General features: G+C 29.7%; 1 protein-coding gene across 1 annotated transcript; it reads right to left on the reverse strand.

Annotated features, from left to right (window-relative positions):
• Window positions 1-16087: 16087 nt before the first annotated feature.
• LOC121130568 (uncharacterized) lies at window positions 16088-33885 on the reverse strand. Its single transcript, XM_040726315.2, has 4 exons — window positions 33791-33885; window positions 19467-19898; window positions 17829-18216; window positions 16088-17057 (listed from the first exon to the last, which is right to left on the reverse strand). Exons 2-4 carry the CDS (start codon window positions 19874-19876, stop codon window positions 16218-16220), a joined length of 1638 nt encoding a protein of 545 aa, XP_040582249.1. The 5' UTR covers window positions 19877-19898; window positions 33791-33885; the 3' UTR covers window positions 16088-16217.
• Between the last annotated feature and the right edge of the window lie 38204 nt (window positions 33886-72089).

The following is a 72089-nucleotide window of genomic DNA, read 5'->3' on the forward strand; positions in this document are numbered from 1 at the left end:
AGTTTATTAATATGAATAAATTATTTTAGACTCACGTCAAGTACAAAACACGAGTGTATTCTATATTCATTTCAGTCTTCCCTGGTTAAGCACTCATGAACTATAAACTGCAGTGTTTCTCAAACTATGGTACACGAACTATCTCTAAGGCGTACGTTAAAAATATAGTGTGTAAGGTAAAATTGTGTACTTAACTTTAAATCAATCTGGATTAGTTTAGGGTCAACATTGAAAATACAATGTTGCAATATTAAAAGTAGGACTATAAACAATAATACAAAACTTTGAAAAATCAAAAGTTGTCTTCATGGAGGTGAAACGGCAAAAGGTGTCTGATTTTCTCCACGCCCAAGTGAGTGTAAATGAGATTCTGAAAGTCGCAGGGTGCTCTCAGAGTCGTATTTATAAGATTAATAAAGTATTAGGGCTTTACATGAGAGCCTTAAGAGGCCCCCTGGCTGCAGTAGACTCTGGAAAATCGGGATCATGGAGGACGTGGACACTGCGATCACCAGAAGTCCGACCATGTCGATAAAACAGCATACCATGCTTCTCAGTTTCATTAATTTGACTTTGAGGAGGTAGTCCGCTTATGTACCAGGACATCGGCTACTATTTTTCAACAGCAACCAAGACCAACTGTGACGAAAGAGGCCAGAAATGGTTGAGTTGGTTAGAGAAAAATGATCCGTTTGGCCAACATTCCCTTTCGACTGTTTCCACCTCCATTTCGTGGTGTAGTTGAGAAGAGAGCTTGTACTACCCCTTAACGAAATATGGATGACTTCAAGGCTTTTGTCGAGTAGCAGTGGAAGGGCATGTCCAAGGACTTAATCAAGTAGTATTGCAGCGTATTAAGCACAGGTTGGAGGCCACAGTACGAGACAAAGGAAATCATTTTGAAAGGTGAAAGATATAGCAATAAAGAAGTTTTTTATGAAGCCTCAATGTTGCACTCCTTTTTATTGTTGCAAAAGTGAATCCCTCTTTGTTCGTTATCAAAAAGTCCACGATTTTACCTAGTATACCATAGGCTTTTCAATTCAAAGACATTGAAATAAAAATTATCATTGAGGCACAAGGGTTACTCGATATTTAGGAATACATTGTATGAAAGTCATATGTATGAGTAAATGAGTTCAAACATCCTACACAGATATGTGTATACCTATGTTATTTAAGTACACTTATTATTATAGTTGTAAGAAATATGATCATAGACGAGGGGGAGACTTATTCTTGTTGTAACCTTAAGAGTGTTATTCATTTCCGAAATCTTTATATTATTCATTTAATCTTAAATTGTTCATTAATTATGAGTTTTTGGAAGACGAATAGTAGGACTGAGGATTTGTAGCGGAGTTATAATTTTAACACAGACACAGAATATGATTTGTAATTATTTACTTCTTCTTGTAGCTTTTTACTAATAAATCTACTAATTACTTCTAATCTAATAAAACGTAATAAGAGATAAATTACTCTTCTACAAACCATTCTTGAAACAGCTATGTTGTTTTTTTGTTGTATAAGTTGTCCTTTAGTTATAAATATTTCCTTGAAAATCGATCCTTTGCTTTAATGCATATATTATGAGGGTAATAGGTAGATACATTATATGTCTGCTTACAAAAACATCAAAGAAAAATGTCTAAATGTTCGTTAGACGTCTTGTCATGTTTTATCAGAGATATGTCGTTTCATATTTCAATATTATTTTTATTCTTTCAAAAATAGAAAAGACACTATGGATCAAGGGAATAAGAAAGTCATTAATTTGCAAGTCCAAGTTCAGCCTTTGGATTTATTTCAAGCCAATTTCAAGTTTCGAGATGTTAAAGCTTAATCCTCAGGTCAATAAAGACCGTGTCAGATCACGTTACAAAGCAGATATATCATAGCAGCCCTTCATTTAATTAAATGATGTCCTCATTCGTTTAAATAGTATAGAAAAATGACAGTTTGGAGTAACATGAGCTTGGATGCATGCTCTAATAACAGTGATGAACGTACAATGTAGACCAGGAACAAATACTTTATGTTAAAAAAAGATATACTTAAAAGATTGAGGGAATTTTTTGCTTAACATTCAAGTTAAATAAATATTTGGCAGAAAGTTGTACGATAAGTTGCATTTGTTGATTTAAAAAAAAAAAGAAGATGAGTGGTCTATAAATAATGATGCTTAGAGCATTAAAATAAATTCACGAAACGGAGATACAAGGGTGCAGCGTTTTAATATTTTTTTGCAAGAAGTCACTTTTCCTATGACATCACTTGGTTATTTTCTTACTGACGTAGCACGGCGTTACCTCACTAACACAAAAATAACCTTTGTATTTTTGTGTCAACAGTGAATTCCCTCATCTCTATTGCTACGTATTGGATATTTCATAAATTATACTTTTTGATAAATGAATAAAGTAATAAGTCGACACCCTGATGCTCCGTTTTTCAAAGGAAAGGAATACAATTTGTAGTTGATTCCTTGTAGTATATATACATATATTGACCAACTTAGTATTTTTATGAATAAATTTTGGCTATCGTATAGAAATAAAAATGTCTGAATGAAAACCGAATATTACCGAATGAAAAGTTTCTTTGGGGCATGTCATTTTTCAGCTATTGATCATTTGGATCCTCGTTTCGCTATTTTATTTAAAGCTTTAGTGATGTTCATAGGGAAAATTTCTTGTACATTTATAAATCTGTTACAAATCATCAAGGTTAGTTTCCGTGTTTATAAAAATAAAAAAAACCAAGTGAGCTAAAGAATTCACCCAACGTTCCTCACTAGTTAAACTACTTGTAGAAGGGAGTTCACAAACTTTTGAATAAAACAATCAAAATTATTTAGGCGGAAAAACTTGACGTCGAGAGAAAAATAGCCAAAAACCATGAGTTCGACATTGGGAGATCCAATAAATCCAACTATAAAATTTTATAATTGCTAACACCTGATTAATCTCTTTGCAGTGGACACGCAAACTTTTTCCAATGATTCAAACTTTTGAATTAAACTTCAATCTGTGAATGCAATTTCATAAAAGATGCAAGTTTCTGGGATGGTTCACTTCTGTGCTTTGAGTTTCATTTTTTATTTCTTTTTTGTGACGTCATTGTAAAAAATAATTACAGAAATGAGGTTGCGATAAAACCGAATTCCGAGACCATTTATTTAAATAAGCTCCTAAAAATAATTTTTTACTGAAAAAAAAAAAAACAATCATATAAAGCCTTGGCAAACTTCAAACTATGAATCCGTCATAATAGCTTGACAAATGAAAAATATTAACTGAATCTGTTTTAGGTATATGAGCAAGGATTTTTATTCACCCAAATTTTCTGTGTTTTGCTATCCAAGATGGCTGACATCAATACTAATGACCTCCCGAAGAATGTTTTATTGCACAAAACATAATTTGTTAATTATTTATTTGTAAAAAATATTTGCTTTTCAGTTCTATATAAAGATATTTGATTTTATTTTATATGAATCAAAATCTAGGTCATAAGATATGCACGTTACTATCAAAATATAATTTTTATACTTGCTAAGAAGATTACAATAAACTTTATGTTTATTTGTATTAGACAAGTCAAGAATTTATTTCTTTTTATAAAATGACTCAAGCCCTGTTTTTGACAACATTGAATGCAACAATTGTAATGATTATTTTTTGCCATTATTTTTATATCATTTCTATATTTCAATGGATATGTAATATTCAAATGATTTCAAGCCGTTTTCGAAAGGTAAATGGGCACACAAATACTGTTTCTATGAGTAGAGTATCTATGAATTCTATTAAAAAAATCGTCAAATGAATGTCTTAAGAAATAAAAGAAGCTTTATTTATTAATTTGACACTTTGTGTTAATAGATATAATGCAAAAATCCTTGAATTTATTAAAACATTCGGTAAACGATTGCATTAATTCAATGATTTCCTTTCATTTCAAAACTATTTAACAAATAGAAAATTTATTAAATAATAATTGGTCAAAAATTAAGAAACAAAAGAGTTTGTGCTTTGTATATAGCGAATTTCGTGTCTTAAATATGGATTTAATCCCTACTCAAAATAAACAAATATCAAAAGAGTAAAAAAAAATATTAAAGTTGAAAAGTCATACTTTTTAAAGGTGCCCTCTTTTTTGTTATTCTTAATGTTTCTTTAATAGGGCAGATGGAGTTGTACTGATTAAGCTTTAGTTAAAATCATAGTATTACATTTACTCCATCAGAAATAGAAATTGTTTTAGGTGTCAATATACACCAAGTAAATGTCATTCTCTAGAAACAACTGGGATGCAAACCTATGCACATTGAGCTCAAGAGAGTAGTTTCTCCATTAAGCAACATCTTTTTCTAAGTATAACCCCTTTTATTCAATAAGTTTGCTTTTAAAGATGGAATATCTTTTTCTTTTTTTTATCATTACAAGACCTTAATTTGTATTAATAGTAACACTATTTATATGTTGAATAACTAAAATATTAATTCAAAACCTTGATATAAAACCTGCTTTTTGAACAGACCGGATTCAAATTGTCCAGTAAATTTGCATAATTAATTACCTAAGGGAATTGTTTCAGGGAAGAAATTGAATGGATGAACGGAAAACATTTATTTGCTATCCGATATTTGTTCTCGAAATATAGCTTTAAACCCAGAAATAAGGGTCAATCCATGTTATAAAATCACGATCATGTGTTAGATTTCTGTACAATTTTAGATGGATAAACAAAAGGAAAAAGTAGTAACTAATGCTTGACATATGAAGAGAGAAAACTTTTATTCGTTGCCATCTAATTAGGACAAAAATTGATTCTGTGATATTTATTTTGTTTAAAAAAAGGACCAATTGAAAAAATGAATAGAAAGTAATTATAAATGATGAGTTTCTCAACAGATCTTTTACGTAAAAGAACGAATGAAAAAATGACCGGATTTTCAAGTAAGAGGAACAAAGGAACGGGTGGACAAATGAACCGATGAACATATAAACGGATGCACAAATGAACGGATGAACAAAGGAATGGATGAACAAACGAACGGATGAACAAATTAACGGATGTACAAATGAACGGATGAACAAATGAACGGATGAACAAATGAACGGATGAACAAATGAACGGATGAACAAATGAACGGATGAACAAATGAACGTATGAACAAATGAACGTATGAACAAATGAACGTATGAACAAATGAACAGATGAACAAATGAACGTATGAACAAATGAACGTATGAACAAATGAACGTATGAACAAATGAACGTATGAACAAATGAACGTATGAACAAATGAACGGATGGACAAATTAACAGATGAACAAATGAACGGATGAATAAATGAACGGATGAATAAATGAATGCATGAACGAATGACCAGATGGAAAAATGACCGGATGAACAAATGAACGGATGAATAAATGAACGGATGGATAAATGAACGGATGGAAAAATGACCGGATGAACAAATGAACGGATGAAAACATGAACGGAGGGACAAATGAACGGATGAATGTATGAACAAATGAACAGAGGGACAAAATAACGGAGGGACAAATGAACGGATAAACTGAAGAAAATATACGCAGAAAAAGTGTGAGTGGGCTCTACACATATTTTGAATCAACGCATCAAAAGCTGGACAAATTATCATTTGAATCATATTTATTTGTTCCTACAACAATCTATAGAAAAGCAATTTGTTCTATAATATGGGTTGTATCTTCCTATTCCTTAATTTCGGCCCTTTCAAAAAAATATTTACCTTTTCCCCTAATCCATTAATATTTCTTGTAATTGATTTATTTTGACATCGGCAAACAGCCTTGATAAAATACATTATCATTAAAATAGGATTTATTTTTTGAACAATAGACGCTTCGGAGACAAGGAAATATTCTTAATATCTCTAAACCTTTCTTTTAAGAAAATAAAAGTTCCGAAATCCGTTAGTTCATAGCTAATTATACCATTATTTTCAACAGTATTATTATTTTGTATTGATTAAAATATAGATATCACAATTGTATATCAAAAGATCAACAACTCCAACTTTTTTTTTTTCTTTTCAGTTGACATTTTTTTATTACACCTGCTCCTTATTAAGATCCTAAAACTATTTACAAACTTCAAGGGTTGGTAAAAAAACCGCAACTGTATAGTGTATAACGGCAATTAATAACATCATAAATTTTAGTATAAAATTTGGGGAAATTTATTTACTTTATTCAATTTTTACATGCTAATTGATTTTATTTCTTGATAAAATAAAGTGACAGAAACGTTATCTTACTTTCCTAAGAACTAGAATGGGCGCTCGGTAAAGCGCAAACATAATTTCAAATCATTTTTCCTACAAAATATATCCATTTTTGCTGTGTGTTAATAGTCAAAAGTTTTGCAATCTGCAACATTTTTTTGATCTTTTGTGTGACAATTCACATTTTAGATAGATCCAACGTAATAATAAGAATATTTATAATTTCCTTCAAACAACTAAACATATTCCTTATATGTATCATAAATAAAAACTGTACTCTAAATATCTCTTGGCTGTACGAAAATATAGACTTGGAAATTAATGATATACACGTGTTTCTTTCAAAAGAGACTTTGAAGTACATCCAGGGGGTAAAGAGTTAATAGTTGTTTAAATTTAGGTGTTTCACATGTCTCGCTCATGCCTCTCCTCGGGCTCTTGTAAAAAATCCATTTCTAATCATACTAGCAAGTGTACCCGACATAGCTCGGACTTAATTGTAAAACAAAAGCTATTTAGTTCCTTTTGTTATGAATTAAACCATTTTCACATTTTTTATATCTATGAATATATATGCCCAAGTAAAAATATAATTAATATAAAATGACTAAAGACTATTCAAAATCGCAAACACAGATACTAACGTAATTTCTCTGACCAATATTTTTAGTACTTCTGTGAAGCATTAACATAAATCCATCCTTTTACTATCAACTAAACATCCAACATATAGCAAATCATGTTTTTTTGATTATATATATATATATATACATATTAATAGGACGAGCCGAACATCACAGTCTCGCAGTTCTAAATGTGGGTTATCACATCTATCGTGTGTGGGTGCATATACCCAAAGGTGAAAATCCAGTGTGGAATGGACATATTAATAAAAAAAACCAGATAATCAACATGGTAACCCTGACAATTTGAACAATGTTGTGGGGGAGAGAAAGAATTGGGGCATGACGTTTCATTAGATCAGCTACAATCAGCTGTGACAAGAAAAGAAGGAGAAAAGGATATAATACAAAAGGGCATTTGATAGAATTGCTCCGATGTCGATCACCAATTCTACTCTGAGTCCAACAAGGACTTAAAATTATAATTCCTTAACAAATCCTCAGGGGGACGCTCCGTCTTGTATGAGCACACACGAACGTTCAACAAAGTTTTGATTTTAGTATTTGAATATATTTAGGAAAGGATGATAATTACTCTGAAATTTAAAAAAAATGTCCACTGCTTAGGAAAATAAAAATCTTTCTGTATACTACTAAATACAAATTAATGTACCAGCTAAATAAAAAACACCGGATCTACATAATTCCGTATACCTGTAAAAATAGAAGGTGTATATTATTAGAGTTGACATGTTTGTAAAGAAAAAAAAATAACTTTAAAAATAAAAAAAAGTAAAAGTAGTTCTTCTTCTTTTTTCTGAATTATTAATTTTAAAAAGGTCGTCAATGGTGTTAGCATTTCCCTCTGAAATACTCATTCTCGTCTATTTTGGTGTTAACTGTTTTAAAAATGCACTATCAAGTAAATATATATGATCTATTACCGGGACTAATGCTATTTTAAATGTGAAAGGTTCCTTTTTATAGGAGTAGTACATTTTCTCCATTCAAAATCACATATAACAGGAAGCTGACATTAACAAGGGTCTTAATTTAGGGGTGTCAAATGTCCCTTTATTTATTACCTTAAAGATATATCATCTGTATATATAGTGATGTTAATCATGTGTATTTTTCAGCTGGCCCACTTTTTTGGAATTGTTAATCAGAAGATTGGATTTTCTTTCCATTAGCAGTGGTCAATATTTTTTAGTTCGTTAGTAGTGAACATCCTTTCCTAAATAGATTCAGTTATACTCAAAACCTGTTTTAACGTTCCTGTGTGGTTATAAAAGAGGGAGAGTAACCCTGAGGATTTGTTGCGACGTTATAATTGTACGACTCTATTGGACTTGGAATAGAATAGATGATCCATATTGGAGTAATTCTTGCTTATGTCCTGTAATCAGAATCAAAGGTGTACTTAAAACAATACTTTTCTCGCATAAGCAGCTTCTATATTGAAATAATCTGACAACGTTGTTTACACCTATGTTGCAAATTGTAATACTAAGGAGGAAGATTAGATCTTTAATCGCGGAATCTGTTGATGTCGGGCTAAATTTATATAAATAAACCAAAATTGCACTCCTGGGTATGACTAATAACATCGACTCTTGCTTCCTTTAATCAAAAGGATGTTTCATTAAAGGAAGAAGAGCATTTCATTATATGATCATAATATACAAATTGAGTAATCAGTGAGTTATTAAAATTTTATTCAATTGAGTGAAACATCTGTTTTTTTTTATTAAACTTAAGAGGCATCTAAGTTGTAGAAGTCATTTATGACTTCTATAAAAAAAGTTACTGGTTGCAGTTTATATTGTGCACCCTGATTTATACACAAGTACAGTATACAGAAAAGCGGAGCAGTGCATAAAATTAATCAAATCTCGTAGTTGTTTAGTTCAACTCATATTAAAAAAGGAGAAAAAAGCGGGAAGTACTTTATATATATATTTAATCTTCCTTTAATTAGTCAGATGGAGTTTCACAAATTAAGTATAAGTCACCTTTCAAGTATTACAATTACTCAATTTGATATAGGAATCTTTTTGAAGTCCATATACGTGTAGTATATATCTTTCTCTAGGGCGCTCACTAAAGGTACATTACGTTCAAGATAGTAATTTCTCTCGAAGCCCGTTGTCCATTGAGCCTCGTTGTTGCATAAAATATAAAAAAATGAATGTGACTAGATGATGTTTAGCAATGAACTAAAGTACTCCCTGGCTTATCAAGTCATATTTTTTCCCCGCCAATCTGTTATATATTTTTTAAAAGTCTTCAGAACAGCTAGTTAATAATAAGTTTGATCCCCATTACATAGATACGTGTACATCCATCTTCCTAAATTGAATTTCTTCTTAAATTTTAATTGGTTATAAGTATAACTCGCTGTCTCTCCCATTATTTCTACAAATTCAAGATTAAGATTTTCCTATTATGTGCCTTATAATGTAATTATGATTTTTAATCTCTATTAAATAGCTTTAAGGATTATCTCTCAAAATAAGAAAAAGAGTGAAAAAAGAAAAAGTTTTAGCAAACAAATCAAAATGAATCTGAAATATAAATACATTTTATTTTTATTCTAGACAACTTAAATATTATGTCATATTTACTGTGGTTCCATACATTCCACATGATTCTTAATCTTTATATTTTGAGCAATGATATTTATTTCATAGCTACATAGAGTCTTATTCTCGTATAACGTCTTAATTGTTGAATGTTACACACCCATAAGGTACACACACAAATCTTATATACGAGAGCCCATAATTGTGAAAGATAGTCTTGAATTTTAATATACGTGCCTCCTAGATACAGAACGTTCAAAATGAAGACTCATAAGATGTGACATGACGTCATATATGAATAGATATTAGATTCCATAAACTCAAGTTGAGGGCTTTGACATTACGGAGGAAACTGAAACTTTTTTGGAAAGAACATGAGAAAATCACATAGGCTTTAAACAAAATACGGGTTGTCTCTTTCTATAAAATACTCGTATTGATATTTTAGTGGCTCGTTTGTTATTTTTTATTTCAATATTGACTTGAATTTGTATACATTTTTTTGTATATTTCGTTGTTTTTTTTGTAGATAAAATAAAACAAAAAATGATTTATACATATTATATTGTTAATGTTTTTAAACTAGATTTATGAAAATTTATGCTTGTGCGCCACATTTTAGTGAAGGATTTTAAATTATAATCTTTAATTATATTTTTTTAATTGTAACTTTACTAAAAAATTTAATATATTTCTTCTATATTAAAATTGAAGGATGCCTGCAATGAAGGGGTGAATAGAAACAAAGAATGAAGGTTAAATAAAAGAAGCCAGAGAGGCGGAAAAAAGGAGATAATGGGGCAAGAGAAGAGGGATGAAGGAGAAAGATATAGAAAGTAGTGATGGGACAATTAAGGGAGAAATCCTGATGCCGATTCCAATTTTTTAATTTTTTAAATCATAGTTAAAAAATACTATTTCATTATCATGGGCGTCCACAGGATGATATTTTGGGGTGCCTAGATTTTGGCTTTTTTTTGGAAAAATCCTAAACTTAAATTTTTTTTTGGAAAAAATTGAAAAATTAAATTTTTTGGAAAAAAATTTCAAAAATACATTTTGTTAATTAATTTTTTTTTTCTTCAAAAACCGACATTTATTCACATAAAATTATAAAAATCCACACTTATTCACAAAAAATTAAATATATGTTTTCAGAAAAATTTCCAAAATCTACAGCTGTTAAAAAAATTAAATTTTTTGAAAATAAAAAAACAATCAAATATTAAATTTTTTGGAAGAAAAATTCAAAAAATCTCCTCCATTTCCAAAAAAAAAGTATAACATAAAATTAAAATTAAAAAAAACAAACAAACATAGTTATTCACAGAAAATTTTAATTTCTTGGAAGAAAAATAGGAATATTCAATTTTCTGTGAAAAAGAAAACAATTAAAATTATTATTATTATTTTTTTTTCATAACATAGAAAACGAATTATATTTTAAATACCATTTTTAATTATAATTGGAATTAAAATTGTTCATTATTTTTCCGATTCTGATTGCAGAAGCAACGCCCGCCTATCCGATTCCGATTAATCTTCTTATCACTGCTAGAAAGAGTTGTAAAGGAAATAATGCTTTTTCTTTCATTTTTGGACAAAAACCGGACAAAGTGACCTATATTTTATATGTTATAACTTGTAAAATATAGTCTATTCAAGATTTAACTTTATTTTTTGGTTTTGTAGTAATCTAAAACTAGAGTACATCGTTCACTTTGTCATCATCTTTTTTATTTATGGAGTTTAACAAAGCTAAATATCCTTTTACAAAAATATTATATAATAAACAATTAATCATTATATGTATAATATTTATATTGTGTACAATTTGCGACTTTGTATGAGCTATAACTTATTTAAGCAAATTAAACAAGTTGCAACCTACAAATAAGGTGAAACATTTTATATAAAGGATTGACAGTACATCATTATGTTCAACTGTCCACAGTTATATTCCTCATCAATACATAATAACCCTCTAATTTGAAAAGATCAAAAGAAAGTCATAGTATTAATTAATTATGAGTTATTTTAATGGCCAATGTCGTAATTAAACTATGTATATAGAGCACAGAAATTGCAATGGAACGATGTAGATCAATGGAAAACACGCTCGGGAGAATTTTTCTTGTGAACTAAATGTATAAAGGTTTGCGTTGCAGTTGTTACTAGAAAAAAGTAAATAATGCGATTCTTTGCAAAACTTCCCACTCTCGAATATTTTAAAAAATAGTAAAAGTTATCTTTTTGCTTAAAGTTTCTAAGAATTACAATTGCTAAAATAAATAAAGATATTTATAATCGACATGGTTAATAATTCAAGATCTTTGTGTTGGACGATCCACTGCCGAATAATTTCTTTGCACTGTTTGTTATTACAGGTGTTATTAAGAAATGTATATTTATATCACAGATAATTTTTAGATTTGTTATCATTGGAATGTGAGTAAATCTAGTCTTAATTCAGGATTTCCATGCAGATAGTGTAGATTCAAGCATAAAAAAGAGACTTTCAAAGAAATTACAAATTGGCTTAATTTTTAAAATTATTATTGGAGGCAAATTTTCCAAATGCGAGTTTTCTTATATTCTATGATACCACACTTATTCCCTAAAGTAAAAATTGCTGCACGGACCACATGTGTTTAGAACACGGTTCTTCACGCTGAGTTTGTGGTAAATTTCTTTCTTCTTCGTTTTCGAGCATTTTTTGTCAAAAATTATTTTATTACGATATTTTATAAAACTATAATTCTCAAATCATAAATTCCAATAAATCTTCTCACTAATTGTAATAATTCCATCTTTACTTTACTTAATCAGTTCAACTCCATCCGACAAATTCAAGGAACATAAAAAAAAATGCAACTTGGTCCATTTGCTTATACAAGTTGCAACTCTTATAGACATCCGCATCTTACAGCCTCAAGATATTCGTATAAGAAACTGAATCAAACGCTTTTTGATAATCTTTAAATGAAACAGCAAAATCGTCCTTATTATGTATTGCTTGATCTATTGCGTCTCGGATCACACGTGGGATATCCTCTGCTCTTTCATTCTTCATAAATCCTTTAGGAGAATCGTAGATAATTTACAATCAGTCTGTTATTGAGGACTCGAATTAGAATTTTCTATGAAGTATTTAGTAAAATTTCAGACTATAGTTCTCAATATCCAGTATATATATATATATCTTTTTCAATGTCCGTATTTCTTCACTTATGAATCGTAGAATAAAGCCAACTTTACAGTACAGATTTCACTTTATAGTGTTTTTAGTATAGCTGCTAGTTTTGAAACCGTTATCTTCTAAAATTCGAAAGATAGACCATATGTTCCGGGAAAGTTGTACCTGTTCTTATAGGGCTTGATATATACAATAATTTCTTTTTGAAGAAATAGGAAGCTTAAGCTTACTAAATTTCTCAATTGGCAATGATGAAAGGATGTCTTTAGTCAAAGATCTATTCCCACATATCCCCCATTTATAATAAAAAATTAATAGGTTACTTACCAAGCCTCACTTTCATAGATTTGAACAATATTCGACAATTATTTTACCAACTTCTGGTGACGGGTCTCTCGAAACTAAGCCATTATTCATCCTTAACGCCAATATTTTTCTTGATATATGATCGTTATTTTCAAATATTCAAGGTGCATAAAAAACTTGAAATTTCCTTCAATCAATTTGGATATGATCCTAATTGCTCTTTAAAAAAATTGATAGTTAAAATTTTAGTACATTCTGCGTTTATGTCAGATTTGTCTATTTCGTTCATTACTCTGGAGTTATTTAACAAATAATTTTGTTCGAACATTTCCTCTTTTCGGGATTAGGAAACAGTTTTTGAGATGCCACAAACTATGATGAATTATTTCTTCCATTACTTTGCAAGTGCCCTCGTCTACCAGAAGCGAAACGCGTTGAGTTTTAAGTAAGAGTCCCAACTGAAAGTAGAAACTTTATACCTTGTAACGATAGGTGATTGGTCCGATACATAAGAAGGGAGTATGATGACTTAAGTCATCTTTTTCGCTATATTAGCCAAGGGAAATATGTAATTTCTTAAAGATTTAATGTTTATAATTACTTTAAAGTAAGAAAATATTTATTATTATATTTAAATATTCTTTTTTTGCAAATGCCTTTGACAATTAATTAAATATAATAAATCTCATGATATAAATACATGAATTTGAAAATGTAGTTTCATTTATGTTTATTAACAATTTATAAATATTTTTAAATTATAAACTATCATTTCCAAGTAGTTATTGTTCCATTTGACATTAGATAGTAGCCAATAGCTAGATTTTCTTTTATTTTCTTCAATATAACACTAGGACCATGACTAAGTTTCTTATCCCCTCTCAACCTGGACAGTCATAAGGGAAATATTTTTTTTTTCAAAAAGCAAACATTTGTTAGCTTGTTACTCTCCCAGATTCTCTTGTTGCCAACAATTCAATATTATTTATTGAATAGTTTTCAATTACTAAATATATTGAATTGGTCATCTTAAAGGCTGAGTAAAAATAGACTGGGATTTTAAATAAAATCCCTTGATTGAAATAAATTAACATAAAAAACCCAACCCTATATAATACATTTTTAAAGTTCATAATATGTAGAATCATCTGCTTTATATCATACAAGAGTTAATTTATAAAAAAATAATGAAAACAGCTCAATGGAAAATACTTTAAATCTTTTTTGACTCAATAAAGCAAGCTGTGGCACTACTTTACTTGAAGTGTATGGATAGCTAGCACCATCTACAATAACAATTCAATTGTAGAGTTGTAAAAAAGTCAAAAATATGCTATCCTTTTTCAAGAAAGTTGCTGCCAAATAACTATTGGAAATTTGATGACAGCACTTTAGAAGAAAGGAACCAATATCTTAACTCTTTGAAAACTTTTCAAATGCCTACTAATAACTCAAAGCATTGCTGGGTACTCCTGATACATGAAATATTAATAAATTCCCCAGAGCAAATCTTACTGGCCAGAAACAGTTAAGTAGGGATTCTTTCTCACACATGCACTCTTCTCCATTGATGAACACGGATACCCAATTGGGAATTATACACTCACAGGATGGATTATATTTCACATTTTTTAAATTTCTTCCTTAAATTTTATTTTTCTCTCTCTTTTCTTCTATCTCTTCCAGCTGGGGCGTCCTAATATATATGGACTTTTCTTATGAAATCAATTCAAAAATGAGTTTTATCCTTGAAATATTGTGATGTCCATATCTCAAATTGACAACAATATAGAGCGTTTTTGGGGAGGTAACTTTTTTTAAAAAAAAATTAAAGTCCATACTTTCAGCTATCCAATAAGATACTTTTAAACTTTTTGAATCTATTCGTCTTGAAGCTATAAGCCTCTGAATAGAAAGGATCTATTTTCCACTTTAAACAAAGATAACTCGAGTTATAAGTAAGATGTAGACATTGTAAAAATGGTTTTAGAATTTTTTTAAATTCGGGTTTAAAATATATTAACATAATGTATCGCTATTCTCAACACCGAGGGCTTAAAACAGCTTAACATCTTAACAATGGCCAAAAGTAATAAAAAAATGTATGACCTTTTTTTGAAGGCCAAGAGGCTCTGAGAGAAAAAATAAAAGGCATATTTGGATTTAGGGGATTAAATTGTACTAAGATCAGGTTATATTGTTCTTGTGTATAAAAAAAGTCTGATTTTCTGGGATAGTGATTCCCTTCTAATATACTTCTTTGGTAATCGCTTAACATACCTAATAGCAATGATAAAAGCATAATCACTTTTCAAACTACCAATTAGATACAAAAAAAAAACAAAAACGCACACGCAGGAATTCACAGCTTTAGTTATGAAGAGTGATTGGTTTAACTCGAATTTACTGTTGCAATGTTCTGAACTTATCCTTATTCCCTGGAAAAGAATTATAAGAAGGCAAGCCTTATAGTTATTGGAAATGGTTCACAGCTGAAAGAGAACTAATTATATTTCCACCAATCAACGTTCAGAGTACTGATAAGGAGAAAAGCAGGAGAAACATCAATAGTTGACAAAAAAATGCAGAATATTTTTGCATGAACGAGGTAACACCACCATTTTCAATAAACAATATTTCAACATGTGAGGGGATTTACGTCGTGGTTAAAACCTACTTTTTTCTTTATCTCTTTGAAAAAAAGGTTAATTTATATGTATATGTTTAATAAATACCTACAAAATAATCATGAAGTAGTTTTCGCATTTCGTGACCAACTCCAAATTAGCTGGTGCCTAAAAAAATCGTGTGTCAATACAAATTTTTGATCAAAACCCAGTGCTTATCTCAAGGTATTACAGAATAAATAATTTTTTTTTTGAGTTTGGAATACAGACGTAATTTACTACTGACTAATTTTTTTCTTGCCGCCTTTTTCTTTGTGAGAGAATGGCTACTATATACAATAAGTGAAATATATTTGTATAGTAATTTTGAAAACTAGAAAACATTCACGAAAGACGCAGTTTATTAAGTACATTACACATTTAAATCTATATACAAAATGATCTATTAATATTATATTTTCTGAACACAAAGACGGTTGAGCTGCTTTGGACAATGAACTATGTCTGGTTCGCTGGCAATCATTTACTCATAAATATTCTAATACTACTTATAATACTACAACGATAATGAACACATGTATGAGTATATCAATAGAGCTTTTAAAATACTTCCATCATATCCAGGAAATCTCCAAAAGGAACGGAAGGTGGAGCTGGTGATGGGGGTTTTGTGGACTGCTTTTCCTTTTTATCAGCTCTCTTAACACGGGTAGTCTTTTTAGGAACAGTCTTTTTCTTCTCTTCATCTTTCTCATCCTCATCATAGTCCTTGAGAATCAATTTCTTTTCTCTGACAGGCTCAATGACAAGAGACTCTACAACTCTCCCTCCTTCCTCTGAAAACTCTGTTTTAATACTCTTGATGGAGCCATCCATGAGTAGCAAGTTCATTCCAGGTTGATCAATCACTCTGTCATAGATTGTGGACTTTCTACGACGCCTTCGGCTTGAAGCCTCGTCCAAACGTGTTACGTCTGAACTATCAAAAGAGGACGTAACGGAAGATGATGAAAATGAATTAAATGCAACTGATTTGATGGTTGAAGTGGATTGTATGCTTGATTTTCTTTCATCCTCTCTTTTAACTAAGGGGGGTGGATCTTCTCCATCAGCCACAGAGGAAGGATGGGCAGCAGGAGTAGAAGTTGGGGGGTGTAAGGGACCACTGAGTCTTTTTTGTTGGTTCTCCATTCTCTTGTAAAAACGACTTTTTCGTGCCTCAATGAGATCTTCTCTCTTTTTTCTTTCCCGTTCCCGTTTTTCCTTCTGCTTCTTTTGTTCCTCAAGGATCTGCCTTTCTCGCTCTTCTTGCCGGATCCGATCTAAACGTTCCTTTTCTTTTTGTTTTGTACAAGGACAATCATTTGGATGATTTTCTCCAGGATAATTAAGACCTGTTAGACTTCCCAAACAAACACGGTTTGATTGAAGTCTATGAACCTATAAGATACATTAATAAATATGTTTACTAGATTATTATGGACCCTGGTTAAAATTAGAAAGTTGTATAAGTTTATGTTGCCTCATAATTATCATGTTCAATTGATTAAAATTACATCAAATGAGTTTAAATACTTGTTTGGAATACAGGCTTGGGTAACAAAATGTAAATTGTTAATTAATGTTAATTTCATCATTAACATGTGAAGGGTTAGGTATTATTTTCCATATTCCGGTTCAACCATCCTTCGTGCATAAACAGACTATCATAAACATTTCATTTTCTCGTTATCATGAAGGGGCAAGAAGCCAAAAGGTAGCGACTCTCTTACTTCTTAGATATTGAAGTTAAGTTGGCGAGGATTATAGTCATCCTTGAAAACCATGCTCCAGGAGAATGGTTTTCAAGGTTGACCAGAATGATGGATAAAATCTCTTTAGGGAAGCAAGATGTGGAGGGTACAATTTAAAGAGGGATACAGAGTTCCTCTCTTCCTTGGAGTAGAATAAAAAGTTAAGCCCCCAAATCAATGAACTACCTCGCCAACGACATCTCCACATTTTTCTTCCCAATCTTGTAATCAAGCTGCAAGTTTTTTAAATTATATATCAAAATAAGAAAATGACTTTAAAAAAGATTTTTTTTGTTCCTAATCACTTCTTAATTGTTTCAAAAAGTTTTTTTTTTTTCAAGGTTTTAAAATAAACTTTCCCGAGTTTCAATAACATAATGAACAAATATAAATATACAAATTGACTAATTGTATTTACTTTTAAGAGCATGGATTGATAGGTGGACTCCAAGTCTTCCAGTTTGTTCCAAACACTTCGCATGTTGTTAGTAATGGAATCAGCCTTATAATAGATTTGTCTAACCATGAGATCAATTTTGGCATCTCTAAATTGCTCTGAACACTTTTGCTTCTTATAATGATAGTCCCCACAAGTTGGGCACTTACGATTGGATGCATATTTTTTTCGCTTGGTTGAGATCACCTTTCTACGTCTCCGTCGTCTGGCTTCCTCATTCAGTCTACGTCCTCTTCCTATCTTCCATGAATCTAAATCCTTTTTTGAGGTTTTCTTCCTTCCTCTACCTGTGTCCACTTTTGCTGTTATCAGCTGTATTTTATGACGCAAGGCGATGTCCTTAACCAGTCTGAAATAATAATCAATTATTTAGTTATCCCTTAGAAGATTGGAGATTCAAATAACTCATGGGCAGAAAATTCTCGGCTTCACGCATAGATAAACTTTTTTTTATTTCAACTCAATTTCAGTGAGTATCAACCTTCAAAAGACAGCAGTCAAAATTTAATGACAATTTACTCTTTAGTTTGTGAGTTATTCTGTTAAGTGTGACGCTGCTACGTTTGTCATTTCCAAAACAATGGATCAAAATAATCTTAATTTTACACTGCTTCTTGATAAAAAACAACAACAACACCTGTTTCAGCTAATTAATGGATTGAAAAGTGTTGTGGGGGACTCTACTTCAAAGAGTGAATATAAAATAGTAATACTATTAATTTAATATCTTATTTTAGAACGAAATTAAAGGGTTTTCTTTTTTAGGATAGAAATTTTTCAGTACATGTGGTACGTAGAGCCAAAAGTTTATTAAATTTTTTAATTAGGGTAGGAACTATTTTTTCCCTCCAGAAATATCTGGGTTTTACAACTAAGATAAATTCCCAAGAAAAACGTATTTTTAATACTTTTTCCCCAATTTTCCGACCAATGTCTCACTTTTTCCCCCTCCAACGTGTGTGTACCTTTAAAAAAAACTATTTGAACATTTTTATTAGAAAGTATTGTTTTTTATGACATTTTAAATCCCTTTGCCTAGTCTCTATCGATATTTAGTTGAGTGGAGACAGACTATTTTTCCCTGTGATTGCACGATATTAAATTATACTTTTATGAAAATTAAAATTTTATTATGGAAAATCTGTGGATATAAACTCCATAAAGATGATTTTTAACATCTCTTCATGACATGAGCAATACAATTTTTTTTTTTTACAAAAAAACCTCAGTATGTTTTATATGCGATGATATTATGGGGGAAAATTGAAACTAATAGATTAGTAAATATTGTAAAACTTTATGTTCGTCTTTTTTTGAGTATTTAGTAGTATTTTATAACAAATTATTTTTTGTTTTTTGTAACTTTGAAGGTCTTTTTGATCAGTTACCTGTCTACGGATGTAATTTTTTAATATAGTTGGAGTTGTATGTATAGCGTATCTATGACGTAATATTTTTATTTTAGTTGCTTTTTTTTTTTAGATAAAAATTTGGGAAGTGGGTTTTAGGTTTCTAAATCCCAGTAGTTCTACTCGCAAAAAAAGAAAAGAAAAAAGTACATAGCACACTAATGAATTAATACGCAGACCCCATCATCACCTCTTATGGATAACCCTGCAAAGACGTCGGGTTGAAGACCCTTTATTCCGATGAAAAAATTTCCCTTTTCTTGGATCTGTAGGAACCCTTGACTGATCATATTCTCTTGGTTCAGGTGTAACAGCAACTCTGGTAGAAAAAATTTCTGCAGCAATTCTTTCAATCCATCGCTTAGACTTTGGAGGTATATTTGGACTTGGAGTACGACGAAAAGAAATGGGATCATTGGAGAGATCCGGGCTTTTACCTCGAAGGATTTGACCAGTAGTTTGGGGTGAGAGTAAATTGGTTATATAGCGAGCTGTGTCACCTACAGCCTTGTCCTTTGGAATCTGAACCCTTGGTACTATCAGTCTGGTTTTACTTTTGGAAATCTTCTTTCCTCCGGGTCTTGGCTCTTTCATCACCATTTTGGATGTCCTAACAGTATTTCTATGGAAAAGATATATTTAGGTAATGTTTGAATACTAAGCAAATTGGATACAAAAAATGAAATTATTATTTACGGTCACATTTTACAACGACAGATTTTTGTAATATTTTTGAAATACTCTATTAAAAGGGTAATATTGAATATTTAATTAAAGTCTATACGGACCTTGATTGAAAAATAAATAAATAAGCATTTAACACTTTAAATATACTTTATACATTTTCAAGGGGACTAAAATATTTAAGTATTTTGACAAACAGTTTATAAAATTACATATATATTTTCTATATCGTATATCTAACTAAAAAATATTAATATCATAAAATCATCGTAGAAATTAAAATCTTTTAATGAACCTATTTCTTACATAATAGCCGTATGGCAGTTTTATTCATTTTTACAGCAATTTGATAATATTACTTTCAGTTTATAGGCAAAAATAGTCTATTTTATTTTACAAAAAAATTTATTCACTGTGTTCCAGATGTGTGGCGATAATATAAAAGAACGCCGGGAGAGTTTTTCTCAATATTGCGACAGTATGATAAACTGTTGATATGAGTACTATAATTTACAAGATTTATTTTTGCCCAAAATAATCGCTCAGAATAAAATATATAATAAATAAAAAAATTACAAGAACAACTTTTTTGTACATATAACAGAGAAATTGACTCATATGGGAAAATGATAAACGCCGTCTTTATTTTAGATATTTAGAGTTTCATATCAAATATAACTACTTTGAAAATCAAAGACCTTTCAAATAGCATATTTGATTACATCTCTTAAAATTAAAATAATCTGGGCAAACCTTTATATTTGCATCACGGATCTGTAATTAGTCGTTTTTTATTCACACATCAAATCAGATCTTGAGTTTGTAGGATTTTAATTTGTTGAGTATTTTTACTGTAAATTATAAATTTCAGCCGATTTTTGAGTAATACAAGAATTCACACAAAAATAATTCACTTATTTGTTTTAAAATTTAATGGAAATTACAAAAGTGTGTATATATTTAGTTAAAATATTAAATATATGTTTGTTGCAAGTGTACCAACATAAAAAAATATAAAAAATCCGCACACGAAATACAGTAATATGTATATTGCCTGCAAAATTTGAAAATCCACCTTACTTTTTGAACACACCTCGTATTTAATAGGAAACGATTTCATTCAAAGAAAATACATTGTAAAAGTAATAAAGACCTCGTTTTGAGGCATTGAAGTTTTGTTGTGTTTTCATCTGTTTAAAAACATTTTTTTTCGGGATTGGATGGTCTATTATAAAAAAAAAAAAAAATTAATGAAGTCTTTTTATTCTGTATGCCCAAAAGTTCGACTAAATATGTAAACTTAAATTATTATCTAACATATGTAAAAATATAATTTGTTCATGTTATTTTGCTAAAAAATTGCACTATACGACAGTTGCAACAGTCCCTTTTTGTGGAACATTAATAAAACTACATATGTACATAGTTATAAAAAGTTTATATATCTGTTTATTATATTATCAAGTCCTGTGAAAAATCAATAATTTTTCTCATCTTTCCTTCGAGATTTTGAGTAAAAACTGTTTTTGTGAGGTAAAACTAATGTAAGAGTAATCCGGGTCGTCCTCAAGAGGTTTGCTCGAAGGATGATAGTCAGCCTCCCCCAATTAAGAAATTTTTGCTTATTACTAGATAGTTTAAAAATGTGAAGTTTCAGTTAATTTAAAAAATGAAATCCTTTATTTCATTTCTCAAAAATTTATCAAAAAATATTAATTTCTTCAAAAATCGATAAAAAAATTTCATCTAAAAATGTAATGTTTCTAAATTTTTCTCTAAAAAATTTTATATTTCTAAAATTTTTTGTGAACAACTGTGGATTTTTGGAAATCTTTATCCAATAAATCAAATTTTTGTCAACAGTTGGGGATTTTAGATTTTTTTTTTCGAAAAAAATTAATTTCTTGAAAAACTATGGATTTTTTGAAAAATTTCCTTACAAAAATGTGTATATTTGAAATTTTTAACAAAAAAATTAAGTTTATGTGAATAGCTCTAGAATTTTGAAATTTTTTTCCAAAAAAAATATTTATTTTTGAATAGTTGTGAATTTTTAAAATTTTCGTGAATAAATATATATTTTTGAAATTTTTTCACAATTTTTTTTTGAGAAGAAGCGTCGTATTTTAAAATTTTCAAAAAAATAAAAATAAAATATTCAATATTCGTAAATATAAGATCATATGTATTTTCATGAACAGTGACGGCATAAGTAGTTTAAACAGACAGTGCTTGAAGGATCTTTAATCCGGTCGTCTCTGATATGTATACAGTATTTGTTCTAGAACATATCGTGTAGATTAGAAAATTGCCCCATAAAGTGAGATAAAAAAAATGGTCCATAAATTCACGGTCTTAGACCGCGGTCTGGACGGAAAAATTGGTGTAGAAAAAATCACTTATGCTGAACCGAACAAAAATTTCGAGTTTCAATACTAGGACCCAAACTGTAAACAATGTCAAATTATTGATAGTATATCAAATGTCACTCAATATAGGCCACAAAAACAAATTTTTTGGGACGTAAAAGTTTTTTATACGTATCGAGGTAAAAACAATCAATATCCTACCAGCTCAAGACAATGTTAAGAATTTGTTGTGTTGTTTTATTGTTTTTTGAGGGGGAACATAAAATGGATCCAGGAATAGATGTGAAAGATATATTATTCTGCATAGAAAACTTTTTTTTAATACCAATTTTCTCTATTTATAAATTATCAAAGTGCCAAAGATCAAAGGGACTGGTCCTAAAAATGAACGAAACTGGACCAAATAAAATGCCCGATGTATTACTAGTTATAGTTAGTCCCTTTCTGTCCACACTATTAATCAGCGGTAAAGGGGCACCCTTTTACCGCATGTCCAAGTCGAGTCTCAAGTCTTTCTTCACAAGTTCTTGAATATTTTCATCGTGTCCTCAAATGATTAATTTTGAGTTTATTTCAAGTCCATAATCATAACACTATGCAACAAAATGAACGTCTTGGAACGCCTACAGACTGAACCCCACATTCATTATTGTCATTTAAACCGTAGAACGCAAATATGAACTTTAAAACTTTCAATACATGAAGGGTTGCCCTTTAAAGCCTTTTCCAAAAAATCAAGTTTTTAGGGTATAACTAAGATTCAGTGCATATTTTGACGACGAAAAAATTTAATTACTTATGAATCTATATGATTAGATAATTTATATGTAAAGGAATCAGAACAAGTTAATAGATGCTTAATATAAAAATGCTACTTGTTTGAATCCCCTTACATATAAATTATGTAATTATATGGACTCTTATATAATTATTTTTTTTCGTCGGAATATTATTTTTACATATATTCACGCAACCTAACTAACTTATTATATTTATTTTTTTTATAAATTTTATCAACTTAATTGACCATAACTCATTCAAAATCGACCTTTTTTACAGGCATATTTTTTTTAATTAAAATATAAGGTATATTCTCTAAGTGCAGCTATGGTATAAAGTATAAGAAGAAAAAATAAAAAAGATATTAGCATCAAAGTAAGGTTCTTCATTTTACTCGATTTTTTGGTGGTTATACACATTTTTTATCAAATATAATCAAGATGACGCAATAAATGATTTATTTTTGTAATACTGGAATGCTTTTATCAATTTGTTATTCACTTTAATTTTCATATATATTAATAATTTTTTTATTTAATAAAAAAAAAAAAGAAGATAGTTTGATAAAAGTATTATCAAGTTATATAAAATAATTAAAAAAACATTTTTAGACGCAACATACAAAAAATAAAAAATCTTTCATGTCGAAATATGGCACTGAATCTAAGTTATACCCTCAAAACTAGAATTTGAAAAAGCCTTTTATATGCCAACCCTTCATCAATTGAAGGCTTTAATTGTCATATTCGTGTACTACGGCTTATATACAATAATAAATGTGGGTTTCATCCTGCGGGCAAAAATGCTGTTGCATTCCGTAATAAAATATGTAGGCCTTTTTTGAGTTGAATATATTCTATTAGCTTTCAAGTAGAGTAATGAGTCTTTGTTTCAAAATTTATTGATTGTAAGATCAAGTCTTCAAAATATTGATTCGAGTTCAATTCGATTGACAAGTCTTGATTCCATGTGCCCACCTCATATATATTTCAAGACTAACTCTTTACTCCTCTCCTAGAACCCCTGTGGTTCATTCCATAAAGTCCAAAAATGCACCCCTTGAGAGAACCCTCGTAATAAAAAGATTATAAAACTGGGATAATGTATGCACATTGCATGGTATACATAAGAAATAAAATAGCATAAAAATACATTATTCCTTATTACCATTTTTTTTATTTATATAATTAGTAAACAGTGTACACTGTATGCAAAAAAAATAAAATAAACATATATAGAATAAAATACTGTAAATATGTACGTACAACCTGCATATGGTAATCCTTAGTAATTACAGAGATGCCAATTACAAAATTACTGTGCCTCTGCAAATTAAAATTTGTTCCATTTGAAAGAGTTTATTTCTCTTTCTAGATATATATAGTAGGTTTAGCATGTCATACAAAATCTACCGCAAAGTACATTGCAAGTTCTGTTTGGTAGACTCTTTTTAAATATTGTAGACATTTTGGCAGTCGGCACTGGAGATGATGGAAAGTAAACGGATAGGAATGATTTATAAAGTAAATGTAGTCAATTTTACAGTATTTATTATATACTATTCATGCAATCTCTTGATGTACCAGGTGCTTTCCCTCTACAGATGAAAAATAACACATCATATCTGTATATATAAGAAAATGTTATTAGAAGATACCTATTGAGGAGAAAAAGATATCCTTAATTAGGGACCCGAACGTTAAAATATCGAGGATGGCAATAAACAATAAAGGAACAGGAATCGTTAAACTTCCCACATTTGATTTCCAACTACCTTCGTTATGGGTTGTCCAGCATGAATTCCAGTTTTGGGTCAAAGGAATTAGTCAATCTGCAATATCCTTGTCATTGGACGATTTAACAGCTCACGCATGGCCCTTATGATAGAAAATCCTTTCAAAGATAAATATTTTACCATTAAAGGTGGTATTCTTGTTATATTACTTCCTTCGGATAGCGAAAAGTTCAAGGCTTTTCTGTATACATGTGCCACTGTTGAACAAAATGATAAATCTAATAGATATACTCAAATTTTATTTGGAAGCCAGAGGTTTTTGTATGGAAGCACGGCCGTTTCTAATCCAACTCGAACAAGAGGAAGATGATTTCACAGATTCTTCCTTCCGAAGGAAGACCAAAAACTCCTTAATCCTTACCATGGTCGACGAGAAATTTTATAAGGAGCTTGTAAACGACAATTGTAAGTGTCACTAACTTAAAGTATTAAAAAAAGTCAAAATATGAATTTGAAAATGGGATTTTACGTTGTGTATGGAGTGTTTCTTCCCGTAAATACCTCAATTATTAAAATTCATTGGCTATTTACTGAGAAATCCGAAGATTCGTGGTAAAAAAAAAATCCATTTTCTCCTTGAATCGCACGTAATAATAATCATATTCTTAAGACTGGCGTATTAAATATGACGCACGGAGTTTATTTGTTATTATTATACTCAAATTATATATTTCTTCATTTAGTACTGTCGTAGTTTTAATCACGGAACTTACACTTTACTAGATCTGAAATGTATGTTTTTTGTCATACGAAGCTCAATACCAGAAAAGAATGAATATAACATAAACATGACAAATCTCTAATAATTTATTACCCTCTACAAACTTCTTCATCTCATAAGAACTGATTCCGTCTATCCATTTTCATATTTTTTTCACCCATAAATATAAAAAGGTTCCACGTCCCTTGGATTAAAAAAAATCTCTTTTAATTAAAAGGTTATATTTGGCTCCAAACGTTGAAGCCAATTTGAAGATAGCAAATCATTCCTATAATTTATTAGCGACTACAAATCTCTTCATTTCATCAAACTGATTCTGTGAATCAACTTTTTTATTTTTTAACTAAAATATTCGAGCTTTCTTAGGTATGTTGAATATTTTTTGTCAACTGAGGGGTGATTTTTTTCCCCTAACTACTACGCAAATCTGCAGTTCATTACATCTTCTATTTATTAGGGACTACAAACTGCTTCATCTCATTTAAACTGATTCTTGTCGATCAATTTATATATTTTTTTCAATAATGAATAGGAAAAACGTTCAAGCTTCTTTATCTTAAAAAAAAAAAAGTTCTATAATTCAAAAGGGTCGATTTTGGCCCAAAACGCCGAAACCAGTTCGGAGGTAATTTTAAGTTATTACATGAAGATTTGTATTACAATTTTTTCTTTAATTTTTGCAATGCCAATATAGTTTAACCCCTAAAACATTATTAGGATAATTATTTGTAACTTTTTTAAGACAAAGTAATCAAATTTATGTTAGAAACGATGAATATATTTACGGTGTTTTACGCGTCACGGAACTTCTTATCGATCAGTTGTTCGAGCAAATTAAGACATGTGGGAGAAAAAAGATATGAGCTCTCCCTCTTTTGCAACATACCTACGCTATTATTTCATAAGACTTAGTTTATCGCTGTGTATTTATATATAATTATTGAATAGTTATGTGCTACATGTAACTATGCGATGCATAGTTACATGCATGCGTGCATGCACGCTACATGCAACGCGCTCCTTATTACTCATTTTCATCTGGGGGTTCACGTTTGGAGCGACCTCTTTACGTTCTCCGATGCGACCTCTATACATATAAAGAATAACCAATAATATGTTTTTATATAAGATGAACCAAGTACTAAAAAAGTTATTAGGATATACTTTTCTAGCAGAAAAAGATATCCCTAAACCATCTCATTTACAAATTTCCTGGGATCTCCCTGAAGGACAATTTCCTTGCAGCCCTAATCTATATTTATACACTATATGTATATATTTCAACTCATAATATATAATATAAAAAAACAACACTAATTGAACAAAATAAACTAACTTTTCAAAACATGTTTATTAACTAACTTTCATTTAAAAAAATAAAATAAATACTTCTTACACCATGCACCAATTTTTTATTTTCAAAACTTATACTTTTTACTATTAATGAGTTGATGAAATGGTTCACTGCATTTTCAACTTGCATGATTGTGACCTACCATACCTGAGCTAATAATAATTGGATTATTTTTATGATCACTTTTTTTTGGTCAACTTTATTCATTTTATTGAAGAAAACATTGCCCGTCAGCAAAAAAACTACCTAGAATGATTATTTTATATATTGAGTGCGGATGACAATTGTATTCTCCTGCTAAATATCGTCAATTTCTTACAACAAACTGTTATTATTAACCATTTGGCTGTGTCGTAAAGGGCACTTAAAGTATTCCAAATTGCGTGAAAAGTCTATGGATCGAAAAGAATATATCCAAAGGACAATTTGCCGAACGTACGTATGGATAAATGCAATTGCATAATTTCGTTCAATTTAAAAAATATAGTTTGATAAATAGATTTTGTCGAAATTGGTAAATTGATTTGTGTGATTATTTTGCTCATAATATTTTTTATCAATTATATTTATTAATGATCATTATATATTCACAGCGTAGCAGCAGGTTCGAATGTGGTTCGAATCTTTTCCTTTTTCGTACTTTAAATAAATTTAATAATAAACACAACAGCGATTCAAATTTGATATGATGGATCATTTATAATAGAAAAGACTATTGGATTGAGGAACAAACACAATATCAGGGAAGAACAGTTAGTTCCACTTTGTTATGATCCAGGATGTATCAGAAGAAGTGGTGAGGCAAACCACTTGAAGATTCAGGGAGGGGCTCAAAGATTGTTTATACAATTATCATTAATTAATGCAGAAGTATTTTTCTGCAAAATAACAGTAATTAGTTTACCTAAATGATATACATATACGGGGTAATTCTGGTAAATCCAAACTACCTTCAACTGAATCTTGGAGAAGCAAGTTGATGTTTGAAATTTTATTTACATGTTTTAATTATACAAAAGAAAAAAAAATCAGTGAATGTGTTGGCAATTTTCGCTAATCATTCACTCAGTACGAGGTCTAAAGTATTTGCAGACCTTGGCCACGTCCACGATGGAACCTTTGTTCTGCTACTTGATGATAGATGCATTCAAGGTGTTGATTCTGTTGTGTGAATTGGCAGAGATATTCCTCTCTTACTCCCCCTAAGAGAAGTAATCATATAGACGGAGTTAGAGGGTCCGTCGGTAGGAGATGGATCAAAATAACACTTTCTCTTCTTAAAACCAGTTTTGGGTATTGCAGCCCTTGTGAAAGGGTTTGAGTTTTCTTGTAACAGTATTTTAACACTATTGGCCTCAGCTTTCATCCATGGTACCCCTTGAGGGGAAAGGAGTCTACGGTACCTATCGGCACCCAGCCTCTTATTTGGCTAAGGAAATTGATGAGCATGACACTGCCGTTGCTCCCAGTAACCCCAAGGGTAATGATGCTGTTTGTAAACTTGCTTTTCAAGAAGTTAGCTCTCTCTGTGGCCAACCATTTGTCGTTCTAGATGTATTTGGAACAGTCGACAGTTGATTGTTTCTCATCCAAATAAAAGATGATTCGGTTAGCATGGGAATTCAAATCCTTCAGCAATTTTCTTCCGTATATGACCCCTCCTTCTTCCAGCCGTTTCAGACGTCGTAGACAGTGCTGGATATCTTCTTGATGTAGCCTGTGGTATGTAGCACGCTAGCAAGTTTGATGAAGGCGTTTCTCCGGGTCTCCTTCATCGTAAATTCTTTTAAAACAAAAATTGTGCAACTGATTTAAATCTCAGGCTCAACTTGTCACTTTGAAATAGAAATAACAGAGTTAAATGCTTTCTTAATTGTTCATAATTTAGTTCAAGATTGCCCTTATTTACTTGAACGACCCTGTACATTAAATGAGCAATATCTAATTATCGTACTACTGTTTTGGGCCAATGATCCTAGAACCCCAAAATTGATTGTCACAATAAAATAATGATAAATTAATATATTTTACTTGACAGGGGTCATATAAGAGTTATACATATAACTTTTCCTCCAAATTTGAATAATACACCTATAATTGACTCAAATTTTGAGTTTTTTTTCAAGATTGCTTTTATGTTGAGGCACCACAAATGAGCTATTGGGTAAATAATAATACTAGTTATTATTAAAATAGGATTTTTTGCTTATGTTTGTATAAATGTAGTGTGTTTTTTTTTTTTTTTGCATTGTCATAATTATGTTTGAAGGTACGGAAATTTAACTTCTAACATTGGGATACTAATTGCAACTAATAAAATATTATTTTTGTTCTCAACAATTAAAGGAACAGCAATGTATGCAACATTGAACACATTTCGAGGGCTCTTTTTTTCGCACCCACACACACACACCCACTCAAATGAATACTCCCTCTACTTTGTAATTTATACTTTATAAAAAAAAAAGGGTAGGATTTTTTTTTACTATATTAAAATTTGCAAAATAATGAATAAATGAAAACTTAAATAAAAGTTTATATAATTACATAGTGCTTTGATAAAACATTTTGTTTGCAAATAGGAGTTTTTTCTCACACAACTGTAAAAATAAGGAAACCCGTTTAATATAAGTATGGGACATGGACTCCGGACTCAAACTGGACTCGAGTCCGAGGTTTGAATACTTGACTTGATTTATAAAACCAAAGACACATAAATTTATCAGACTCGAGTCAATTTTTCTATAATTTTTCTCACTTTCATTTAATTTGTTTACTAACTAAAAAAAAAAATGCTCGCTTCAGCATAGGAAGCAAAATAATAGCAATAATTCGAGTTATATTTTATTTAGATGCTATTTCACTATGAAAATTTGGTTATTTTAAATTCAAATACTGAACTCAAAATAATAAAAGATTCTACTTGAACATGACTCAAGTACGTCTTTTGAAAGCTTGAGACTTGACTTATGTTTAAAATCAAAGATCAGAATAAAACGCAATACCTAAGACTACATTAACCCAATCTGTAACACATTTCTTTTTTTAAATCGTTGAAAAAAAAAGCTTGTTGGTCACATTGAACAGGGATTCTCAACCTTTTTTTAGTGATGAGTGCCCCTTACCAGAAAAAAAAAAAACATGTGTTTAGCTTCAGTTACTGAGGCAAAGGGTTTGGATTTTGGAACATTTGTATAAGTAGAAGGAAAGTATTGTAATTATAATAAAACACAAAAATATATATTTGATTATGAATTTTTAATATTACCTAAGCCAAAGACTGCCAGGTATGTATATTTTATAAGGAGAAGTTAACAGGATAACGACACTGTTTGGTTTTTTTTCCAAAAATATGTAATTGTATGATTTATTTTCAAAATAATTGACTCCTTTGGACACCTCTGTAACTGAGGCTAAAACATGATTTTTTCTAGTGAGGGGTTACCAAATATATCTAAACTTATTCTGGATTTATAATCACTACCCTGTATATCATATGGAAACAATTATTTGGACTTTTTAGCGTTTAGTTGTATAAGGGTCATTTAAGAAGAGAACCAGTGAGGGGTTTTGATTTGAACTAGGTTCTGACCACTACATCTGAAAGTCGACTAAATCTACAAAATATTCTATTTGGGTGAGTTTTTCTCTGGCAAGTCCTTTCTTTGTATTTGACGATAATTCGATTAAATTCACTCATAGGCCTACTTTTATTTCTTGTATATGTGACCTGTCAATACAATAAATAATTTAAAAAAATATCTTTATTAAATTTGTACTCTTAGAAAAATTATAATCAATATATATGAATAAATTATTCAAATAAATATCTTGAAGGCGTCGCAAATTGCAATTGTCAATTTATCTTTTTCTTGATTATTGTTCCAGCTTGTTTTAATGTTGACACACCATCTAAGTATATACTTTGAGTTACATTATTATGCTTGAACTTATCCTGTTTTTTTTTGTTCTCATAAATAATAGATAAATCTGAAATGACGTTAATATTTCTGGAGACGTTTGTTACAAAAGGAATAAAGTAATTATATTCTATGAACTTTCTTTTCCTTTTTGACAAGCAAAATAATATCTTAACTTTTTTATTTACGTTATTCTAATTCAGTCTTGACAAACCCTTATGGCATCAACTAGGCATTACATTATTCAAGGAATTCTTCGTTGTGGAGATCCATCACAAGAAAATCAGATGTGATCCTATAAAACCTTATATCCTTATGTATTGAATAATTATATTATGTGTTAAACTTATAATGAAAAGAAGAATCTATTTATCTATTATCTATTTACTAAAAATAGGCCCTTTGATATTTCCCCCTAATTCAATAATAATATGTGTATAAACACATATTATTAAAGTATTGTACCCGTCATGTTTCTTTGGGTCGAACAAATGTGGTTATCAACCTTTTGTCTAATTATACTTGGAAGAGAAGGTTGACCTCACTCATTAGCTGTAGTTGATATACTTCAAAAATGGGTAAAAAAACTACTTTTTTCGATGACCATAGGTTAAAATAAGGTTGTTCTTAGTGCGGAATGACCGTAAAGATATGTTGTAACAAAACAGTTGTTCACACTCCCATCAGTAACTTTCCAAAACTAATGGATTTATGCGGACAAAAAGACAAGAGGGTGTCCAAGGAAAATGTTCAGAAGAGATGAAGCCATGATCAAGTTGACTGTTTCGAGATCTCTCACTAGTTTTTGCATAAAAACTAAATCGTATTTGTATTTAAAAAGGGCGCAACGTAATTGTCAGCACTAATTCACGTCGTTTGAGTAAATCGGGTTCGTTTGATTTCTAAAATACATTTCTTTTTCTGCTAAAATAAGAAAATATCCTAGTTGGTCTAAAACCTTTTTCGAATTACTCTATAACTCCTTAACAAATATGAAGGATAGAGAAATCATTCATGAGTACTTTTGAAGTTATACTTTATGCTAAGATATTTTCTTTCATCAAGAATGAAAGAATTATAAAAATAACTGTTAAGGAAATAAAAAAAAAAAAACTTTTCATAATGCCAACAATAAATTCAAAAATTTAAGATGTCGTATTGAGTTTTTGAAAATGCAACCAAAGGTCTAAGGAAAACTTGGATCCCCCGGAAAAGTATGATGGACTTTTACATATCTAAAGTCAATTCCGAAAAACTACAATACCTCAGTTTGACCAAAAGTGTAACTCTAACAACTAAACCGCATTTAAAAAAATCTGTTTCTGCATAAATATATGTATTTACTTAGTTAGTTTCTAAAAAAAGTACAACTTCTGTTGAGTCTGTGAAATCCGTTTTTTCTTGTTTTTACTAAAAGAGTTTAATGTAAGATTTGTCTCCTCATCTGCCCAAACTGTGATATTATTGAGCATATATCAGTTGGAATATATACGGTATGGAAATTATGGAGGATATGTGCGTAGCAATAACATAAAAGCAAGCTGGGATGTTTTTGATGAAACAGAGAAAATACTATATAAGTATTTACTTAAATGAAAAACCAAAGATGATTTTTAAATGAGTCAAATACAATATTAAACCACTGAGAAACTGTCGAACAAGTTATTAATATTATAAATATATTTTTTTAATTTGTACATGAACATATTATATACAAGTTCAGTCAATTTGACAATAGGTTATTTGAACTTTAAATCGAATTTTGACATCATCAATATAATCAATTTGAGTAGGTGAGGCTTCTTCTTAACCAGCGTATCCCTTTCTTCTTTTCGTTATTCCCGCAACGTGAATACTCATAGCAACTTCTTTAAAAATAACTTTCACGCCATGGCGTCTCAGTATCTTTAATGATCAGTGTTACCAAATAACCGATTTTGATCAAGTTATGTGAACCTTAAAAATCATGGCTCATAAGGACTTTATCGCTTTTTTAAATTAATATAAATTATAGTACTCATATTAACAAATATTTTTATCATACTGTCGCAATATTGAGAAAAAGTATCCCAGCTTTATTTTATGTTATCGCCAGACATAAATCCAAATAATTATTTTTGAACATTTATGTACTATAAATAAAAAATAAAAATTCATGAATTTTCTAAGTAGACATTTTTAAAATGTACAATTGTGTAGTAAAATTGAAAGCAAAGGCTTTGGAGAAAACATACAATTGTTTCTTTTGCATATAAATATGGGCTGTCAACTCAAAAGCGAGCTAGAATTATTTTTCTTCATAAATATTGAATGTAGTTTACAATTGTCTTATTTCACGAAGTAGACTCAATTTCTATACAAAAAATTCTTCATATTAACCCATTGGGTTTGCCAAAAATTTAATTTAAAATAAGTTGATATACTTTATTTGAAAAAGTCGTATCACAGCTATTTGAACTATCTTAAATCAGATAAAAGACCTAAACTATAGCCCAAATTCTTTTATATCGTAATTGATACATATATATGAATAAAAAGCCTTTGATCAACTCAAATATGTCATGGACATATTTGGGTTTTGTCTATATATGAAGTAAAACAAAAAATGGATTTGATCTTTTTCTGGATTTTTGTCCAATATTGTTTTTACGTTGACAAACCACATTTATGCAAAATATCAAATTTGTTTTCCTGAAAAAGTGTATATTATCCGATTTTAATTGCAAATATATACAAGCTCAACTTATTTATACAGGTTAAAAATGTTTTTATCTTCCGGATTCTAATGGTTCATATACAAAAAAAATAAAATTTAATCGTCATTTAATTAAAGAAATAAATTCCCTCTTTAAAGATTTTAATATCTTTCATTTCAATTACAAAGACCTTACCTCTATGTTCAATAATCTAAAATGTCGTTCTCTTTGCTAACTTCTTGAATAGTAGATCATTTTGCCGATGATTATTGAAAGACCAAAGTAAATTGGAAGGGATTCCGTCCAATAGAAAATATAAACTAAATATATTTCTTCATTTGTTTTACGCGAAGGTCTTTAGTTGCTTATACTTTTGTATATTTAAATATCAAAAGAGAAGCAACACTCACACGAAGGGAGAAGAAATGTGCGGGAGGAATTAAGAGTGGAGAGCCTTTTGATAGGTTTCTACTTGTTCGTATATAGTTACAATAGGAAGGTTTGTATTATTAATTAGGGTGGATTGGTGCAATGAAGGCACAACACATCACTCATTATTGAAACACTTTTTTTTCTTTTGGTTGTGAAGCTTTAATTTAAAGTGTAGATTCAATTTAAAAAATGGTAATTCATCATTCATACAACTCTAAAGTGACTTTCTCTTTTATGAATTTCTACCTACTTAAGTGTTAAGAAATTCAGTTTTTTTTTTTTTTGCATTGCACATAATAAAATACTTTGGTTAAGGAAGTTTTTTGTAATTTTTTTTTTGGAAGGAAGTATGTACCTCTAATTTCAATTAGAATAATGTATGTCAATTTTAGCAAATCCCTATTTTTGTACAGGACAGGACAGCAAAACGTAGACTATTAATTAGGGTTAATTTTCTCATAAAAATGGCATGTGATTTGGATAATTATGACTTTGTGATTAACAAAGCGCTCACTGAGAACCACTACGACCCTTCAGGGTCTCATAATTTCCCGTATGACGATGCTGTGAAAAAGGAAGTATAACAAAAGAGACAGAAATTCATTTTTTTTTTGTAAATAAAACTTCAAAATAGCTCCATACCAACTTAAGATCAGGGTTTTTTCGCTTCTAGAAATATTGCCCTCCGGAATATTGAATGTAGAAAATTAGCCGTAGTTATTGTGCAGATATGGTTTACCCCGTTTAAAAACATTGTAACTACCAAACATAAAAAAATTAGTTTAAAAAATCTTTTTAGGTATAATCATAGAACAAGATTTTGACTTTGAAATGCTTCTTCACAAAAAGGCATATTTCAGAAGTGACAATAAGGTAACTTCATTATTCTATTAATATATTCAGTGCAAAACCATACTATGTGGTTTTAACCACCTTATCTACAATGCATGTTGGATTTCTTCACAGAAATCGTGAGTATTTGACACTGACTATTAGATCTAGAGGTGTGCAGACGTCCTGTTTTCACGCTCTGACACAGATGGGACTGACCTATCTAAGGATTCTTAGATAGTTTTCCTATCTCCAGAAAACCGTTGAACATAGATTGCAGCTGTGGAAGCTACCATTATAAAAAAGCAATAGGAAATTAGGAGGACCTTGAAGAAGTTTGTGAAAATTGATAATTCCAATTTATATGCATGATCTGTGATATAAATCTTACTTTATCTTAACTTACATTAGTAAATTGAAATTTAACTGTTCAACATCTCAAAAAGATTAGTTATTTATTTATCAAAAATATAACTTAGCCCAATTTTATAAATTAATTTTTAGCTCTAACTCGATTTTTGATATGCTGCAGGTCGTGCTCAATGCCAAATTGTTGAAAAACTAATAATCTTTGAATAGATTCAAACAATAGCAGACATATATGTTGTGTTGGTTCATATTTAGGACTGAAGCCTGCATTCACTTCAGTCTTGATCTGGTCCATTAAAGTCCTAAAAGTAATGAAGTTCAGTCCTAGATGAGATCACTTATCTTTACATTTTTTTAATAATGTATTCAAGTACTGTCAGTCCTTAATATCGAGGGTCTTAAACAACGTTACCAAGGACCGATATGAGTACTGAACGCTCCGTAATATTGTTGTATATTTTATCATGTCAAAATCAAACCAATTTTGAATAACTGAACCAACAACAGAATGTATGGCACTGTCCCCGGACTCCCGATTTATATTTGCCTGGCCGACCCATTTGTGTTGGAGTTTGGTTTTTATAAATCCTGGACAGGTCTGAGACTGATATAATACTTGGTGGACGAACTATTTTCGCCTTTTAAAAATGTTCTGTCTAGATCAGTATCGTACAAAATTAGGTCAAAACGGATTATATATAGGAAAAAAACGTGATTTATATAGAATCAAGAACATTCAACTTAAAACTAAATAGACATAGGTTTAAATACCATAATTAGCTGTATATTTTTTGTTGACTATGTTGTCCTTCAAGTGCAATAACAGACTCGGCGCACGGGTCAACAGATAGATAGCTCCTAACGATGAACGCCGAGTCAATGTTGTAGTACACTATCATCATGGTATTTGGTATGAAATCCAATTTTGGATGAAAAGCGCAACATACATTCTTCTTCAAGGCACCCTAAGCAACAAAGTTCAGGGAGTTGAGGTCAGGGCCGAAAGAGGGCCATAGGGAGGCATGCCGTATTTTTGCTTCGGAAATTTTGGTGCAAGCTGTTCTTTAAAGACTATTACCATCCTTTCTGAACGTCTTTATATTGTAGGCTGTCTGGATGGATATACTAATTGTCTCGGCATCCTTCTCAGATCTGATTTTAGACTCTCTGGATAGATATACTAACTGTCTTGACATCCTTCTCAGAACTGACTCCGGCAGGAAGAGATCGCACACACGTTGCATTTTTTTGTCGTGGCTCCAACATTTGAAGACATAGAGATATAGCATGATTTTTTTGGGTCTCAGCTGTCGTTTAATTGCGTAATGAAAATTTGCAATTAAAAATCATGGGGAGTAAATCATAATTAATTGCTTCCCCAAGTTTTGAGTTCCCAATCTGTAGATGAATATATGAGAGCCTGATGTTATGTTTCAAAATTGTGAACATTTGAACTATTAGTTTTAATTTATTTTTGTGTTTTGCATCAATCCAATTTGTACAACTCATAAGACAATTGACCCATAAATTGAGATGTCCATGTTTTAAAAAAGATTAAATATCGATTTACGGTCTAAGATTGCGTCTGAATTAAAATATTGGTCCAAATCGGTTTATTTAAAATTGCTTAAGACCAAACCAAGTTCGATGTCGAAAGTAGTTTCAACACTGAGTATTCTCATATTATTATGTATCATTCCAAAAGCAAGAGTTAATGAGGTTCCTGAAACATAAAACAAAGACACTCTTTGATTAATTATACTATTATTACAATACAATGTACGAAAATATATTCATTAATTACTTAGACAAACAGAATATGCAATTGCTTTTTTCTCTATTTTGTTTACTCAAGGCTAAAAGCTCAATTTATTTAGCATTCATAAAGTCATTATATCGCCTCTCTCTAGCCCTGTGAGTATTAAAAGCAGCACGTAATGATAAACGAAATAAAAGAATGTTGTATCGACTTGAACAACTATGAATTTGGATTGATTCGATTGAACAGATTATTATTCATCTAAAATATTAAATCAAAAGTATCAACTTTGACTTTATACAGTAATGAATCTGCTTAATTTGGTTTCTACAGAGAGTGGACCAAAAACTTGTTGTATCATGACTAAATTACGAAAACCCTGATTTTTACCGAATTAAGAAAAGTAAAACAAAATAAAAAATTTCCATATTTAACTATATTTCATATTGAATATGTCCTTTTCCAGAAACAATGACTGCCTCGACAAGCTGGCATACAAATTGTCATCTCTTGAGGATGCTGTTGTCATAAGGGTAGCTCCGAGCGAATCCAAATTTGGATGAGGGATGTGGCAGACTTTTTTACCAAGACGCTTCAAACTCCAAAGTCAATGATATTGGGCTGGGATGAAGAAGGACCCCATTGAGACAAGTCAGAAGTTGGGCATATTTTAAAAAAGAAGTTTGTGTTCTTCTTGGCTGTATGGGGCTTTAATGGGCTTCTTGTTGTTGTAAACAAGCTGAATGGGTATGCTAATGGTCTCTTCTACCTTTTTGGTACGGACACGTCCCGGAGGATATCACAATTAGCATTTCATTTTTTTGTTGTTTAACTGACATTTTGCCACTGAGAGACAAACTGATAAAAAAAACTTGTTTTGGTTTAATTTTGGTTTCAGCAGCTGTTTGGTTGTGTAAAAAAGCATTCTAATTAAAAATAACCGGTATAAAATCGTAGTTAAATGGTGCTACAAGTTTTGAGTCCTCACTCTTTAAACCTCATCAAATACTTTGGTTTGGTGGCGCTGCTGTTTCTAAGCATGGAACACTCTATACCATTGGTTCCTAACCTTTTTATTGTTGGAGAGTCCTATTCCTTATTTTGTTAGGAAACATCTTAATTCTGTCGAAAAATTTGGCTTTATTATTATTTTTTATAATTATTTTAATAAAAGACCATTTTGAAAATAATTTTGGATGACGATTTCTTCGAAAATAAATTTCTCGATGTTCTTTTTTTTGAAAAAAATATTCTTATATGACTTTGATAACCTTGCAGAGCCCTACACGATACACTACGGAGCCCCAGTCAAGAATTACTGTTCTATTCATAAAACAAGCACTCTGTTTTTAGATTCCTTTTTTTTTTTGGTTTTTTTTGACAAAATAAGAACAACTTTTTTTTTAGTAATGATTAGAACAGGAGAATAGTTTTGAAATGAAACAGGGAATGGAATTAAACTAATCGATTAACAAAATTCTTTAGGAATTAAAAAGTGTTTTAATTAATTATTCTTCCAATGGCATAAATAAATAAATCAACCAAAAAATATAAATTTAAACTCCCTAAGATATTCACTACACGTTTTTTTTTTATTCAATTCTCTCTTTCATTTTAAAATTTTCCTTCTAAATAAAAATAGAAAACAAAAAGTTCTTAGGAAAAGATTTTGCGAGTTCTTTGTAAAGAGGGGTTATTTCTCAGAGAAATATTTAAAACAGTCACAATTTATAAAGAGGATCTTCTAATCTTTAAGGAGACATACAATGCATCTATCATTTTTTTTAATGAATTTAACGATCTCACATTCAATAAAAAATATATCTTCATAAAGTACTGAGTGATAAGAATTACAGGGTCTTCCGGCAAATCGTGACTCTGGAGCCTTCTGTCAGAAGGTTAATTGGGATCTTTGTGTATAAAGAACAATCTCAAGTAGTCCTTCACGCCCTCCTGGCCTTTTGAACAAAACTTGTCCAATAAATTAGGGCCCACTTTGAACATGCCTAGGTGAATCACAGAAGTTTAACATTTCACACACCGTCATATTTGATATAGAAAAGCCTGCTCACCAAAGATCATCATAATCAGTGATAGTCATGCTGTGGGAGTGTGACCACTTGAAATTTGAAAAATTAACTGATTTTTATAAATCAACGTAATAAACATTTAGGAGCTAAATTGCAGTCAGTCAACTTTTATATTATATTCTGTGAAATTATTTTATTTTGCCAATATTTATTTTTTGAAAGCAAACGCATGTTCCACATTCCCTCAATGCAGTATATCAAACTACTGTATTTCTAAGGAAAACTTCAAAATTTCGCCTCTAGAAGGAAACCAGAATCACTTCATAACTATTTCTTAAGCCTTATTACTACGCATTATAATAAAGAACGTTAAGTGGCCACATCCATACATATTAAGAAAGCAAATTTTGTCTCTTTGTCAGCGTTTAATAACTCCGATCAATACCGCTTACTACATTAAGTAAATTAATAAATGGACTGTGCCTACTAAAGTTTCATCTTTTTTTTTTAAATTGATCAACTTTGCTCGACTCAAATCTCAACTTCAAAAACCATGCTAGGAAATAATACTTTTTAAAAGTGAATTTACTAAGAAACCCAGAGAGAGAAAAAACAAAACAAAAAAATTATACATATATGTATGCCTATGTGATCCATAGAATGAGGTAAGAATGCACTTTTTTTCTTCTTTATTTCTTTTCAACCCACAAGCCCCTTAGTGGTCATAAAAACTTTTTCATAAAAACTTTCGTTTCAAAAATATACATAAGTATTTATAAATAAACTACTATTGACAAATGCAATGGAACAAAAGGTTAATGACCCTTGTTCAATCATTTAGGGTATAGGGTTGAAAATAAGTTCATGGGTTAGAATTTAGATTCGAAACCTATACCATTTTTTGCTGGGTCTCAATCCATTATGGCAGGGTTGTACATCTTATCAAGATTGTTCCTACGAGGATGTCTAATAATTAAAATGATCATACCATGAGTCAATTAAGAGAAAAAAAAAGTTAAAATATTTTTGCAAAATATATGCTTTATTTATGAGACTTAATAAAATAAAAATAATGTAACTCGATAAATTTAAATAAACAGCACCAAAATTTCATTTTTTTTTTCGAAATTTTATTGATTTTCAAGTCAAAACGCATCCATGAAGGAACATTTTTTTGGACATTTAATGTTTATTTTCTTTTTTAAAATAATAAAGAACAAAATAAAAAATATCTGGCGATACTAAACTCCCAACTTTTTTTCATTTTGGTAGAGGCTACAGTTTAGCCACTTAGCATTTAAGATATTTTACCGGCAAAAATGTACTATTTGGTAAATTAATATTATAAGATTAGTATTTATAAAATAAATATAGAGTCCCCCAAATATTGAAGGTGAAATATCTTTATTCAAACTTTTGTTCAAATAGTATATTTGCGATTTTGTTCAAATTCATCTTAAATTTAAAACATACATTAATAGTTTCAAAAATATATATATATGTCTGAGTATAATTTTTCTAAAAACAAGTATTTGGAATCTTTTCTACGTCATCAACTAGCAAATAAATGATTTATAGAAGTTTATCCTTTATTTTTTCTTTATATTTTTAAAGTCTCTTTCTTTTTGGCACGAAGCTATTTTTAAAGAAATTTATAAGTCATGGGTGACCAGTATATGAATACCTATGTATACATATATAGACTCTATATACCAATAGATTCATTCATAAATTTTGCCCACTTTTTCTTATTCATTCAACTAATAACTGAAGTAGTAAACCTTTTTTTTCAAAAACTATTTCATTCATTTTTTAGGAACAAATTGGTGAAAAATTCCATATAATATTACATTTATTCATTTTTTTTTAATGGAAAGCATCATTTTAGCTAAAATTTAATCGGTAAAAAAACAGGATTCTGTTTACCTTTATATGAACATGTAATTTATATAACGGTTTTCAAAAAATGATATTTTTTCCGATACCTATTAAAAATATCAACTATAAATAAAATTTCCTAATCTTTGACATTCAAATATACGGCATTACTTATCGAATTCCACAAAAATACTCATTACATAAATAATAGAACGGAACTTTATGGGGAATCATACTTTTGTTAGGGGAATATTGCATGCTATAAATTGTGATAAAAACATTAATTTTTAATGCTTTGGTTCATCTAGAGAATCATGGCAAATACTTTAAATTTAATGACACTTTTATAGAATAACTCTGGAGGAAAGACCCTGTCTGTTATCTAAAATTAAATATGAGACTACGAAGCATAATTTTCTCAAATATAAAGGGTTACGGAATCGATAAGGAGTGGGAAATATTGAATGAGAGATACAGACTAATAATAATGGCAAATCATTTTCATTTGATCTATATTAGCCCCCATAAATAAATTATTATTTTTACTATTATAAAAAGAGCAATCGTGATTCATAACCGTTACAATGAAACGAAGCTCTCTGATCAAAAAACAGTCCCTTCTCGTAACAAAATATAGACATTTTCAAGCATAGTTCTTACTAAATTGGCTAGTATTTGAAATTCTATACCTTTATGCTGTTGTAAAGGATGTAAGGATGACCTCAAGCATTGTTTATCAATACTAAATACTAGTCGATCGTTATTAGCTTTGATTATCGACATTGGTAGAAATAAATTAATTGAAAAGTACGTAGACTTTTTGACCATCTGGTATTTGGGGTAAATATTAAATATACAATTCCATGGGTTTTTTTACGTAAGATTTTTTTATTTTGTCCAAGTAAGAAAAAAAAAAAGTGTCTCCTAGAGTAAAGAAAAAAAAAATGTTTGGATTTTAGCCTGAAAACTCTAGTCAGATCTTGGTCGTTATAATTGGCATAATTTCGGATTCACAAAATACCATACGTTAAAAAAAAAAAAAAAATCAATGTGATAATGAATCAAATCCCCTAAAATTTTTTATCCGTTAACTTCTTTAAAGTTACAATAAACTATTATTTCCCCTGGTACACGCTTTCATAATCCTTTAAGATCGAACAGAAACGAAATTCGAGTCGCATACCTAATAAAACTGCTTAACTGCAAAAATGGTACAAGAACATCATATATTCAACTTAGTAAAATTTGATTCCCTCATTCCAAATATGGCCTTATTTTTTCAGAGTTAGCATCATGGCCTTCAGAAATAGTCCATACTTTTTTTTTTGTTATTTAAAGCTATTTTTAAGGTTCAAAGGTTTTTTTTACGCTTGGCATTCAATTTAAGGATAAATTATATGAATATATTTCAATGCCTAATGGTAAAAAATTATTACTATAATTATTTTTAAAATATCTGTACCATGCTTATAAATCGAGTTCTCTTTATTTCTAGTTGATAATAGGTGCTTTTTAATCAGAGACTCAAAGCTTCAAGACGAATATATTTAGAAAGTTTAAAAGTATCTCATTTGAGTTCTGAAATTCTGAACTGTAATAAAAAAATCAAAAAAAATCTTCACTTAAACGCTCTATATCGTTGCCAATTTGAATAGGACCATGACAATATGACAAGGATTAAACACATTTATGAATTGATCTCATAAGATATCTAGCATATTTATAGTGCAGAATAATGTTCATTATTCTTTCAAATCTAAAATAAATTTATTGACAGGGATTACTACCAACACATGCTGCTCTCTTCTTCGTTAATGAACAACAATCCCAAATTCGGGATCCTACTCTCGAGAGTGATTTCATTTCAAGCTCCCATCCTCTTAACGGTATTGCACATCTTAGACTTCAAGATCTCCTACATGCACTGCCATTGAATTCCATTGAGTATCATTGCCTTGGACAGCCTCCTTCATGGCTCTCACGTCAATTTTTTCCTAATATCCCCTTCCGTTTTTGTGTCTTTGAGCTTCTTCTTCATTCTCACTGATTGTATGTTGCTGATCCACAAGGTAGACTGATTTTCAGAACACATTGAATGGATCAGAAATTTATGTTGGAGAATTAAAGAAATCTTGAACTTTCTGAGCTCAATTTTAGCATGATAGTGAAGTGCAATACAGAAAAAAATAAATAAGTAGGCTCTCAATTTATAGCGAGCCAAATTAGTTCGCACAACCTCGAGTTATTAGAGTCGCGAGAGTTTTTTATAAAATTTCCATACAATACTCGGTATATATAATCACTGGTATCAGAAACAAGGCAAGCTTCTGCTAAAATCATCAAAGCTACAGAGATAAAAAATGGGCAGTTGTTGTAATCGAAACTTGTAACTTGACATGGCTCCAAAACCATATTTTATACACTTGCAGTTAAGTTGATCTCGAAATCAAAGATTCGGTACTCGAGTACTAAGACTCACGATCCGAATTGAATACAAAAACTGTTTTATATTTATGAGGTAAAAAAAACAAAAAAACTTTCGTATTATGAATATGTTATTACTATCGACTTGAAATGATCTCAAAATAAATCGAAGGGCTTAAATTGGAGTTGATAAAAATATCCCAGTATTTGGACTTGTAAGATTGATTAGATCGGTTCTAGGACGGATGTTCTAATCAGTCTCCCCCTTCAGTCTTTCTACTAGTCATCGGTCTCAAGGACTTATTAGTGACCCTACTGCTCTAATTAATTATTTCACAAGCTGTGATTTACACTTAATTTCGAATATCCATATCTTATTACTCTCTTGGTTAATTTCAATAAACAATGTATATGTAAGTACTAAAATGATGTAAAATTGAATTAGTATTTGGCCCATGAACATTAACTTTGAATTTCACAATGTGGATAAAAATTTTGACATTGGATTTATTTTTTAGTTTTAAATCACAATTATAAGATATTAAAAAAAAATAAGATTAATTTTTTTGTCTTTGAAATATTTTGATTTGAGTTATAAATGAATTATAGTCTGTTAAATATATTTAATAATTAGATAAAATTGACATTTTTAAATTCAAAATTAAGGAATTGTATTTAAAACTAAACATATATAAAAATTGTTGAGTTGAAAAATTTGATGCGGAATAACTAGAATTATAAAAAATATATCATAACATCCGCAGGATATTTTTTTTTTTTGTGAGGATGTAAATCTAAGCAGTAATTTTTATTTTTACAAGTATCTATTCAGTTTTTTTTAGATTTTTTGAGGAGAAAACATTTACTATAAAGTAAACACGAGTGTGTGAGCTTATAAGAGACAAATAAATAACCTGAGGATTGATTGGGAAGTTAGGAAGGTAAGTCCTTGTTGGATTCGAAGTAATCTACATTGAACGGAATACACATATGCCAACGTTTTTTCCAGTCCTTTCATAATGAAAGACAGTGTTGCTCACCTAGAAAAAGAAAATTAAACCCCTTCAGGCCAGGTAATTTAAATTAATAGTTCCCAGTTATTTTTTGATGGAATGTATATTCCAAATAGTAAACAAAGGTTCACTTGTAATGGAGAAACCCCTATAACAAGATTCAAAAAATGTGTAAAATGGTGATCAAATCATGATCTAGATTTTGATCGATTTCCAAAAATTGCACATCACTCATATTTGCACATATTTGTTTATTGTGTTAGATGCTGGCCAGAGTATGTTATTCTTTGTGTGTTTTTGAGGATCTAATTGAGGTTTAATACAATACATACAATACTACTTGATCCAAATAAGAGTTATAATTATTTTGAAGAAAATCTTGATCAATAGGAATTTAAAAGCAACTTTCCATAACCAGGGGGTTAAACCCCCTATCCTCCCTCTCTCTCTCTCTGTTTTTTATTTATTTGCTTCTTCCTCAATCTCATAAATCATATTTCTTCCCCTGTCTATTTGATTTTCTTCTTCCACCCCCGTTTTTTCCATAGTTAATTTTATACTAAAATGGATATCAAAACAAGGTCTTATTTGTTCACGACTTCCTTGCTCCATTTTTCAATAACAATCAATTCTAAATACTAATAATCATTTCCTATATGAACACATTAAGGACTAAACATATTTTTATACACAAAATATTTGTTGTACTTTGACATAATTCCTGAGTTTATGCTTGTATACTAAATTATTCTCAATTATTCATTAAGATACACTTCTATTATTAGACATATACAACCAATCCCCAGGAGAATGGATGTTAACCTTCCTTTACTGTATTTTGGAGTTTGGAAACTTCCCTTTAAACCATTATAGTGATAGATTAGTTAATTTAGCACTAAATTTATGTATAAATTTTTCAGTGTAAATGACACATTTATTAATCATTTTGTTTATTTATCGTAATGTCTAGCTCGTATAGTTCAAATGAAAATAATGTCTTTCATGAAAAGGTAAATATCTTGTAAAGCATAAAGTCTATATTTAAAATTTAAATTGAAAATGTTTTTATGGCTATTGATGTTACTCGAAATCAATTTTTAATCATTTCCATTCATTTTTACATGTTATATTTCATTTTGAAATTAGGTGGTCAAACAATTAACTTAATATGATTCATATCTTACTGCTAAGGAAATTTTAGTGTTTCAGATGTAATATTGGGCAAAATCAAGATTGATTCTATAATAATTACAAATAATAAAAATAATGCATGGATTTAATATATTTTTTCTTAAAGTTTTATTAATAAAAATAGAAAATGAACATATTTGAATATGCATATATTTAAAAAAAAAAATTGAATTAAATAATATAATAACAAATAGATATCCAAATCAAATATTTCATCTTACATATAAATTCTACTGATACCAGCGATAGATCAATAAATTTACTGGCTCCTATTGGCACCAGTGATATTTCGATACTTTTTCATCTTTATAATTATCATATTTAAGCCATATATGAAAACTTTATCCTGTAATTGTTTCTAACTGTCCCAAAATAATTATCGCTTTTAATTGGTTTACATAACTATGTGCCTTTATTTCTAGCAGTGGCAATAGCTAAAGTTTAAAATTTAGCCGACTGTAAGAAGATTATTAAGTTTTGGTCTAAAAATCATAAACCGGACTAAACCATTATTATTTTTAGTAGACATAACTAATTCGGTCCTTAAAGAATGTCCAATCTTGACTAGTCTCAAAGAATTTTTTTTTTGTCATGAATGAAAAAAATGATATGAATCTTTCTCATTTATAATTCAATCTAGAACTAATCTATAAATGCATTTTTAATGACGTTATGTGTGTTTGAAAATGGTGACAATTGGCAGAATTACATCATATATTTTTAAATGTGTTTTATTAATCAAATTTGCACAACACATAAATCAAGATAGGGGAAAAAATGGTTCCATAGATTTAGAGCAAAATCGTTTAAATTTCGATCTACGGTCTGACGTTGCAGTCGATACCAAAATATTGGTCCAAATCAATCTAAAAAAAAAAAAATCTTAAGACCGAACCAAAAAAAACTTGTCTCAGACCGGGTCTTAAATCCAATTAATACGGACATAAATGTATAAGTAATAAGTTTATATTGTAAATCCAATATATATGTAAGACAAAAACGAATCCCGTACAAATTGCTAGAGGTCAACTTAACGTCTCTCACAAAAATAGTAGAGTATACTCCTTCTTTTGGTGGGAACATATAACGAGGAATAGATTTTAGGGTTTAAACTATTAATAATGAAGATAACTATTTACTTTTAGATTAAGACAAAAGGCAATAGATTTGAAATATGTAACAAAGATTAAACATTGGATCCAATCAAAATTTTGTCATGATTTTTATTTGACAATTGCAAAGGACTAATATTATTCTTCATTCGAACAGACCTAAGGAAGTGGACTTATATGTTCTTAAAGAGTTCGATGGACCAATGGAAGTCTGAGGGACTCGAAGGAAGTGACTTCTGACTTGATCATCCATCTCAAGAGATGCTCGAATTTGTTATTCCGTATTCCACTAGGGAAGACAGAATAAAACAATGTATCCAAGGAAGACAATAAAATCAAGTTTTGCGTCTTATAAAGATAGAAGCCACTCTATTTCGGGACTGAGATTCCAGCATTCTAACAATAACAGGATATTTTTTCGGGATATAATTTTACATACAATTATTATATTTGAATTTGTACCAATTATGGTTTTTAATTATACAATACCATTGGTAGTAAACGAGATTCTGATCCGGATACAAGAGAGGTAAATATTTTGAACCAAAAGGAGTTCAAAATTATAACATTTTTGCTTTTTTTTTCTGACAAATCGTCGTCGCAATATTCTTGACTTTGGTGATCTTGAAATCTCTATACAATACTTTTAATTAAATTACGTTCAAGTTATTAGGACTATAACTATCTAACACTATTTTATATAGCAATTTTTGAAAAATATGTGGCTACACAAACTGATATATAATCTACTCAACTTTTCAGGAAGGCTTCTTTTAAGGGCAATACTTTTTTATATTTTTAATTAAATGGCTTATGTTAAAAAATTGTTTAAAAAACATGGATGAAAAAAGTTTGAGCAACTTTGAAAATAATTCGATGTAGTCCAACATCAACCCCAATTTTTGAAAATTTACATTTTTAAAGGCAAGACTGAGTATATCTTTGAATACTGCCCATGTACTTCAGATTTAAGTATTTTGTAAAATTAAATTAACAAGTTTTATTTATATTTACAAATTTTAGACACAAGATTTATTCGATTTTAGTTATTTCATTTTCATATTAATTTATTTTAAATCCGTCTATTTTATTTTCTTATAGTAACCCAGATATAAATATTTTCTATTTTCCTAATGTAAATTTATATCTATGATAATGATTTTTGATAAGTATATTCGTTTTGTTGTTGGGATACATCCTTCAATAATCTTACACGACTTGTGGAAGACATTGAAGTTCACACTCATCATTTGTTATAAAAACACTTTATTCTATTATGAGCGCCAATCCTCTTTCAGAAAGATTATTGCATAATTGGAGGGAAACAACATTAAAAAAAATAAAACATGGGTGTTTAATTCTCTGCTATAAAATTGAACTAATATGTGTTTTTTCGTTAAAAGGTCATAAAAACAACTAGGGTCATGGTTATTAAAAATTAACATTTAAACGTAGTTGAAAAATTTGATATTTATCTGTCCAATAGGTACAGGTTGATAGAAATCAAAGTACTGCTTGACTTCAACCACGCGTTTTAATATTGACTCCATAGTATATGACTGATTGCCTGTTTTGTCAAAATCTGTCTTTCTTGTCAAGCAGTCGGTACGATACATCAAATTGAAAATTCTAGAAAGCCCGATTACATGACTTTATCCTTGTATTTCTAATCAACCTGCAATAATAGGTGAGTTGTCATCTAATTTTTATAAAAAATATATAATTTTTAGTAATATATATGAACAGTATTCAAACAAATACTTACTTCTTTTAAGTATGTATTTTCAAAACTTTAGCATCGTTCAGCTACTTCTAAATATTTTTCAAAATTGTAATTCTCTTTTCAATTAGCTTTAGCCTTTATTTTGAAATTATTGTTAATTATTTACATTTCTTTATCATTTTTAAGTCTCGATCCTTTATTCAATGCAATCATTATATTAATGGCAGTAAAAAGGGGTTCCTACATATATTAAGTTTTTAATGATTAATAAAACTATATTTTAATAACTGAGAGTCAACTTAATTATTGAGAAAATAAAGTTTACCATGAATTCAGTATTTTTATAGAGTAAATAATTATTAGCGTGCTTTGTAGGTTTTAATTTTTTATAGTGTAACTTCATTCCCCCCTAATAATAGTTAGGGAAAACCTTCACCATTTTTTTTATAATTCAGGTCAATTTGGATTTCAAATCCATTAACTCATTTATGCCGAGAATTAACAAAATAAAACAAAAGTAATACAATATAGTAAATATGTGTACAAGTAAAACTTAAACCTTCATATTCGTATCCGGAACATCAATATCAGAAATACCTGTATATTACTCCCATTAACCGGATGTGTAAAATTAAAAAAAATAATCGGATCTTTATGCTTTAGTAGGTACTCGTTTTTACCCGGATATTAGTAATAAATCTATCACTTCTCACAGTTTTCTTCAAATATTTCCTTCTTCTATGACGGAAAACCATAGAAAAAATAAATATGGGGTGGGATCTCCAATCCGAAAAATTTAAGGTTAATATATATTACAGTATATTTCCCAAAATTAATTCAGCAAATTATAAACTTTAGCTCTTTCATGACGAGTAGAGTGACCAAAAAAAACAATTTTTTTTGGGGCTTAGATCAGAAAATGGTTCCTAATTGTACAGAAAAACATATAAAAAAAGGTTCAATATTTTAAAAAAATATTTAGAATTATTTAATATTTATATTAAAGATGCTGGGAATTTTGGCATCAAAGGAAGAGGATGCCCCTATATTGGTTCTCAAAAGGCCTGAAAATCTGAGCCAAGGAGATCCTCAAGTAGGTGTTCTTGCCCTGGGTGAAATTCACCTACCCAGAGGGAACTATGTACTCCAGTCGTACTCTCCTCCGTTGTATAAGGTCAGGACCACGTAGCAATGTCTGGAGGAGAATGATGGCAGAAGAGGGCTACCATTTCGAAGATTTACTTTGTAACAATTTTTCTTTTGAATAATATACAGCCCATCCTTTGAGCCCTATGTTGTCCTAGCTTAAGTAGATTACTTTTAGCCTACACTAAGAGTTTGCGTTTTGCTGTGACAACCTGTTTATAAATGAGAACCAAAAACAAGAAATACTATATAAATATCGTACGAGTCCTAATTATCTTAGCACATGACTCTTGCAAGGGGTCCTCAAGGATTTTTAGTGGCCTATGTATTTTCTTTCATTTACGGTCAAATGATGAGCCTCGCTCCCATGATTCAGAATTATTGAACTGGTGGTAAAGTTTATATTTTATAGTCAATGTAGAAATGTACTAGACACTTTCATGTTCGATAAGAACCTGCAAAAGTTCCCCTGCGGCCATTTTCCTTTGTACCACTGCCACTAATATGTCTCCCAAGCATTCTTCTTTGCTTTATAAGCCCTTTAAATCATATAAAAATAAGTAAAAACAAATTTAAACTTTGTTTTCTGGATTTTTTTTTGGAAGAAACAACGGAACGGAACACTAAAATTACATTTATTATGCTTCAACATAAAAACAATTTTATGCAGACAACAAGAAAATCCCAGATTTATATTTTTACTTCTAATATACATATATACAGCTCAATACTTTATGGACATATTTGCGTCAATGATTGGCGTTGTATTCGAATATGTTGGATGAGTTAGTATACCCAAAAATCCAGCTATAGGTCAGAACTTTTATTTGATTAAAGATACTTATATTGGACCAAATATTCCCTTTCAACCATAAAATCCATCAATTGCACAGTGTGGCAATCCTTTTTGGCTACTTTAAGTGCAATTTGCGACAAATCCTAAAGGTTAATAAATATAATTTTTCGACTGAAATTGACAATAATTTGTGAACGAATAAAAATATAATTTAGATTCAATTTTGAAAAAAATAATTCAGGCTAGCTTTTTTGTTGACGGGCCACCTTTTAGTGTATTTTTAAAATTCATCACGCGTATTAGTTTTGAGCACTCTCTTAAGGTGAATGTCAGATGGCAATGTCCAATGGATTCAACTTTTTTGGTTTGTTAAAATACTCTGTGAGGATAACGCATAAACATCCCCAAGTTCAGGAACAGATTTGCGTGAATACGATTGTTAATCTTTGCTATAAAAAAATTTATACCCAGCCACTGTATTATTATAGGATTTTCGAAAACTTAAGTTGTGTAAATTTTTATAATAAAAAGTACCACACTTTATTATGTTCCATTAGACTAAATTGTTTGATCTGACAAAACCAAACCAAACAAAAAAACTTCCTTATTAGATTATTTAAAAAAAAGATGCCAGCATTAACATATTGATTATATTTAAAGATAAGTGATAAATCTTATTTTAAAATAGATCTTGAATGACTGTTGGAAGTAAATTTCGATTTTCAATTTCAATTATTAAAATGATCCTATCATTTTAATAATTGATAGCACAGTCTGTACTAATTATTATATAAACATCAATTTAGTAAATATAAATTAACCCATTACAGGGGATAGATTGATTAATTTACCATAACATATAATTATAACTTTTTCAATCATCATGTAACAATTAATTAATTTCTATATATTTATCATCCAGAGTTCTTTCCTTTATATTGTATAAAAAAGAAAAGTATAAATTATGTTTTCCGGAAAAGGCGAGTATCTTGTAAAATATCAAGCCTCTATATTAAACTTCAATAGGAAATGTTTTTGTGATCCTGGTTGTAGTTCAGGATAATTGTTTAATCATTTCCATATCATTCTTACATTTTTATTTTGAAATTCGGTGATTAAAAATGTAATCTCCTACTAGTACGGTAAATATAGTGAATAGTAAGAATACGAGTGTAGTTTGAAAAGTCCATGTAAAGTCCGAGAGGTTGCACTGCTGGAGTGCATCGAGGTTATGTTTAGTTTGTAGCATCTCTTGGAAGAACACCAGAAAGATTCTGGCGACTGTCTTTTGGATACGAAAGGAATCATCCTCATCGGCTATTTATGAAAGAGTTAAACTATTGCAGAAGCATATTAGGTACCATTTGTAAACCAAACCTCAAGAAAAACGGTTCACAAAAAAATGTTTTTCCATCAGGACAATGTACCACTTCACACATCATTAGTTGTAGTCGCCAAATTAATGTAAATAGAGTTATAACTCAAGATACCCAAAGCACTAGCAATCTCACCAAACTTTACTACTATTTTGTAATCCATCCTCCTCATATTTTAGTAATGATTTCTGGAGTATTAACCTCAACAGGGCTGCCAGAATGTTCAGCATCACTTGTCTCAATAAGGTAACTCCAAAAAATTTTAAACCACTTCTGGCCTGCTCTTATCGAAGGTATAGGTATGTTTATTCAGCTTTATTTTGGTCTCCCAAGGAGTTTTGCCTTTCATAAAGTAATGGTTAATCTACACACGAAATTCATTTTTGGTTATTTTAAACAAAAATTACTCCATTTCGTCGATTCAAACGAATGGCAAAGCGAAAGAAATATACCGATTTGGCTGAAAGTTAGTATGTGTTCTTTCAAGAGATGCTACCAACTACAAATAACTTCCATACGCGCCAGTGGTGATATCTCTCTGACTTTGCAGGCACTTTTCAAACGACCCTAGTTTATTGTTTTTCAAAGTAAATATCTTGCTGTAAAGCGAAATTTTAGATCAACTGTATGAAAAATATTCTGACTCATTCAGAAAAACAGAAACTTGAAACTCGAATGTGTTGTATGGAAAAATTAATGGTCTTATGACTTAGCAGTGTCAAAGATATTCTATTTCCTACGGCAAAAGGTTAGATTAGAGTTTTAAAAAAAGTATGTGGACATAACAGTTCCTAATAGCGTTTCTAAATAATATAAAACAAGAGAATATAAGCTGAAATTTTTTTTTTCTAATTATCTTAAATAATTATTCCCTTTAATGGGTTAAGGGAATATTAATGAACAATTGCATTTTTGCAAAAGCCACAATAAACATTTTTATATAATGAGGTGCTCAAAAACCCTAAAAGTATTGCAAAATTACAAAAATGCAGATAGATCATTGCTAGCAAGTATTGAAATTGCAAAGTTGAAAAAGAGGAAAACGTATTTTATATTACAAGAAATCAATCAAGGAACATGAATTATCTGGCTTTGACAATATCAAATGTTCAAAAACAACCAACATTAACTTCTCCAAAAATAAGTTTGGGCAACTATATTCTTATATCCAGTTTAAATGATTTAATCTTTAATGATGAATATTAAAGAAAAAAGTGATGAATTGGCTACATACACTGTCCATCAGCCCAAAAAATTTCTCTCAGAGCCTCGTGGCCTTCAGAAAAAGACCATAGATTTTTGATGTTTTGGGGTATTTTTATGTTTCAATGCTGTTGTAAGGCCTCACTGTTGAAGATAGGGATCAATTATGGTAATATACTTAATATAAAAAAATTTAAAAAATGTCTGCATCATACATATAACTCGAGTTATCATTGTTTAAGTGAACAATAGGTGGATTTTTTATCTAAAAGTATTTCATTGTATAGTTGAAAGTATGAACTTTAATTTAAAAAAAGGAAAAGAGAACCTTCCCAAAAAATTTCTATATTGCTGTCAATTTGAGATAAGGCCACAACAATATTTTAAGGATAAAACTTACTTTTGAATTGCTCTCATAATAAAAGTACATATATTTTAGTATGTCCCAGCTAGAAGAAATAGAATTAAAGGGAAGGAACAAAAAAAAAGAGATAAAAACAATGTTATAAGTATGATGCAGACATTTTAAAAATAGTTTTATAACTTTTCATCATTCCGATTTTAAATATATTACAGCCGATTTATCCCAATCTTCAACACCGAGGTTTTAAAACAGCTTTGAACCTTAAAAAAACCAAAGATAACAAAAAAATCTATTGACTTTTTCTGAAGGCCACTAGGGTCTGAGAAAAAAATTAAGACATATTTGGAATAAAGGGATACAATTCTATTAAATGAAGCATCATATACTGTTCTAGTGCATAAACAAAAGTATGATTTTTGTTGGATAGTGATAATAGTTTCATTTCACAAATATTTTTTTATTAAAATACTTACAAATACAAGTTAAAACTCTCAAATAAATCAATAATAATACATTAAATGAGTTTAAGCTAAATTCATTTGTTATTTGAAAAGTTTTTAGGTATATAAATTTTCAAATATAACAAATTAGTTCATTATAACATGGTTTATTAGCAATCCATTAAGAATAAATGTATTAGTATTTTCAGACATAACATAATATTTTAATTTTATTACCTACTTGAAAAGTATTATGCAATCAAACTTTGTATAGAGCATGTTACTTTTATAACAAATATATAAGTTCTCTTTTTTTTTAAAAATCGATTACTATCCAGAGAGAAAGTAAAATAACTTTTATACCAGAGATAACATGTTTTATAATAGAGGTTAAGATACAATTGATAACATAAATTAACCTAATGATAAAGATTTTTTATGTAATCAATATTCGGAAATTGGCTAGGCCACTCCATGGCCTTAATGTGCATATTCTTGAGCCACTCTTTTATGGTAATGACCTTATGTTTTGGGTAATTGTTGTGCTGAAAGACCAATTAATTATACGACACATTTTCAAAACTCTTCCTCCTATGAAATAAGTTGTTGACCAAGATTTCAAGGTATATGGACCATCCTCCCTTCCATGCAGTAAAGTGGAACTCTTAGCAAAGAACTACACCCAAAAAACAATGTTTCCACTTTCCATACTTAACGGTGAAGATGGTATTTTGGGGTCACATAATGTTTCTCACTATTAAAACAAACTTACTATCAAAATTAGAGACTGCTATTTTCATTGTCCATGAGCAGACATACAAAATAGGTAAGGAATCAAATTCATTTAGTCATCAGTGTATTTTTACCTATAAATTACTTGAAAGTATAAAAATACAAAGTTTTACTTAGGTCTAAAGTTTTTCAGTATACCACAAAATACTCAAAGTCTACCAGTAAAAGTTTTTAAAAAACCAGAGTTTTTCTAATGTTGTATTTCAGGAAAATTTGGTTTTCAATTCTTATATAATAGAACTTTCTTCCTATTAAATACAATATACATAGACGTCGATATTATTTGAATATAAAATAATTTGCAAATATTACTTAAACGGGACGTCAATAATATGTTGTTGTTGTTTTCCTTTTTGAAAACAATGCAACAACGGATGAGGTTGTCCCTATGACTCCTTTCAAATTCAGATTATTCACAACTCCTGTTTTCTTTTGCATTCATCAACGAATAAATATGTAACCGTATTATATCATAAATTATAATGATATCCAAAAAGAAAGCTCAATGCGTCTGTTAATCGTCTTTTGGCTGAGGGTATGCCTCTTTACGGGGCTTTATCCATACTATATACTATATTTACATATTACGCAGTGATAATTGAATCATCTTGCCAGGAATTCTCAAATATTATGTACATATGTATCTATATATGTATACATTGGTCATTAGTAAACTTACTTATGATATATGTTCATATTCCATTCACTAGTGTATCCCAACCACATTTACCTTTCCTGTGTATTTTTGGTCACGTGTCTACAGAGTAATAATTTTAAATCTGGAAAATTTAAGGATAATATATATTACAATTTCTTTAGCAAAATTAATTCGTAAATCTTTATATTATAGGGAGCATGGGGTGAAGTCCAACACAATATTTGTAGATTCTATGTTTTTCGTTCATTATGAATATTTTTTTCTTTTCGATAAAAATAATCATTTGAATGTAAGAAATGACTACTATCTTGATAAAAAGGCTCAGTGGCGTTGTTCAAATCTTTGATTTTAATAAGTAAAGTATCAAAATATTTTCAATTTAATATAATTTTCCGTTATAACAGATACATTTTATCTTTTCGTTGGTGTTGGTCTATATGGGTTGTCTTCTTATCCCCTTCATAATATTCAATCTGACTCTTGTCAACTACAACTTTCAAGTCAAGAAGCGATAATTTACTTGGATAATTTAATGTTATAAAAGATGTTGAATACTATATCTAGAGGATTCTTAGATAAAACTGTGTTGATGACTGAATCTTAGTGGTATGAAGCAGTTCTGTTATCTATGAGATCGATTCACCCCAGGCATTCGTTGTAGAGCTTAATAATTGTAGGACAAAAACTTTGTGATTGACTATTAGTGGCCTTAATTGATATGTTTTATCACTCTAATCATCTTTGAGATTATTATCAAAGTAAAAATTTCAAGGTATCATAATTACAACGTTAATTAGATGCTTTAAGAAGAATGGATCATCTTATGCATTCCTATATGTGGTAACCTCTTCATCAGCTATAACTAAAGTATTAGAATCGTATAATGAATTGTCAATGTCTTCTTCATCTGCATTGACTGTTTCGTATAAAATGTTATAAATTACTAATAGTTCTGATAAAAAGGTTAAAATTTCTTATTCTTGTTTTATTTTTTTTCGTTGATGAACAACTCTACATTCAATAAAAAAATATTTACATGTACATGTATTAAGCACTAATCTGTCTAACAATATAAAATGCTTTAATATAAATACTTTAAAATGAAAGAAACCGAAGACACATGTCATGAACAAATTTTAAACTCTAATAAAAATAGAAAAAAATTACCCGTTCAAGCCCAGAGGGACGCCAGTGTCCCAACATTTTTAAACTGCCATAAAATTTGCATTTTTCATCAAAACATAGCAAAATTTTGAACAATTATTTCTGATACTTTTAATAAATTTTAGAGATCTACCATGTCTCTTTCTAATAACTTCAAAATATCTTAAATATAATGAAAAATAATGCAAGGACGAATGAATGAAAATACGGGAGGCCAGTATCCCGTCAATGCAAAAGGGAATTGACATTGCTTCACATTCAATAAGACTCATAACGGCAAGTATATTCACTATCTCAAATAATAGGTTGGCTGGAGATATAACAAAAAAGGTTCCATATTATAGTCGTGTTCATTGTGAATTTTAATTCCATATGTGGTTCGAAATTAAAGAAGATTTAAATATTTTAACCAATATATCACATACGTTACATCACATTTAATTAATTAAGAACATAAAGAAAATAAGTCCTTTCAAAAGAAGTAAAAAATATCCCTAGAAAATGTGTGGAGAAAGGTGTGGGCCATGCTCAATCTGATAATATTCTACTATCTTTACTATCAAGCTCTTAGGAAGAAGATATACAATTTAGGATATAAAAAATAAGAGACATAAGAGATGAAAGTGATCAGTGTATGGTCATACTGTTCACCTAACTTCAATTGTGATGCTAGTACAATGATAAACATCTAGTATTGGAACAACTCCACAGGACCTTTTACCATAGTAGTAATTCCTCAAAGTCAACTGATCAATTTTGTCTCTTCACCGCTTCGACTTATTATAATAACATGCCACATAGAAAATTGTGAACGTGCAGTAAAAGAAGTAACCAACGCTTCAGCTCAAATTGGAGGACAATGAGCTAAAACAGAGCCAAATTAAAATTGCCTTTAATTTTCCCTGTTAATGAAACAAAAAATTAATTAAAAACAATTATTGATTCAAAGTTTCTTTTGGAAAGGTTATCGGAAAAAAAGGAATTAAATAACCATAATAAATGTAAAATATAGAAATATGCTTTAACTAAAACAAATCAAAACTAGAAATTAATAAATAATAGCTCGTATTTTTAAGAGTTTAATTGACAGTTTTTGTAGTCCAAAATTATACATAAATTGGTAAAATAAGATCTCTTATTTGTCATAAATGAACAGCAAAAGTATATTTAGTAATAATATATTTCAGATTATGCATCAAGAAATGAGATTTGTCAAATAAAAATGAAAAGAAACATCAAAATACATGCGTGTAATACGCGCTACTGAGAAATAACATTTGAGTATTGTTTGGAATTAAAACACAAATACAATGAGACAAGTTGGACAAAGATTGCAATAAAATTGTTGCAAGATATATGTTTCATCTATAATACTAAATAAAATTAAGATTATGTAACTGGATTTAAATCGATAATTTAAAAAGAAACAACACCTAAATTTCCTTTTTTTCGACATTTGACAGATTTTCAAATTAAAACGCGCCCAAGAAAGACCCTTTCAATGGTTATTATCTTGTTTAGAGTCATAAAATAAAAAATATCCAGCCATACTCAATTCCCAACTTTTGTCATTTTGGTAGAGTCTAATATATATAAAGAACAATTTGTTCTTTATGTAACTTGGGAAAACGTCCTTGATGGGTCAACTTTTTGGCACAGCAAGAACCATATCGAATGTCAATTTAGCATTGCACCGATTGAAATATATCAATACCCCAGTACTAAGGTGACCATATAAATCAACTATAAATAAGTATAACCAACCAAAACATATTGGATAAACCTATTTTTCTTCTAGTTTTACCAAAAGTAAAATTAATTAACTATTTCCGTACATTTTTGTATATGAGTAATTTATTAATTCAAGAAAATAAAAGCTTTTACTCACTTCAATGAAAATATTTCTGACTGCAAAACGATTAATTTGCCTATTTCTTTTCTAATATTAATATAATCGAACATAGAGCCTAGTTAAAGGAAATTTTTATCAATTCATAATACAGTAAAACCTGGGACTGCGAGTTGCTTTGTCGATCAAATTTGGTTAATATATGTGGTTGATCGACATTTTTCTAGTTCGTGATGGGAAAACTCTTTCTTGAACCAATTTGCTTCTTCTTACGAAAAGCACTGATGACTTGGATTGTAACGTTTTAAGCATTTTTTTCCGTGATGACACTTTTGTAAGTTAAAAAAAAAAAATCTGAACGGTGTTTTATTTTTTATTTTCTACAGCTGTAATTATAATTATTTTTTCATTATTGAAGAGGCTAATATGCTGTTGAACACGGGGTAGAATGGAGGATCAAGATTGGAATAATTCCTTCCTATGTCTTCACTATCTACAGAATAACATTGATAGATGGGTGTATACAATTTTAGTAATGCAGCCCACGCACCTAGATTTTTCTCTTTACCTTCATTGTTTTGCACAATCTTGATACTTTTTTTTTTATTATTCAAAAATGTTTATATTTTAGTTAAATATCATTTTTGGCTTTCAATTGTGTGTTTTGTCTATAAAAATACAAAACTACGCAAAATCAACAAATAAAACTATTTTGAAACAACTTTAAGGGCAAAAAAACAGGGTATAGGACATACTTAGATCCCTAAAAAAGGATTTTCGAGCTTCTCCATCTTAAAGTATGGGGGAAAATGTGGAAACATATCAAAATTTAAAAAATATATATTTTTGAATAGGTTTATTGTACCCTCTTGATTCGATTTTTCTTCTTTTTTTTTTAATATCTCCAAAATGTTTTCGATTTACAACCCTACTAATGTCTCTTTAATTTTCGTTTTGTTTACACAATTAAATCAATATAACGTGAGTCACTTTTTAAATAAATATACTTTATAATTAGTGACTTTTTTAATGAGATTTTTGTCTACTTTTTATTAAATAGTTCCTCGAGTTGCTTTAAATTTGATTTGTATTAAATTATTTTCCGACTTGCAACTCAACAGGGACCCTGATATGTTTACTCCAATCCAATAATGATAAAGACGGATAATTATCTTTATGTTTACTATTACCTATTATATTATCTGAACAGTCAATAGCAAAAATATTATATACAAAATTCCATAAATAGTTGTCAACACAATGCTTATTTTTACTCATAGTCAGAAGCGTAAAAAAATTGTCCAAAAAAGAATCAACAGCATTTTCTAGTTGGCAACCAAAGCAGGATTTTTATTCCCCAAAGCTGTTGTTATTATGAGACAGAACATCTAAGTATCAAGTAATAACTAGTGTGTCTGCTCATGAAGAATTAATAGTAACAATGAGGGTTGGCTTGAGATTTATAAATGTAGTCCTTGTCGGATTCGGAGTAGGATTGAGGATCGAAATCAGAGTTATTCCAGTCTGTATATGCTTGTTATATAAGGAGTGGGATTTTTGTTTATTAGATTCCTTCATTGCTGCTTGTAACTTATCCAATAGATAAAGAAGGGATTTTTATGTAGAAAAAAAGAACAAGTTTACCGATTAGAAAAGGAAAAACCTTGATGAGTGTGCTCTTTTTTTTTTTTGCTTTATTATTCAATAACTCGTGGCTGTGTCATCCTCACCCTCTAAAAGAAGAATTATCGCCTACCTTTGATGTAAATTGATTTAAAAATACATAATAAGATGAATTTAAAAACAATTTTAATAATTATCCTGCACGAATGTTAATTTCATTATGTCTCTAGAAGCTCTCCATTTTATACATAGCAGTAATTCATTTTTTTCCTTCAAAATCATACAAGAGGGAGCTGATATTAACAAAGGTCTTCTTCATTCATTAGAACCATAAACCTTACTCCCGCCTTTTCTTTGTACTTTTACAAAAAACATTCTCCATTAAAACAATGTCATGATATCTAAGCTGCACTCATAACAAATATCCTTCACATTTTAAGGATTACTCAATTAATTTTTGGTTTATTATATTCCCATAGGACATGTTTTATACATCAGTCGTCCTTTTCAAATATCTAGCACGGCATGTATATGTTCTTTGTTCAAGACCCGCGCGATTCCGTTTATTACACAACTAGAACTCAAGCAGACTTAAGCTCATATTACAAAGACTTGCAATTCGACTAGATCTAATTGTTAGTATAAAAGACACAAGACTTGACATAGATTCAAGGCCTGAAACAGAATTCGACTTCTGTTCGCAAAGTCCTTTTAATTTTTTTAATGAATACAAAGTTACAAAATTCACTTTTTTTCAAGAACTTTCAAATTTTTTATAACAATGGTTGATTTTTGGAATTTTTTCTCAAAAAGTTTAATTATTTGAAAATAACAATGGATTTTTCAAGTTTTTTTGCTAAATATGTAATATTTTTTTTAATAGTCGATTTTTTAAATTTTTGTATGAAATTTTTTTAATAATAACTATGGATTTTGAACACAAAATTTTATTTATTATCCGTTTAAATGACTCTTATAACCATATTTATTCAATAACTTTTATCCAAAAAAATTAATACTTGAAATTTTTTTCCAAAAAATTTAATTGCTTTGTAGACAATGGTAGATTTTGGAGCTTTTTTTTCAAAAAATTTTACTATTTGAGAATAGCTATTGATTTTTAAAAAAAAATCTTTTTTGAATTTTTTTAAGAAAAATTTTATTTTTTAAATTAAATTTTTCAATTATTCAATTCAACTCTCCCTGCTTTTCTTGTATCTTCTTCGTTTTGCTTGTGTTGAAGGAAGGGGGGGGTTACATATAAAAGTTGTTAATGCTTATTAGAAGTTGTTGGGATAAATGGTAATAAAAAAAAAGAAAAAAAAAAAGTAATTGATATAACCCCCAATTGTCCAAATACTGAATAAAACTTTAAAATTTTGAATCTTGAATCAAACCACGGTCTCACTGCTACTACTTTTATAGCCTGTTTAAATATCTAATAAAAAAGGAAAATATGTTATCGTATCCTGTATATATTAACAGCTATTAAATTTTGAGAGGCCAAGGTCACATAAAATGACGTCATAACGATTTTACAAATTAAGATACATAACTTAAATTAATTTTATTTTGTTGTAAGGAAACAAAATTAAGGGGGGATGATTTTACTCTTCTTTGAATAAATAATACATTTAAATAAAACCAACAAAGAACCAGATACTGTTCGTAATTTAAGGTTTTACTATATATGTACAATGTAAGCACATATCATATATATATATATATGTTTATAGCAAAAAAATGTATTAGAAAAATAAATTAGTAAAAATAATAAATAGACTTGCAAATATTCAGCCAAAAACAAAATAAAACAAAAAATCCATCATATTTCAAAACTACATCAATCAAGGTCATATGTTCCGTTTTTTTTTTTAATATACAGGTTGCAAATTTTAAGTTTGGAACAAGAGTAAATCCGAATATCTCGGAACACTTGAGATCTATGTTCCTAAATTAATGCTCTGGAGGTTTAACTCACAAAAAGTTAAAAGAAAAAATTAAAATCCAGGAGATATTTTCCAAATACACACATCCTGCTGCTATTATTTTGTGCCTCCGTGGTGGGTGCAAGAAGCTGCCCAAATCAACTGCATGAGATGTTGCAAAGACTCTCAATAAGACTGATGGGTCAAGAATAGCTGCAAGGAATACTCATGATCCTTGTAATAACAAAAAGAAAAATACTCGAGGCATCCTAAAGCATTATTTTCCTAGGGTCTTGGAAAAAGAGTCCAATAAACGTTCACATCCACACTGTTGACTCCTTGCTCTTCATCAAAACCTGTGCAAGGTTCAGGGCCGGATTGGAGGCTGTAGTTGAAGCTGGAGGATGGTTGCATGAATGATTGACTTCACAATGGAGCCCTTCATGTAAGATCAAAAGATTTACTCAATTCATTTTGGGAAAATAATTGAATTATACATTATCCTTAAATATTCTGGGTTTAAAATCACCCTTCTCTATTATATATTTTAATAAATAAAAGTCATCACTCTTAAAGTTATAGGCTTGTGTATACTTTTTTTATAAGAAAATGTTAAGATGCTGTGTATGAGTTGATATTTTGGGAAAGAAGATTATATCAACTCTCAGTTTGTTTAAAAAAAAAATAAGGTGATAGTAAAAAAAAGTCATTCAAAATCCCCCACCCCCCTACCCTGCAATCTCAAATCTATGATTACGGCAATTGACTATACCGAGTGCAGCTACAAAATCTTTACACTTTTAATTTAATACTTTATCAAGATGTATTTCAGCAACCAGTTGTAAAAAGGTATATCAATAAAATAAAAATAACTAATATAATGTCTTCGCTACCCTAATCATTGATGTAGCCGCCTTGGCAGCAATGCTGGCTTTCAGACAGCCACGGACGACCTTGCACCCATCACGGATATAGTCCTTAGTAATGACATTGTAGTTCTGGTTAACAGTGTCCATGAGGTTGTTGAAATTTGGATGAGGGACGGTGCATGCCTAAAACCCAAAAAGTGAAGTCCAATTTTCTTTGGCTACAAAGGCTAGTTGTCCTCCAACCACTCCTGGAGTTTATTGGAAGTGCATGGTTGCGCACCATCCAGCTAGAAGGCCACGTTCATGTTGGAGATTCCCAACTGCGTTGCTATCTTCGTTGGTTTCTTACCAGCGTACAAAAGTGAGTGTACTGAAATTCATTGATTACGGTTAAATGGCATTTTCTCGCCTTCCAATAAACTTTTGAAGATTTAGTTTTTTTGGTTTATTTCATTTCTTTATTCATTTTAGTATTTGAATGGAACCATTTTACTGCATTCACAAAAACCTTGATTTATGTAGCTAAAAGAAGTGTAAAGATTTTTTCGCCGCACCCGGTATTATATACATATGCATTAAAAACGAAGATATTGAGTTTCTCATTTTGTTGTGTATCATCATTAGTCCGTTTCACACCCTCTCAATCTTTTTTCATAGTCTTAAGCGATTTATAAATATAAGTACTTAAGTTGGTATTCTTCTATAAATGTCCTGGCAGGCTAATTACTGCCACAACTATGACATTTGTAAAAAAGTGTATCTCAGTCCCCTTCACGCCTTTCATTATCGTTTAGAGTCACAAATCCTTTTCTCGGTTTTTGTTTTATTAGATCAGCTACGAGCAGCTATAAGAGGAACACAAATCCCACTCCTCATCTAACAATAGTAAAAGCATGAATTACATCGTTGTCAATCCTCAATTTGACTCCGAATCCAACAAAGACTTACGCTTCAAACTCCCAAACAAATCTTTTGTTATTTTTTATTAATATGGAGCTATACGTAACATTAATCGTTCATGGATAATGGATATATAGTATAGCTAATTTTTTTTTGTAAAAGTATAGCTATAGACTGATAGGCTATGAAAGAGATAATATGTTTTTTAATGGGGTGAGGTAAATATATTTAATCATGAAACTATTAATACATTGTATATTCGATTTCTAATAATAATTGGAACAGCTAAATAATATTGTGCTATGTTTTAATGAAATGAAAAATTATGTATTGTACACACACAAACTAACAAATATAGAAAGTTATTTTGGGCTTCAAGGACAATAATAATCATAAAATATTTAGTTTATTTGTGGTTGATAATATTATACAGCTGTAACGTTGTCTTTCAGTAAAATTTATAACATAGAAGCTCTCAAGGATTAAAAGAGATTAAAAATAAAAAATTTCTCTGAAAGAAATACATGTTGAAATTTGAAATGCACATACTCAAATTTAACAAAATTTTGGGGACTTAACTGACTTCTGAATATCTATTTATTGAATGAAATATCAGACAAAAACATTAATTATTTTTGGCCAAAGTATCATGGAAGACAGTCTACAACGTGAAAGTAATTTCAAATATAATGAGAACTTCGAAAGGAAGTATGGTTCTAGTAGAAAATCTATTATTAAGAAGAATATCCTTCAAAACTGCATTAAAAAAAAAAACAAGTCAATGCGAAATCATGTTAAGGATCTGGGGCTCTCTTAAACTGCATTTAATAAACCAGTTGCAAAACTTGGTTATGTTGGAAAGGTCTGTCCTTACAAACAACATGAAACTAATACATTTATAACGTTGTTCATTACTTTTATATAAAAGAACAGCAACAACATTTGATGTAGACACAGTCTATAAAAGTCGTAATAATTTCTATATAAGAGTTATAAGTGATAAATTATGCTAAAAGGATCATTACCATTTAAAAAAAAAGACCTCATCATTTGTATCTTTGGGCTGTCTGACATCAAATGATATTATGGAACACCTAATTCAGTGTTTCCTTGGGCTACAGGGAAATTATAATACCTACTTTCAAGACCTTCATTGCTTTGTTGGGTAGCAAGATTACCTGAAGGTAATATAGTCTTTCAGTAGGACAGAGTTCCTACACTTGCAGCCAAAGGTAGAAAATTATTTTTGGACAAAAAATATAATTTATTGGAGAATACAAAGTGGCCACCCTATAGCCCTTCTGCAAACCCCTTTGACTTATAGTTCGGCCTGATGTTTAGATATTGACATGTAAGAAGATACAACGGAATGTGGAGACCGTTAAGGTAAATAAGATATGGATTAAAATTAGTCAATAATACATACGTAAGACTTGCATTGCTTATTGAACGAGGAATCCTGACATAGACATAGCTGATTTTAGCAGAATTTAATAATTATATATATATACTATGTTCCAAAAACAGCTATCACTTATAATTAATGACATACTTTTCACTGGAACTATTTTATGAAATAATGAACTATTTTAGTTATTTTTTTCCAAAATTGTTATATGACAGTAAAATACTTGGATTACTCTATATGACCACTCTCAGTATAAATGACGGTCTCCAATCCCCTTTTGAAGCCTGGGATGACCTTTCTTGCCTTCGGAAGCTACGACACCCATTACAGAAGCAGACTTTTTGGTATTAAATGTTAACTTAACATGGTCTGGAATGTTAGCAGGCTTTTTTTTCACTGATGTATCGATCTGTACAGGATTTTGAAATCTGATTTATCCCTAAAAGTTTTTCATCAGAAAACAAAAGTCATGAGGAAGTCATGATCTCGTGAGGTATTTAGCTTTTGTTGAGTCTTTGATGAGGTGCTTCTTTCTTCTGGCCCTTGACTTTATCCCAGGGCCTTAATGAAAGATCATATGGACTGTGCTGGAGTTCAAGGACATTTGTCGTCGATAAAATAGCCCTAAATAACTGGTCTATTTTTGCAAATATTCCGATAATTATTTCATTAAATTTTCCAGAAATTGAAAATACTATATCAGTTGGATAAAATTTATATATATTTATGGTCCAAAATGTATTTTTTTTTGTGGTATTCCTTCTTAAAAATAGAAAACTGACATTTGATGGGGAAAAAAATGATAAAAATTATGAAAAAATAAAAATTATTTAAAAAAGACGATTGATATTTAGGTTAAATAACAATTTTTTTGGTTCAAAATTTATTGGCAAACGAATCTCCAGACAGACTTCTATTAACTTCATTTTATTTATGAATCCAATGTTCCATTGAAATCCATTTTTTGTACCTGAAAAAAAAAAAAAAATAAGTGCAATTTTCAACGATTTTTTTTTTTTTTTTGCATAACTTTTTTGTTTTTCAATAAATCTAGGAAACGTTGTTATTTGTGTTGTAGTTTTTTGAGACGCTATTCACTTTTTGATTCTTAACTTAAACCCATATTTAGTGTCTTTAAGCTCCAAAATACAATTTTTGTGTTTTGGATATAGAATTAATACTCCTTATAATATTGTTCCCATTAAAAACTGTAACCCTCGTCCTAGTCTGACCTGGTTCATAAGAGACACTCATGAAAAATATTAATCTCCTACACCAAATGATGTGGGCACCTATTTGACATTTGATTATTTTATAAAAGACATACACACACATACTTTGAGCTTAATTTATATACAATTACCAAATTTCAAATTATTCGTTAAAGCGAATGTTTACTGTATCTTGGATAATGCCCTATATTTGGAATATGTATAAATTTTTGTGGTCCAAAATTGTTGTAAACATGAAACACACGCAAGGATCCTGATAAATAGATTTTCTATTAATCAATCCTAGTAATTGTTATTAAAGTATCTATGTTATTATACAAAGTTAGATCGAATAAACATCCTGGTCTAATGTAAGTAGGGTTGACTTTACAGAGCGGCTCAATTAAGGAAACATGTTCTAAATAACTCTTTATTCAAAATTAACTCAATCACATTATGCACAAAACATTTACAAACTACGATATTATTGTAGATTAGATAATAGATTCATTCACCAAAGTACATTATAAAGATTAAGTTCCTCTTGCAATTTGAATATTTAAAAAAAAAAGGGTTTTATAAGAATTTTAACTGAAGGGTTGGTCAAAAATACGTTATGGTCATGGAGGGAATGGAAGCCATTGTTTTTTTTTAATAATGACAAATCGTTACAAAATTATATTCTAATATGTAAATAAATATTCTACTTTTCCAGAACATATTTTGCTTAACGAGCCCTTATCAAAAATCTATCTAAAACTTTTTTGTAGCACAAATTTTACATGCTCAAAAATCTTTTAAATTCCATGTTTAGTTTTAGTCGTAAGTGACGAAAGGATTAGGATTGAATAATTAATTTTTTAATGTAAAATATGGTATTCGTGAATTTTCAAATATTATTTGAAGTATTACTATTTTATTTATATATTTAAGTGAACGTTTAAATTAGAAAAAAAGAAACAAAGAATCCATACAAAAGTTATTTTATTATTTGCAAAATGTTTTTCTTAATTTCAAATAGGTGTTTAGACCAGTCCTAAGAAAATTTAATTTAAAGGCTAAGTTATTGATATATATTTTTAAGGGTTTTTCCGTTTATCAATTTTTCAGCTGATGAAAATTACTATAAAGATAAATAATAAAACTTTGATAGTGGCTGCATCGACAATTTGTCTCTTGAGTTTGTCATCAACTCCAACATGGCCTTTTGGGGACTGTGATTAATAATTAAGGTGGTCATATTATGTGAAAAAAGTTTTACAAAAACCTTGCCGACATGTTTTTTTTGCATTATTTTTGTGCCTATTACTAAAAATATAAAACTATTGATGTTTTTCTAAATCCATCTCTCGACTCCACGTTTTGCTGCCTTACCCTGTAAAAGGTAACAATGGAGTTTTTATTGATAATTATTATATCAAACTTTTATTGATTAACCTATGAAAAAAAAATTCAGCTCTTGGATTGCCCGCTGGCCAAAATCCACATTAATTAGATTTTTAATTCTACTTACAATTCAGAGCCATTTTGTGACGTAAAATATCCATATTTATATAAATTAGAAGAAACAAGAATAAATACAGAACATTCCAACATTCAAAAACTAATTTTAATTTACCTTCAATACAGTTCCTATAAAATGTCGGTAATCATACAAAATTCAAGTAAAGTGTAAAGTCATATTTGAATGCGGATATTTATTACATTTTTTTCTCTCAAATCCTTTTATTATGGCTAAAACTAAAGCATATACCGTATATTACAATTTAAAAGATTATCTATCCAAAAAACCTATATTTGGATTGACTTTTTAGCATAACTTTTATTAAATAAGCGATAAAAAAAGTTTTCCTGAGAAGTTAGAGAATTATTTATAAACAAGTCGATGTAATTGTATTAAATACATTGGATATGAAACATGTAGTTTATTGAAACTAATCTCCTTACCTATTTACAATTAGTAATTATATTTCATTTCCAAACATTTTGTCACGCACACTAACATAATTTATTCATTAATATTCTTTGAGAAAATTAAAAGATTTTTGTATCAAAACTAAATTGGTTCTAATCAAAGTAAACTAATCATACTATCAAATATACAGTGTGTACATATGATCTTTGAACGAATTCTCCCAAGTTGAGCTTTCTTCTGAAAATGCTCAAGCAGTAAGACAATTAAAATTTAATTATTTGTGTATCTTCATATAAACAATAAATTGGTCATTCCTCTATGGCCTCTATGCTAAGGGCTGAAGAATTTTTAGCACTTCTAAGCATATTCTCCCCCCCCCGTTTCAGCCCATTCCTTCTCCACAGCAGCCATTTGGGCTTCAATAATAACAAGGCTACGTGAATGTGGAGAGAAATGAAAGGGATTCCTCTCGATGGCGCCCAAGATATTATTGTGCAGAGGGTTGCACTATTGTGAGAACAGAGACTACATTGAGCAGGGCCAAAAATTCGCCAAGCTATTTTTGCATTTAGGTTTTTTGGCCTGTTACTTCTTCCTCTCAAGGCTCTTGTTATCGACAATCACTAAAAAAAACTTATCATTTTGCCCTGTTTTCCATGAAAATTGCTCATGTTTCTAAACTCGTATGAAATAAATAAAGATAATTTGAGGCTTAGTTGGATAACGCTACAGGTTTTGATGATTCTTTGATGGCATTTTTCAGGTAAACATCCACTTGTAATGACCCTCCTTCATTAGGCTGTCTTGTTGGAGGTAAAATATATACATATATATGTTGCAATTACGTTTATGAATACTTTATCGGATATCTCAGGGAGGAAGATTTCGACAACTGCCAATTGGAGGAAGGAGTAATTTGGAGAAAAATAGAGTTTTGATTAATCTACCATTAATCATGGGACAAAGAATAAATACTTTTGCGGCGAATGGAAAAATCCTGAATTTCCATTTATGAGAAAGGTTCGACGTATAATTAGTCATGGTGATGATGAGATGACTCCATCCAACAAAACTCCAAAAGATCACATCAACTAATAATGTGGAAAATTGAACAGTGTTTTAGTATGTTTAAAACAACCATGCCTAATGTAAGGCAAAACATTTCTATAACCTTGATTTGTCGATTTAACATAGCAAAATTTATAAATAAATTACGACCAATATAAAACCCCTCTGGTTTCTTAAAACTATCCTTATCAAACTATATTTTTGCAATTTTGATATTTCGGGGGTTCATCTTAAAACTTTTAGCGCCTAAGCCTAAGTCTGGTAATGAGTTACTTCCATCGGAAGACAATGCAGTTGATCTCTTATTATAACTCATTCCCCCATCAAGAAGCGATGCCTCACAATTTATTTTGGGCCTCCATCATGTCTTTGTTCAGATAAAGTTGATATTAAGGGGAAACATTGTCAAAGTATTTAGTAAGTCAATGGTAGCTTAGATCATTCTTGTGCAATTTGATTTCAATATCTATATCCTGATCAAATAGGGGATTATTCAGGATTTATTAGTATGATACCTGTGAACATATTTGAAAATATTGTCCTACAACCATGTAAGATAATCATTTATCCAATTTAATAAAGACTGCAGCTCATATATAATCATATAATTATATTTACGATCATTTTGTGATGCTTTCTTTATATTAACATAACTATTTAAGGTAATATGGGCCTTGTTTTTAAATAATGCAGATTTTCAGATATTGATTTTAGGTATATATCAAATAATATCTCCTTTTTATTGTGTTATTGGGATCCTTTTAGGTACTTTAAGTGTAATTTGTAACACACAGAAAGGGTTAATCAAAATATTCTTTTATTTCCAATGTTATCTCACTCCATTTTGAAAAAGAAAAAAAATCATTTTGGCTTGTTACTGTGTTGACGATCCAGAGTATATTGTGATAAAAAAGTCGAAATCAACAAACAGAGATATTATTTAGTTTATTCCGACTTTTTCATCACAATATACAAATAACTGTTATTTTTCAACACATCCAACAAGAGATTATATTTTAACTTACAATTTATAAAAAAATAAAAACGCATGAAGGATATAAAAGTTTATAAAACTACCTTTATAAAATATAAAACGTGTAGCAGTTTCAAAATCCTTTGAGTCCATCTATCTCAAGATTATTGCGTTCAGACCTGTAGGAATTTGGAGCCCTTTTTTACCTGTATACATAAATTATCGTCTATGGTTTTATAGTCTCCACTTTAAAGTAATTTTTCATTATGATTGTAAGAACAATGTACTAAACTGACGCCTTGAGACTTATGCCAAATCTATCGATTGAGGTTTCACTCAATCACAAATATAAAATAAATAGAACAGACAATGTACTGCTTATTTTTTATTTAAAGTAATAATACTTTTTCCTTCCTTAATTGAAGTAGTTTACAAATTTTATAAATGATTTCGGATATATTTTTTCTACTCTAAAATAATTACAATATTGAAAGCAGGTCAAATAGGGATTTCTCTTCTTTTCTTTTTTTTTGTTCCAAGACCTCATAAACAAAGCTATAAAATTTCCTATAAAATATATGTTAACAAAAAATTGTATTTATATAAATTATTGTTATTTTTTTATTTTATTTTTTAAGAAAAGAAATCTTGAATTGTATGTAGGAGGGTTACTCCAAGAATCCCTTTTGCATGTCAAGTAGTTCCCCTTTTTCTTCTAAAAAAAAAAATAAGAATTTTTTCTTGTTTGTATGAAAAACAAATGGAGAAGTCTTAATATTGACTTACTCTCATTTAAATATTGGACATATGTACATAATATATGAACAAAAGAGGGGGAAACGTGGAATGAAGGGTAAAAAGTCCATTAAGCACAAAGTGTGCCATTTATATATTGTGATCAAATTTACTTAAAAAAAGACAAAAAAACATTAAGATATTTAAGAGGGAGGGGGAAGAAATGAGTGAATGTCAATTTTCGAGAATTAATAATTTGTGTTTAGTCAACTCCGGATCAGATAAATTTTTTTCTTTTTAAATAATATTTACAAGCCTCCTTTCTTTTTCCGAGAAATTAATCCACCACCCAAGAGACTGATTTATCCGTGTAGAAGAAAATACTTGATTTTTTTGTATCATTGCTAAAATACTCACAAAAGAATATAAATGAAAGGATTTACGGTAGAGAAAATTCGTTCCTTTGCAGATTTGTAAATTTGTCCAATGACAAATGAAAAGATATAAATTTAATGTTATCTTAATTGTTCTAAATTCTATATTAAATCACCCAATATCTTTCATTTCTAATAAAATAATGGGTGGGAATTGGTGTATGGCACTACAATAGGCACAGGATTTTAAAATTTGAATCAATAGAAAGAAACTAAACGTTTCTTACCAAGTGTTTTGATCCGATGGTCATCTGATATTTAAATAGAAAATGGAAAAGTAGGAGCCCGTGCCATTTTAATAATGAACTATTTAAACAAATTTTTTCCCTTTGATACTTTAATGTACATTTTTTATGTTACATATTTATATGTCTCAACTTTTAAAAATTGTACTTGAACAGAATATACATAGAGAGGAAGAGAGAATAAATAACTATGGGGAACATGGTCCACAGAGAATCCCTGTCTAGGGATCCTAAAAAATAGGACCAAGACCCTTCCCGAAAAAAAAAAAAAAAAAAAAAAAAAAAAACAACAACTTATAAACCAAAAACTCCCCTAACAGGCAGGGGGGCTATTCCTAACAAGAACAGAGGGCTATCTTTCAGGAAGTCTTACTCTCTCTGCCTTCCTGATTTGAAGTTAACAGTAAGGGAGTTTATATAAACTAATAAAAGTGTTTTGAGGAAGCAAAAATATAACCTCAAGAAAACTATCCCCAGCTGGAAACATTATGATTGGGGGCTGTTTTTCAGCGAGGAGGAAAGGATGATCCCACGTTATGGAAGGGGGATGGACAGTAGGGCTTGCCGGATTGAGGGTATAAAATCACTTTTTTAGTATTGATAAATCAGGATGTGGTTATGATGTTTGAAATGAT

The sequence above is a fragment of the Lepeophtheirus salmonis genome, chromosome Z, assembly GCF_016086655.4.
Source record: "Lepeophtheirus salmonis chromosome Z, UVic_Lsal_1.4, whole genome shotgun sequence".
Lineage (NCBI taxonomy): Eukaryota > Metazoa > Arthropoda > Copepoda > Siphonostomatoida > Caligidae > Lepeophtheirus > Lepeophtheirus salmonis.

Excerpts from the sequence above, each read along its gene's own strand:
- LOC121130568 (XM_040726315.2), bottom strand. The coding sequence starts at position 19,876 with ATGGTGATGAAAGAGCCAAGACCCGGAGGAAAGAAGATTTCCAAAAGT. Across the intron at positions 18,217-19,466 it reads TGCAGGGTTATCCATAAGAG|ACTGGTTAAGGACATCGCCT; the intron begins GTGATGATGGGG and ends TTATTATTTCAG. Across the intron at positions 17,058-17,828 it reads ATCAATCCATGCTCTTAAAA|GTTCATAGACTTCAATCAAA; the intron begins GTAAATACAATT and ends TGTATCTTATAG.